Source organism: Panonychus citri, unplaced genomic scaffold, assembly GCF_014898815.1.
Source record: "Panonychus citri isolate SS breed McGregor unplaced genomic scaffold, ASM1489881v1 Contig00028, whole genome shotgun sequence".
Classification (NCBI taxonomy): Eukaryota; Metazoa; Arthropoda; class Arachnida; order Trombidiformes; family Tetranychidae; genus Panonychus; species Panonychus citri.
The window spans coordinates 1391953-1464041 of record NW_026515433.1 but is presented as its reverse complement, the minus strand read 5'-3'; the positions used below and the strand labels follow the sequence as shown (position 1 = coordinate 1464041).

At 33.3% G+C, this 72089-nt stretch overlaps 8 protein-coding genes and 1 long non-coding RNA gene across 10 annotated transcripts; 3 read left to right on the top strand and 6 right to left on the bottom strand.

Annotated features, from left to right (window-relative positions):
• Positions 1 to 27285: 27285 nt before the first annotated feature.
• LOC128397287 (uncharacterized) lies at positions 27286 to 36909 on the bottom strand. The gene is made up of 4 exons (XR_008326909.1): positions 36771 to 36909; positions 35127 to 36636; positions 34803 to 34916; positions 27286 to 28340 (listed from the first exon to the last, which is right to left on the bottom strand). It is a non-coding gene; the product is annotated as an uncharacterized LOC128397287 (long non-coding RNA).
• LOC128397235 (1-phosphatidylinositol 4,5-bisphosphate phosphodiesterase epsilon-1-like) lies at positions 36632 to 43488 on the top strand. The gene is given in 4 exon segments (XM_053357942.1): positions 36632 to 38778; positions 38781 to 40840; positions 40941 to 41099; positions 41176 to 43488. Coding segments are annotated over 4 exon segments (5754 nt in total). The 5' UTR covers positions 36632 to 36707; the 3' UTR covers positions 42640 to 43488.
• Positions 43489 to 43596: 108 nt separating this feature from the next.
• On the bottom strand, positions 43597 to 44659 carry LOC128397267 (apolipoprotein D-like). Its single transcript, XM_053357977.1, is given in 5 exon segments — positions 43597 to 43829; positions 43899 to 43994; positions 44076 to 44283; positions 44368 to 44492; positions 44495 to 44659. Coding segments are annotated over 5 exon segments (618 nt in total). The 5' UTR covers positions 44550 to 44659; the 3' UTR covers positions 43597 to 43695.
• A 1457-nt stretch (positions 44660 to 46116) lies between these two features.
• Positions 46117 to 47204, top strand: LOC128397262 (apolipoprotein D-like). Its single transcript, XM_053357972.1, has 5 exons — positions 46117 to 46426; positions 46490 to 46626; positions 46692 to 46768; positions 46843 to 46932; positions 47004 to 47204. Exons 1-5 carry the CDS (start codon positions 46199 to 46201, stop codon positions 47150 to 47152), a joined length of 681 nt encoding a protein of 226 aa, XP_053213947.1. The 5' UTR covers positions 46117 to 46198; the 3' UTR covers positions 47153 to 47204.
• A 143-nt stretch (positions 47205 to 47347) lies between these two features.
• LOC128397271 (uncharacterized) lies at positions 47348 to 48470 on the top strand. Its single transcript, XM_053357983.1, has 3 exons — positions 47348 to 47999; positions 48082 to 48142; positions 48233 to 48470. Exons 1-3 carry the CDS (start codon positions 47698 to 47700, stop codon positions 48260 to 48262), a joined length of 393 nt encoding a protein of 130 aa, XP_053213958.1. The 5' UTR covers positions 47348 to 47697; the 3' UTR covers positions 48263 to 48470.
• LOC128397269 (cilia- and flagella-associated protein 20-like) lies at positions 48183 to 49280 on the bottom strand. The gene is made up of 2 exons (XM_053357981.1): positions 49229 to 49280; positions 48183 to 49140 (listed from the first exon to the last, which is right to left on the bottom strand). The coding sequence occupies exon 2, from the start codon at positions 49058 to 49060 to the stop codon at positions 48485 to 48487; it is 576 nt and encodes a 191-aa protein (XP_053213956.1). The 5' UTR covers positions 49061 to 49140; positions 49229 to 49280; the 3' UTR covers positions 48183 to 48484.
• Positions 49281 to 49616: 336 nt separating this feature from the next.
• LOC128397276 (kininogen-1-like) lies at positions 49617 to 50332 on the bottom strand. Its single transcript, XM_053357989.1, has 3 exons — positions 50176 to 50332; positions 49937 to 50050; positions 49617 to 49859 (listed from the first exon to the last, which is right to left on the bottom strand). Exons 1-3 carry the CDS (start codon positions 50188 to 50190, stop codon positions 49698 to 49700), a joined length of 291 nt encoding a protein of 96 aa, XP_053213964.1. The 5' UTR covers positions 50191 to 50332; the 3' UTR covers positions 49617 to 49697.
• A 2762-nt stretch (positions 50333 to 53094) lies between these two features.
• Positions 53095 to 55877, bottom strand: LOC128397277 (zinc transporter SLC39A7-like). 2 transcript variants are annotated; one of them, XM_053357991.1, is made up of 3 exons: positions 55719 to 55877; positions 55511 to 55624; positions 53095 to 53382 (listed from the first exon to the last, which is right to left on the bottom strand). In XM_053357991.1, the coding sequence occupies exons 1-3, from the start codon at positions 55731 to 55733 to the stop codon at positions 53239 to 53241; spliced, it is 273 nt and encodes a 90-aa protein (XP_053213966.1). In that variant the 5' UTR covers positions 55734 to 55877; the 3' UTR covers positions 53095 to 53238. The 2 variants fall into 2 exon arrangements, with proteins under 2 accessions (XP_053213966.1, XP_053213965.1); XM_053357990.1 differs by lacking the exons at positions 55511 to 55624; positions 55719 to 55877 and adding exons at positions 53460 to 53588; positions 53683 to 53751.
• A 13189-nt stretch (positions 55878 to 69066) lies between these two features.
• LOC128397281 (zinc transporter SLC39A7-like) lies at positions 69067 to 70045 on the bottom strand. The gene is made up of 3 exons (XM_053357994.1): positions 69901 to 70045; positions 69672 to 69785; positions 69067 to 69602 (listed from the first exon to the last, which is right to left on the bottom strand). The coding sequence occupies exons 1-3, from the start codon at positions 69913 to 69915 to the stop codon at positions 69459 to 69461; spliced, it is 273 nt and encodes a 90-aa protein (XP_053213969.1). The 5' UTR covers positions 69916 to 70045; the 3' UTR covers positions 69067 to 69458.
• Between the last annotated feature and the right edge of the window lie 2044 nt (positions 70046 to 72089).

The window sequence follows — 72089 nt, the reverse complement described above, 5'->3', positions numbered from 1 at the left end:
GAGCCTTTTCATAGCAAGAGAGCGAATTGGAATTGGAACATTCCAAAATCGAAAGAGTTCGAGAATCTCGTTGAATGTGAGATCTCTGAGAGATTTGGGTTTAGAAATGATCGTGGAAACACGAGTGGGTGGTCGAGGATTGACCGGGGTTTGAATGTCATTAAAAGATGGAGGTGATGGGATGAGAGTTTCATCCTCAGAAAGTTCAGGTTCGGGTGTGGTAGTAACACGACGAGTAGCTTTCGCAGCTTTAGCAGCACGAGCAGCAGCAACACGAGTAATAGCAGCGATTCTTGAACGCTTAGGAGGCATTTTGATTGAAAGATGGATGGATTGATTGAACTAATTCAATAGAATTTTGGTTAAGAGTTAGATGGAAAGATGGATGGATGGATAGAGATAATTCAGTAGAATTTTATTTGAGTTTTAGATGGATGGATTTGTTGAAATTTAGATGGATGGATTGAATTTAATTCCGTAGAATTTTTGATTGAGAGTTAGATGGATGGATGGATGGAGATAATTCAAAAGAATTTTGGATGAGCAGAAAAACACAAACACAAAACACTGGAAACAACGTTTTCACGCTGAGTAAATCAAGAGAACAAGCAAAGGGAATAAATCGACAAGATCCTGCCTGGGTCGCCAATTTGTGGGGGAAAATATGAGATGATGAGGTTTAGATGATCACTTAGATCGATGGATTGAGATTGAGATGAAACTCAGATTGATTGAGATGAAACTCAGATTAAGTCTTTAGGCTTGGAGAGGGAAACAGAAGATTTTCGGTCCCACAAAACTTACCGAATACAAGATTCTTTTAGGACCTTGACGATTAACTCAACTTGATCTATTGATCTCAATGTTGCACTAGTGTTTAAACTCGATAATTCTTGAGAATTCAGATTAACAATTAAACATTAATTGTAAGAAGATTTGAATTGAAACTTAATTGAAATTTTAATAAGAGCAATTGTAACATAAAGAGATACTTGAATAAGCGTTTTCTAAACTTAAACAATCACTGAAGAAATTGAGGGAAAAATTGTTCTTTTTAGAATAAAGAAACAAGGGGTAACAATTAAAGGGGAAATCAATTAAAGATGAGAAGGGGATACAAATTAAAATAAAGAAAAAGGGGAAATTGAATTAAACAAAATCATATTAGTGATAAGGTTAATCTAATCGTTACAAAGAAACTTTTGCCTTTGAGTCTCGACAAAGATGAACAATAGTTAACCTGTTATCAAAAGATGATGAGTTAAACTTAAGATAAGCCTTTAGGCTTGACAATGGTAATTTCTAAAAAACAAAAGAAAGAAAAAAGAAAGAGGGATAGAAAGAGAAAATCGGGTCTCTTACTTTTGTAACCAAATTTTGGTCATCTTAAGATGAAGAGATTTGGGTTGATACAATTAAGAAAATTAGTCAATTATTTTCAACTAAATTAATCTATAATCATATCTTTAGGTATAGAGTGAAATTTTGATTAATTACAATTGGTTACTTAATTTCGGATTTTATAATTTCTTAATTACTTCAATTAATTGTTAGGATACTAAACAATTAGATTGGTTGATGAACAACAATTAAGCAAATTATAACTATAGTTATGGGAGTGGATTAACCAATTTAACAATGGGGAAATTTAAGAATTGAAATTAAGAAAATTACAACAATTAACTAATTGTTGAGAACAGAATAAAAATTTAGAAAAGTTTTAAATTTGTTTCCAAATCATAATAGTGATGAAAAGGAAAGACTGAGGATTTCATGTTTTTCTACCCTTCAATTATTACTATTCAATTTGAAATTTTATTCATTCTTAATCACCATCATTATCATGGATTGTTAACTTTTCATATGATTCTAATTGGTATCAAATTAATTAATCGGCTGACCAATAAATCGTTAACAGTTTATGAACTTTTATCGGAAACAAAAAATTCCAATCAACAGATCCACTCATGGAGTTTACATGGAAAAGGATGAAAAAATCTGTATTTATATTGAATTCACTTGAGGAACTTTGAATAAAATTTGATTTCCTCATGAACTGATATTAAACTTTAAACCAATCGTGTATCATGCAAGGGGAATATATGAAAAGTTCTGATCTGATTATGTAGCAGGTTATTAAATAAACAATAACATGGGCAAAGTTTCAGGTAATTCTGATGATCTCATGTTAATAATGATATGAAAGAGAAAAGGAGAGAGAGAAGAAGCAATAAAAAAAAGTTCTGATTCTCTGAAAATCTGATTACAACGAATTGATGTTTCCATCTCTTTTTCAGTATTCTTTAACATATCGAACCATCTTATCTGCCACCAACTTCATGATTGTGTAACATAATTTTTCCATCAGAATAAATAGAAATATTTTGAAATAATGATAATTCTATGGTTGAATATTATTATTATTATATTCTAAAGAATAGGAAAAAAGATAACAGGTTATTTTATCAGAACGATGCACTTGGATTCACACGGTTCATCTTCTTTGTTCAGAAAGTTTCCCATGTTATTTACTCAAGTTGGTGAGATTTACATGAAGTTGAGAAATCGAATGTATCTTTATTCATAATAACCACCCATCTCTCATGGTAGTTGGAAGAGATAACTTTTTCAGGTAACCGAATAATAATTCGATACTTTTTGATGAACTTTTCAATTCAATCTCTCATATACTGGGAACATGAAAAGTTCAAAATGTTCACACGGAAATTTGATGTTCTTATGAAGAGATTATTTTATTTATCAATCAACACGAATCGGAGAGATGATAATCAATCAGCTGAGTTGGAGAAATGGTGAAAATTATGAGAAATTTTTCTTTGTTTCAGATGGAAAGTTCATCTTATTGAATCAAGAGAGATGAAAAATAAGTAAGATGACCAAAAGGTAAAATGGTCGCTTTTGTAACATGAGACATATTATGGAATCATATTGATGATGATTGTAGATTTAACTTGCCAGTGAGTTCGAGGGTGGAAAACTCAAGGTAAGTATCAACAACATGAGTACAATTTATAATGTAGAAAAATGAGAATTTTTCAAGAAGAAGAAGCAAAAAATTCTGAGTAAATTGATCCACCTCAACACTGACTTCCACCTTCCTATGTCTTGATATTCACTCATAAGCTGAAGGGACTTACGGTTGACAGATTTGCTGGAAGTATTTTCAAGGAGAAAAAAGTTCTGAACTTTTCTTCCATCTCTCCATATCTACTTGCTCCTCTCTCGAATTCGCAACTCGAGAGTGAATAATATTCTTGAAATTTCACTCCCTTTACGAGCTAAAGCTTTCGTAACCTTTTCATATCATTCTAATCCAAAGTCATGGAAAATTGATTGTCATGAGATGAGGGAAAAAGAACCTTTTTAACAGAAGTAAAAATCTTTTTGCTAACTGAACTTCCTTTACATGAATTCAGTTAATCGTCATCATGTTCATTCTGGTCAGTAAGTGGTAAGATTGATACTAATGATGGAAACACTGCCTCAGGCAATCAAGTGATTCCAAGTAAAAGGAAGATTCAGAAAAATTATTCCATTGAAATGATGAGGGATATGACGTGATCGAAATTGAAGAGATATTATTTGTCATCTTCTTCGTCTTCACCAAGTGTATCACTTTCACCTCATGTATGAAGTTCTGATCCTATTTCAGAACTCACAAGTCACGGCCAGCTGATTGAATATTATTTACATTTTCTCTTTGATCAACTTATCATCATCTCCAAGTATTAATTCAAGGTGAATTCATCCGCTTGTTATGAAAACATCTACAGAATAATATTTAATCTTGATCAATTTTTCATTCTCTTTTCAAAACTTTTTCAGTGATGGGAAAAGTTTCGAATAACTTTTATCACTTTTTCCAGAGTATTATCATTAGAATTAATATTGAGCTAATTTCGAAACAAGGTTCTGGTTAGAAGGAAATTATTACATCAGGAAGAAATGAACAGGAAAAAAATTCGAAACTTTTTTTGTTCCCTTATAACAACGAGAACTTTTCTTCCACTTCCTACTCCACCCTTTTGGGAATATTTCACCTTTACTTCCGTTTTCATAGTTCCATAAATGAAGAGAGAAGAGAGAAAAATTTCCACGTTCTCATCATGAGCATATAAGCATTTTTCCATTCCCGAATTCCTTACATGAATCGGCAAAAAAAGTTCCGAATTTCTCACAAAATTCATGATGAGAACATTTTTCTCATCATTTCCATTCTGCTTCAGGTTGAAATATTTTCTCTCTCATTCCATTTATCACCATGATGATGATAATCATAATCATAATCGTGGATATAATTATAATGAATAACTTGAAATTAGTTTTCTTTTCTCTTTCTGCAAGAAGCAAAAATTACCTTATGCAAATTGAATCGAAAAGCTTTTCCATTACCAGCATGATAATAATCATGATAATCATGATAATCACTGAGTATGTTTTCTTACTGGTTAATTAGTTGATAATTTGATGGAAGTGACAAAAAAAGGTCACATAAAAATGATGGAGAAAAAAACTGATAATTTATTATTACTTTGTCACCTTTCCAGAATCATATTGAATTCACCCTGTTCATGTAATGTCAATGATCATTAAATAGTTACCCTGAACAGTTGATTAAAATGAAGACTCAGAACTCAGGAATCAAGTTTAGCCAATAACTTTTCTGTTAATACTCAGAATGTAATTGATGATAAATGGATACGAATTCAGATGAACAAGTAAAATGAAAAGTTCTGATCAGAACTTTTTCTCGAGCAAAAGTTGAAGTCTTTGATTACTCAGCAATGTAAATATATAATTAGTCTAATAGTGACAATCAATATTGATTGAGATTAAATTTAAGATGATGAATTAAATATTTGCCTTTCAGTGTGTAAGGTAACCCAATGAACCTCAATTTTCGCGCTTCTCTTTTTCATTTGATTACAATTTCTATTGTTTCCCCCATTAATCAACAAATCATATTTAACCCAAATAGCTTTAAATAGCTTTTACTTTCATTAGCACAAAGAGTTGATAAGACACATTTGGTCAATCAAAGTGTTCACTTAAGTGACTAATCCCTCTTCTTAATTGTGTTTACTTGACTCTTCTTCTTTGTCTTAATCTCTTATTCATTTGTCCTTCTTTTACCCTCTAAAGTGCTTATTTACTTGTCTTCATTGACCTTATCATTAACGCTAAGAAACGCGATCTTATTAATTACCATTGTCACCCTACGCTTATAAAAGTCACCCCTTTATTAATCAACCCTTTTGTCATTAAACGTTTTGTTAAGCTAATGAAAGTGCTTCCCCTTTATTGGTACACTAATTAAAGGTCAGGTCCTTTACGAATTTGAATTGAGTAAATTTAGTCGGTACTCAAACCTTTCCGTTAAAACCCGACATATGGCGACCTAGGCAGGATCTGCTCTTTAATTTCCCTGTGTTTCAAAATTCTGTGTTTTCATTAACAAAAGTGACATTTTAACCTTCATCGCTATAAACATTTACAATGCCTCCTAAGAGACAACAAGTTATCCGAACAACCGTGACTGATGAAAGTCTAGTTAAAGACATTTCCCTTCCTGATCAACAGAAATACCTTGAAAATTGGGGTATCGGGAAAGTGCCTCGGTGTTTAGTTCATCACAGCTTCATGGAAGCTCTCTCCACTCATTTCCTTCTCTATGTTCCTGAGGTGGAAATCGATGCTCTCGAGCTTATTGCTGAGTCAGAAGCTATGGAACCTTCAGTCCCTAATTGGGTGATCTCTTTCAGAAGAGCTGGTGTCCAAGAGCGAGAAATTCAACTAATCATCAACACATTCGGTCGAACCGAAAATGGCCTTTTATCAGGTACTTCAGCTACAGTTAATAATCTTGATTTGTCCGAAAATTCAAAGGCTGTTCTTTATAAATTTAGAAATGAGTACTTCCCTCCTCAACCTCCTACTATCCCTAAAAATGAATCTAAGACAAGTGAGTCTCTAATAAACCTTGAGGAAATGTTACCTTCACCTTGTGTAACTGATCTCGACGATAAAGTCAAACCTTCATCTTCCAAGGGTACTACTTATGAAAGTTACTTCCCTCGTCCACTTCCCGTTTTATCACGTCTTAAAATTGAAGATGATCCATTTGAATGGTTACGAGAAGCTGAAAAACAATTACGATGGGAGCCCATCGATGATTCCGTACGGTTCCGAGTTCTCAAGAAATACATTGCGTATGACCTTGAGCTCATTGATCAACAAGCTTGCCAAGGTATCGACACTTATCCAGAGTACCTCTCTGCTCTTTATAAAGGCTTACGAGAAAGTGAACTCATCAACGCCCAGCAGACTCTATCTGACCTCCGTTACACTTACGATGTAACCCCCCGTGTTTTCGTCTCCAAACTCCGAGCTCAACTCATGAAGAGATTCGAAGAGGTAACACCACAGGATCTTCTCCGCGAAATAAGTAATCGTGTTCCTGTCCCTTTACGTGAAGCTCTTGAAGATCATGGATGTATGGATGACCTTGATCAAACTATCAAGTTCATGGTTCTTCGCTATCACCGTCATTTAAGAAGCAAAGATCAAAGGCTCAACACCAATAAAGGTAAACCTTTCGATTCCAATAAAGGCCCCGAAAACAAATCTAGTCAATTCCATCTTAAACCCAAGCCTCAGTCATCTCATCATGTATCAACTCCTTCATCAAGTTCATCTAATGATCAGAGAACAAAGAAGTTCTGCAAATACTGCAAATCTAAAGATCATGATATTAGCGAATGTCCTAAACGTCCTCGCAAATCTGAGAAAAGGGAAGATGCTCCTAAAGAAGCTGATAAAAGCGAAACCAAGACTAGTTTAACTTTCTGCCTCCGAGGGTCAAATCGGTCAACTACAATGATCACTCAATTTGGTAATACTTTGCCCTCCGAATGCACTTCAATTCATTCACAAATCTTTACCAGTAACCGTGAATATGTCCGTGATGGATTCATTCTCTTCGACACTGGTTCCGAATCGTCAATAATCGACTACAGTTTAGCTAGAAGCCTGAAAGCTTTTATGGTTCCAACAAATCATTCAGTGTTAGATGCTGGTGATAACCATCTCGACATTCTTGGAGAATGTTATGCTCTTATTAATCTATCTCCTTCAAAGGAAGTTATTCTCACTCGTCTCGTCGTTGCTAAACGATTCCCTCCTCTAGTTCTGTTCGGATATAAAACTGGACATCACTTACAAATTGGATTTAAATCTGATGGCGAATCATATAACATGACCTTCATGGGCTCAGATGAATATGAAACAATAAAGTTTAGATTTGCTAATCTCGAGGAAACAAAGATTGGATTGTCCCAATATAATCGCTCTGATTCTGAAATCATCGACCTCACTAAGACTAGTACTGGTAATATGCCTCATCTCTATATTCAAGCCGCATCGAATCCAACATCATGTTCATATTTTGTCAAGGAACATCCAAAGGAACAACGAGTGTTCAAAATTAAAGCGATTCCTGATTATCTTAAGATAATTGGAGATCAAGAGATTAATTACTGTTTATTCAGCTCCTGTGACGATAAAATTGTTGATGATCAACTTCAAGATAAATTCCTCGCTAATATGAGCCCTAATTTATCTTCAATTCAAGTCGATGAATTACTTCGTCTCTTAAGAGAATATCAAGATGTATTTTCTCAACATCGACTAGATCTTGGATGTATAACTCATCAAGATTGTCCCGTAACTATTGATATCGGTGACCATAAGGTTCCCTACCAAAAGCCTTATCCCATCTCATTCGATAAACGAAAGATTCTCAAGGACCTCGTCAACGAACTTATTAAAAGTCAAATCGTAGAGCCTTCATCGGCCGAGGGAGGATCTCCTGCCCTGTTAGTCGAGAAACAAGATAAAACTTTTCGACTCGTCATCGATTATCGTGCTCTCAATCGGATCACCAAAGTTACACAATTTCCTATGCCTCGTGTAGATGATTGCTTGGAAGCGGTCAGAGGCGTCGAATACTTCAACATGTTCGACTTGTTCCAAGGATACCACCAGATCGAACTCGCACCTAATGAAAGGTCCAAAACTGCTTTTGTTACCCCTGATGGGAAATATCAGTTTATTCGTTTACCTATGGGCCTCGCTGGAGCCCCTTTCTACTTTCAGCAAATGGTAAATAAAGTTCTCGCTGGTCATAACTACATTCAGTGTTTAGGGTATTTCGATGATGTCCCTGTGTTTGGGCGATCTTGGAACGACTTAATGAAAAGTACACAAATCGTGCTACAGAAATTCAGAGATTTCAATCTGAAAATTAAAACTGAAAAATGTAAATTCGGTTTCCGTGAAGTGAAATTTTTGGGTCATATCGTCAGTGGCAAAGGAATTAAACCTGACCCCGATAAAGTTCAAGCGCTTAAGCGTCTCCCTCACCCTCGTAATCGAAAAGAGTTACAAAGCATTTTAGGGTGTTTCAACTTCTTCAGCCGATACATTCCGAATTTCTCTCTACTTGCTGAACCTTTATATCGGATGGTGTCTAAAGAACGTAAGTTTAATCTTATGAAAGAGGATAAAATTGCCCTTGATAAACTCAAAGACGCTCTCGTCACAAAGACAATGTTAGTTCATCACGATCCACTTTTACGAAAAATGGTCTCAGCCGATGCCTCTAATAAAGCCGTTGGAGGAATCCTTCTTCAGGAAGAATATTCTGAGGATACAGTTAATGAGCCAATTGATTCAATAAAGAATTGGGCTCCGATTAGTTTCTTTAGCCAGAAGCTTCAAAAGTATCAATACAATTATACGGTATCTGAGAAGGAACTTTATGCAATTCTCGTTGGTGTCTCTAAATTCCAACATTTCCTTGAAGGAAAAGAATTTCTCATAGAGACCGATCACCATGCTCTATGTCAACTGCCTAGAGTTCAGTTCAAAAATGGTCGACTTCAACGTTGGACGATTATGCTGGACAACTTTAAATACAAAGTCAGGTATCGAAAAGGTTCTGAACATCCCCCTGACTGTTTCAGCCGATTCCAGTCGGAATGGGACCATAGACCTGCAGTTGAACCCGAGAATAATTTCCTTGATAAAACACTTATTTTACGTAATGAAACGTTAAGTGAAACCCTTTATTTGGATACAACGGATACTCAAGAATATGGTTTAACTAATCTCATCATTGATTCTGGTAAACAATCACTTCGTCAATTTGGTATGATTTCTCGATTACTCTACATTCCTCCTAAAGATAAATGGGTTAAATTCATCATCAATGAACAAAACAAAGATGAAACTATTTCTGGAATGAAACAGAAATTACTCAACCCGAAAATCTGTGATAATAAGAAGTTTCGACATTTTAGCCTTAAACATGGAATCTTATATAAAAACAAAGATAAGTTTCATCCCATCGATAGAATTGTCATAACTGACTCAATACTCATGAAAGTATTCAAAGAGAAACATGAAACGACAATTGGTGGTCACTTCGCTACAGAGAAGACCTACATCGATATATCACGTCGCTTTTATATGCCTAATTTACGTGAGTTAGTGGATCAACTTTGCAAATCATGTTTAATTTGCCAAAAGGCTAAACCTGCAAATGTCATTTACTCTGAAGCTCATCTCAAGCCCATTCCTGATAATGTCATCGAACGACTGGAACTCGATGCTCAAGGCCCTATTAAGATGAATAAGAAAAGTGATCGAATCATTTTAGTTCTAGTTGACTGTTTATCCAGATACGTTTACGCAAAGATTTATAAAAATCAGAAATCTCCTACTGTCATCTCTTTCCTTAAGGAATTCATGCAAATTTTTGGTCTTCCTAAGACTATTCAAACCGACAGAGGAACTAATTTCTTAAGTCATGAAACTGAAGATTTTCTGACTTCATTGTCAATTAAGCATCAAGTGTCAACCGCTTATCATCCTCAGTCACAAGGTGTTGTCGAACGTACCAATCGAACCTTGGGTGAAAGACTGAGAATTTTCGTTCTTTCCAATGGATACAAAAACATTGAGAGTGAACTCAATACAATGGTGTATTCGATCAACTCAAGTTGTCATAAAACGACTCGTTTTCCTCCTCATTTTCTTATGTTTGGAACTTGGCCTACTAAACCTCTCGATAATCATCTTTCATTTGAATCATCGTCAACCTCAATTGATGAGGCCAGAAAATTAGCCAAAGAAAGGTTGGAAAAATATCAACTCGCTTATGTTGAAAAATGCCGTCAACAAGAGCATCCTCATCCTTACAAAATCGGTGATGCTGTACTAATAAAAGTGGAAGCTGCTAAGCCCGGTAAAAGTAAGAAACTGACAACTAAATATTCTGATCCATTTCTGATAAAAGACATCGTCAAAGGTTCACTATTAGTTCAGAAACCTTCATCGGATGAACTAATTACCGTTAATGTCCAGAGAACGAAACCTTCAGTGGAAAGAAAAATTAAAGAAAAACTTGAAGTCACTCCATCTCCACCTCAAACTGAATCATCTGAACATTCAACCTCTTGTTCCGAATCAGAATCCGATGGAAATAAATCCAGTTCAAGTTCTAAATCAACTTCGCCACAAAAATCGAAAGTTAAAAATACTTATAAAAGTAAATTAAGAGATCGAAGCAAAATCAAAAAACCCGCTCAATATGCGCCATGTTTCATTCTCGCGCCCAAACGACAACTAGTGACACCAGTCGAGTTAAGATTGTCCGCCATTAGTGGTGCTGTTGAAACGAATAAGCGTCTAATTTGTCTAATAAAAGACAATCACAATCAGTTAATTAATCACTTTTCATTTAGTTCTTTAATTGTTAACTATTGTTCATCTAAGTGCTCATCTCAATTGCTTTTATACGCTAAAGTGTTAAATTTTAGTTCGACTCCATTTACTTTCATCAGTATGAGTCATTCCTTTGTTCCTTCCAATTGCTCTTTCAAAGCTTTTCAACAAAGGTACCAACCTTCAGTTCCTATTACCTTTCATCAGGTTATCCAGGAAAAGATAAAACTAAATGTTGCTGATTCTGTTCATGTGAGAAACGCCGATTACAGTGATGCCCATAAAGGCTACAAATCTTCAAGCGTTTTCCACCCAAATCTCTTAGACTTTGCCGCTGAACTTTTGTGTTACCTGTGTGAGCAAATTGTTGCTAACCCATGTATTTGTTCAAATTGCAATCGTTGGTATTGTTTAGAATGTGCCAAGTGGTTAAATAAGTTTCCTGTGCGAATCAACATCAATCCACCAACATCAGAAAATCAATTTCTATGTATTGAAGCCGCTTGTTTAAGGAACGTCGCTTATAAAAGCTCATATTCATCCTTCATTGGACCTAAACAAAACTCTCGACTTTCCCTTTATTTGGAATGTGAGTTTCAATGCCGTCGAAGATATTGCTTCTATCGTTCATCTCCAGCCCAAATTATCCTTCATGAAAAGAAATGTTTCCGTGGTGAATGGGAAGATGGTTACGATGCAAATCTCCAGTTAAAGTTCAAGAAAGGACCTGTCAGAGAAAAATTAGAAAAGGCTCCAAATTCATTAGCCGATATTCTGGCACCTCAACATCGAACCCTCAGCATCATCGCTCAATCTCAAGAAGAGTATTGGAACAAGAGATTCGAAGTGTATTGTCTCTTGCTTAAAAAAGCTGATGAAAGCCCTGGATCTTTGAGTGCATCTCAACTCCGAATTCAAGCAAATTTCAAAGATAACGATGCCGAAGCCTTAAGAAAACAAGCTGATATCCACCGTCCAGTTCATCCTGGTGAAAAATGGGTCCAATCTCTTGGCTTCCCTCCCCTTCATGGTAGTACACATCTTTGGACAGTAACCCCAACCCGAGCTACGGTTAACCCACCGACATCAAGAGATAGAAAAAAGACTATCACACTCGCTTGGATTGATGAAAATCGTCGAGAAAAATGTCCTGAGTGGGATCGAGCCTTATCGATTCAAAGTGCTACTTCTACATTGTCTCTTTCATCAGAGGATGGAGAGAAACCTTTTATCTGGATAGACCCAATCACTCTTATTCCTGAAGAAGAAAAGGAAGACTATCTTAAGAGTCTATTCGAATATTCATCTATTCTTTCCCCAGATAATAAAAAGAAAAATTCTGAAAACTCTTCAGAGGATCGTATTCAGAAAAATGCTACTCGCCGAAAGATACTTCTATCTCGCTGGAACTGTCGACCTCAACCAAATTTCCCTAGACTTCCAGCCATCACCATTAACAAAATTTCTTCCTCTTCAGAGGCTCATCCTGATAAAAGTCGAGTCATCAGTACTCATGCTGCCTACTGTTCAGTTTATAATGGAAGAGTTCAACCAATTTGGATAATAATCATCAATGGTGACCATGAAGTCCTGTATGAAACATTTATCTGTTTACCAAAAAGAGTCATTCGAGATATGAATTCTCAATATCATGGACTCACTCACGCTGATATAAAATTGGCTAAAAGTTTAAACTCTGTTCGAGACCAAATTACTAAATTTTTTGTTGCCGCAAAACAAATTGTTGGTAGTGCTCTTCATTTTCTCTTCTACAACTTTGGTTATTCAAAGGAAGAGATAGACAAATTCCGTCCAAAATTCCGTGATGTCCTTTATTGGTATTCACCTTATATCGATCAACCCATGAGCTTACATATCATCGCCTTTCTCATGTTCCGAGGCTATGTAATGAAACCTGAGCCTCATTCACCAGCTATCGAAGCCTCCGCTGCTCTCAACTTGTATTTCCTTGAGTGGCCTGATATCGAACAATATTCTGAGAATGTTGGTGGTGTTCACAATAAAGTGGGAACGAGTAACGAAAAAGTCTCTGCCATTCTAATGTTATTCGAAGCCGATGTCCATAAAGGACTATTATCCTGGCCTAAAGAATGGAACGATACTCGTTATCGATATCAAAAAATTAAAGTTTCTACAACTACTGAAACTGCTGATCCAAATTGGGATCTAATTGAAAAGTGTGGAAATGATAAATCTTATGTTCCCTTGTCTCCAAGTTCATCAGTCTCATCAAAACTTTCATCGGTTTCTGAATCTAAAGAATTGGAATCTTCATTGATCGAATTGGAAGAGGAACCACAACCATCTACCTCCACTCAAGAGCAAAGCCATGAAGCTGAACTTTCTGGTTGGAACCCAGAATACACCCCAAGCCGAAAATCATCATCAGATGAAGAGGAATTAACCCAAGCCTTACGACTATTAAGTCCATCCCGTTCAAAGGAAACAAATTCTGAATCCCATACCCCTGAGAATTTAATGTCTCCTACTAGTTCAGGTTCCCCACCGTCTCCTTTCATTAAGAATCAGTCTAGGCGAATAAGCGCTGAAAAATTGCGATTTATTCTTGATCAAAAACCCGGGGATATGTAAGGTAACCCAATGAACCTCAATTTTCGCGCTTCTCTTTTTCATTTGATTACAATTTCTATTGTTTCCCCCATTAATCAACAAATCATATTTAACCCAAATAGCTTTAAATAGCTTTTACTTTCATTAGCACAAAGAGTTGATAAGACACATTTGGTCAATCAAAGTGTTCACTTAAGTGACTAATCCCTCTTCTTAATTGTGTTTACTTGACTCTTCTTCTTTGTCTTAATCTCTTATTCATTTGTCCTTCTTTTACCCTCTAAAGTGCTTATTTACTTGTCTTCATTGACCTTATCATTAACGCTAAGAAACGCGATCTTATTAATTACCATTGTCACCCTACGCTTATAAAAGTCACCCCTTTATTAATCAACCCTTTTGTCATTAAACGTTTTGTTAAGCTAATGAAAGTGCTTCCCCTTTATTGGTACACTAATTAAAGGTCAGGTCCTTTACGAATTTGAATTGAGTAAATTTAGTCGGTACTCAAACCTTTCCGTTAAAACCCGACAAGTGGAACTGATTAATTTAATTGAATCCACAGGGGGTTAGTTGTCATGTTAATTATTCATATTATATATAATAGTTTATTTATTCACTTGATTTTTTTCTCAAAAATTATTCATTATCATCATGTAAGAATCAGTTAATCACCATTAGGATCCATTACTGAACCATTATGATGATTAACAGTTACAATCAAAAGTTAAAAACTTTTAATTGTTGGTAAATGATAACATTTGAAATTAGATGAGATTCTTACTCTTGAAATATTCATGATGGATTCAGTTGAATGGAAATTAGCTCATTAGTTGATAATTATCATTATCCAATGTTTATCTTGTTCAGTAGATAACTTCTCTCTCTCTCTCAGAGTTTTTCAGGATAGAGGTGAAAATTAGTTCAAGACTCAGTTGAAGTTCATGATAAGATTCGGTGTGTTTATGTGGATATGAATTTAGTTCCCATTGACTTTGCAATTAAGTTGAACACATGAACATTGTTTATCTGAGTTGATGGTGAAAGTAACTGTAAACCTTGATCATGAAGATGGAGATGATGATGATGATGATGATGATGAAGGATGAGAGATTGGGAGATGATGTAAATAGATATTCCTGAAGAAAAAGGAGACAAGCTGAGAAGCAAATTGATGAGGATGAAGACAAGGAATAAGATTTTAACACCAATCTCCTTTAGCACCCTACTGATAAAACGGTTTATAATATATGAGAGATTCTGATTCAATAAATTAAGTACCAAAGGTTCAGAATTTACCATGATGAGAAATAAAAAATCACCATGAAAAATGATTATCTTAATTATTACCAGGAAAAAGCTTATCACTAGAACATTGTTTCTGGTGGAAAGAAAAAATCTATACCAAGACCAATAGTTTGGTTAATTATCTTCATCATCATGAACTCATACTGAGTTTTCTTGCTCCATCTTAATCGTATCATCATGTTGATTTTTCTCAGGAAAAATTCTTGAAATAATTGACCTCTTTTCATCCTTCCCAATGAACTTTTATCATCATATTAATTCATGGATAATATTTTTCAGGGGACAGAAAATCTCTTTATATTCAGGGTGAGTTCATGATTCCATGACTTCGATTAATTCATTGTTGTTACTTCTCAATATAATCATACCTTTTAATCCCTAATTCAGGGTGCAGATTAAATAGATCACATGTTCGAGAGATGATTCAGAATTGTTCTGAATGATTAATTCTTTCTTTTCATCTTTTCTCATCCTTTATCTCATCATCATGTTCATCTTTTTCTCTTCCTTTTTGTCATCGTTTCTTTGTCTTCTCTCTCTCCTCTCTCGCTCTCTCATCATTTACTGCTTATTCAATGGCTCATGAAATATTCAATTACTTTTTTCACCGTCATCATGATCTTCATCTTGACTTTGTATGAATAACTTGAAATCTCTGGTGATTAACTGGAACATTTTTTTTCTGCTCTGATTGTGAATAATTTAGCACATTTGTCGTTCATCAGGATAATTATTCTGATGATGATGATGATGAGAATCACGATATAATCATGATGATGATGAAGATAATGGTTAACACTTTGAATTAACATGAAGCAAGAAAAAAAACTAACATAGTAACTCTTCATGAATCATGATAACATTATCATTTCATTATTGTTATCATACAATTAGTTTTGATATTTTTCCTTTCACCCTGAAATCTGAAAATACATCTTGATGAGTTTATCCTTGTTTCAATTAACAATAGTAATTATATTCTAGCCTTTTCCTTTTTAACCTTCTTGATCAACCGATTTAATTTAATTCAAAGTGAAAATTATTCCTGATCAATTCTGAATATTTGAGTTTTATTCATGATGGTTCATGATAAATTCATAGTCAATGAGTAGTTTTCATTTTTGATCATTTCTAGTATAAACTGCCATTTAATTTACCCACTAATTGCCACTAATTAACAATAATTTTATCAATTCTCAGCTCATACATTCAGTGGTGGATTTTTATTTCATAAATATTCAGGGTACTGATTAAATTATCATTATCATGATGCTTTTGCTGTGGTGATAATCAGCAATTACTCAGTTAGTGACTAACTTTTCATATTCAAACTTCATTATCAGTTTAGTTAAAACTGGCAAAAGTTAAACTTGATAATCCATAACAATTAGAGGTGATGATTGATTAATTAAGATGATAATTGAGTTCTAGATTATAATTTAATCAATAAGCTAAGATAATAGAAAAGCTTTTATCGTAATTAAATAGACTGCTTGTAAAGTAATAATAATCACCTCGAGAGAAACTAATTAACGATATTATCTTGGAATCGAAACTTTTTTCAAATTTTTTTCCTCCCTCTGAGTTACTCATCTTGGAAATAAACTTTTATCAAATTATCATTAATATTATCATGATTATTATCGTATTCCATCATCAACAGAATCATTTATAGAACCTAAACTTTGAAAGTTCTGTTTTCAAGATCTGTTCCTTTTTTGTTATTCCATTTGAGGAAAGAAAAAACTTGCAACTTTTTTGCTTCCATGAGAAAAGTGTTCGAATTCATATTCTTTCCATTGTTGATTCGATAGTTTTGGAAAACCATGAAAAAAGATTTCATTCTCATCACAATATTGTAAGGGGAGGTAAGCTGCTCTTACCCCCAAACTCACCTCATCATCAACAACCAACAGAATCAAAGGTTGATTAAGTGTCACCTTAATCAAAGGGTATAAAAAACAAGATTGTTAAAGACAAACAGTCAGTTGATGTGAACCAGTTAATCCTAATCCTTGTTAAAATTAAATCTCTTTGTGTTAAACTCTTGTCCATATTGTTAATCCTAATTCAACATTAAAACTATTCATAATTAATTAACTGTTGTTACCCACTTGTGTTGTGGATTAAGTAATTACTTAATCCACTGTGATATGAGATTGGCCCCTAATTAAAGATTTCGGTAATCGAGTGTTCCGATAAAGTAATACTCTTACAGATGGTGGAGATGCCGAGTCTCTATTATCTCAAGTGAAAATAATCAACGTTAATTATTATTTACTTTTAAAATTTTTAAAGTTTTCCATTTCAAGTTGTTATCTTACAAGTTAATAATCTCTAAATTTACTTGCCTTTATAAATACTCACTCAAGTTTCTGATCTCATTGAGAAGTAATTACTTCTCAATTCAACATCATTTCCAATTCATCATTTTCTTTGTTTCATCTTTGTATTGGAGAAAGTAATTACTTTCTCTTCCTACCTGTTATAGTCATCGTTTTAGTCATCATTATTGGATCAATACAAACAGCAAAATTTTGTAGCGCGTTGTTGTTATCTCTCAACTCTTTGATCAAAATGCCTATCGACCCAAAGAATCCGATTGATATAACCATTGGTAATGTTGCTAAGGATGAGGAATCAAAATTGACCTTTGTCAAGGCTATGGGTTATCCTCCGTCGTACAACCTCACTGGATCTTATTTAACCAGAAGATTCAATGAAAATATAAAAACCTGTTTATTATATTTTGGTAAATTACCACAATCAGAAGAAGTTGATTATAATATTAAGTTCGATTACGATTGGTTTCAATGTCCGGAAGTTATAAAGAAGTTGAGAATAGCTGGTTTTACTGACCCTAACATTCGTAAGCTGGCTAAGTTTGGATTTTTTGATAACCTGGATAAAATCCCACCAATTGATTTGAAGTCTGAATTTACTGATAATCAAATATCTATTCTTCTGAAAGTTTTTAAACAAGAAAACCCACAACCATTGATCAACTATGATACTGAGCTGAATCAAACATTCAGCAACATCAACATCAACCAACAACATTTCCCGTTTACTCACCAATCTGATCATTTCGAGGATCCAATGTTAACTCAATATCAAGATCATTCTCCTGTTCATCAACAACAGAATAACAACTTACAGTTTCACCCGAGTTGGCTCAAGATTCAAGACAAATTCAATGAAAATGAAAGTCTAAATGAATGGCTAAAGGAGTTGGAGTCTAAGATCGACATCTTTGGGTTTGATGATGCAACTGCGATAAAGATTCTGTCAGCTAATCTACCATTTAAGATTTATGATGAAGTAAATAAAATTTTAACGCTTTTTCCAGGTATTTCCTTTAAAAACCTTTGTGGTAAAGTGAGAACAACCTACATTGGGGAGAGTGAGATAGTCGCTGCATCTCATAATCTTTATACAACGAAATTTTACAAGGGTAATGATCCGATTAATCACTGTCGCATCATCACTAGAGCTGCTCGATTACGAGTTCCTAATATTAGCGAACATTGTATCGTGTTAATCATTTTGTTCACATTACCTCCTGATTTAAGGTTGACCTTAGCAAATGACCTTACTATAACCCGGATTGATGATGTCTTGAAAAAGATAATTACCTTTAATAATTCTTATCCTCGTAATAGCAATAGAAACAATCAACAGCCAAGATTACCGGGTAATCAAATGCAGAGACCCTTTGGTAACCAACAACCTTTTACTCCAGGTCAATTTGGTGGTCAACAAAATCCCAGCCCCTATTATACAAAAAATTTTAATTACCAAGGCCCGAGATTAAATCAACCCAACCAGCCAATGTATCAACAACCTAATCCATCTAATTTCAACCAACACCCCAATCATCAAAACTATCAACAAAATGATCAACGGTTTAGTCAAAGGCGTAATAATCAACAAAATAATTACAGGCAACAGTTTCATCAGCCTCAATTTTATCAAAACCCTAACCAAATGATGAATAACCAGCAACAGTGTCAATTTTGTAAAGATAATGGACATGATACTGAAAATTGTCCGTTAAAACAGCAGATTGAAGGTAGTAATATACAACACTACAAATTGAGAGCGTCAACTACACTTGGTAAGCATATAAAATCAAGAGATCCGACAATGGTAGTAGAGGTTTTAGACAAATTTCCATTGGTTGAGACAATTGCAATGGTCGATACTGGAGCTTCAACTACGCTAATCTCTCTTGATCTTGCTAATAAAATGGGATTAGCTATTTATAGATCCCGCCATGAGTTTTGTGGGTTCAGTAAAGAGTCACCACCAATAAGAGCAGTTGGAGCGTCACAAATTTTCGTTAGATGTTATCCAAACTTTGAGGAAAAAGCAATAAGAGTCTATATTATGGATTCTCTCGCTTACCCGATCATATTTGGACACAATTTCATACATTCAACCTCTGCGACGATCGTTGGTAACCCACAGACAAATTCTTTCGGTGTTTATCGCTTTGGATACCCCTTACAAGTACAATTGAAATGCCCTTCAATTTCCTGCTGGTACTTTCTTTTCCGCGAAATTTTTCCGAAAATATTTGGTCCACAGCATATCGAAAAATTGCCTTCAGGAAGTCAAAATCAAGAGAGTGTCAAAAGGGAAGAAGAAGTAATTACTTCCTCTGATCACCCTTCAGATGACATTCAACCTGGTTCAAGTTCAACAGAGTCAAAAAAGTCAAAAAAGAGAAGAAGAAGGTCGAAGAAAAGTGTTAATTCAAATAATCAAAATACCGTCGGAGTATTTCATCTCAATGACTTGATGAGAATCAATTTGGTTACATTTGAAGAAAAAGAATATTTAAACTATTTGGAGAAAAGGAAATTGGATAAGAGAAATGACGAATTCCCGAAACAAATTGATAATATTGATAAGACATTAAGCAATTGCATCTCATCATTTCTTAACCTTGATCAACAAAATATCATGAAAAGTTTTATATATCAATATTTACCATGTTTTTCGACTCATAAATATGATCTAGGAAAAATCTCACCTGATATTGTTGATATTACTATTGATATTGGTTTGAATCCAGTCCCCCAATGTAATCCTTATCGTCTTGGTCCTAAAACTAGAGTGATCATGGAAGAGAAGATCAAAGAACTTTTAGCCAACGATATAATCGAACCATCGAAATCGAGAGGAGGTTCACCCGGCGTTTTTAGTTCCAAAGCCCGATGGAAGTTACCGATTCGTAACTAGTTTTGTTGAACTGAATGCGCTTTGTAGGACACGTAAATTTCCGATGCCGAATGTTGATGATTATATCCAATCGCTTGCAGGTTACAATTATTTTATTACTATTGATTTTTCTCAGGGATTCCACCAGATCGAGTTGAGACCTTCTGAAAGAGAAAAAGTTGCCTTTGTGACTTCGTGGGACGATACCAATATAAGCGTTTACCAATGGGACTCGCTGATAGTCCATCATATTTCCAAGAATTTGTCAATCGTATCTTTGGTGATTTATTATACAAGAGCTGTTTAGCATACATTGATGATGTTGTTATATTCGGACAAACTTATAACGAGTTGCTTGTCAATGCGAAACATGTTTTCGAGAGAATTAAACAATATGGTCTAAAGATTCAACCAGATAAATGTAAATTTGGTCATAACGAAATTAAGTTTCTCGGTCACATCATAACTGGACGAACAGTCAAGCCTGACCCGGATAAGGTTGAACGTTTAAAAAATTTCACGATTCCAAGGGACATCAAAGCTCTACAAAGTCAATTAGGTTTATTCAATTACCTATCAAAGTTTATTCCAAACTATTCGACTCTCGCATCTGATTTATTTGAATTATGTAGCAAAAAATCGAACAAGTGGAAATGGTTACCTAAACACACAGTCTGTTGGCAGAAAATTAGGAGGCATTGGTGAACGATTGTGTGATCTCCAATTCGATCCCGATAAAGAACACAAGCTCATGGTTGATGCTAGTTCGGTTGCAGTTGGAGGGATGTTACTTCAACTTGAAGATGATAACTGGCGCCCTGTTAGTTACTTTGGAACTAAATTGGCTAAACATCAGTTAGCTTACACAATCACAGAGAAAGAGTGTCTGGCTGTTATCGTTGGGATTCGTAAATATCAACACTATTTGATCGGTAAGCGTTTTGTTGTCGTTTCCGATCATCATGCTTTGTGTAGCCTGAAAAGGATAGAATTCAAATGTACACGTTTACACCGATGGGCAACTTTATTATCACAATTTGATTATATCATCGAATATGCGAAAGGATCAACTCACCCCGCTGATTGTTTTTCCCGCTCAAGTGAATGGAAAAATAAGAAACAAGGAACCATTGAAGAAGAAGATTTTTATAAGTATCTTCATTATGCATTTGAAGAAAAGAAACGCTATTGTCAGCATGGAGAAATCATCATTGAGAAAAGAGAAAATCGCGATTGGTGTGATAAGTTAATTACTTATCACAAATGCGATGATAATTGCGATACTATTGATTTTGACAATCAGAATTACGACAAAGAACAACAAACCTTACAGGTGAAAGAGCTCATCAACATGTTCAAGGAAAAAGTTTCCGTTGATACCTTGGATCATCATACAATTGAAAGATTCATCTTGATGTCAGTTCAACCGGAACTCATCGAAAATGAATCAACAATTATGACGGAACAACAAAAAGATGCTCACCTTAAAAGGATAATCAAGCAAGTTAATCAAGGCGAATTAACCTCAAAGTTTATCATTCGACAAAATATTTTATACCGAAGATTGTCTCCCAGTAAATTAGCTATCGTTTTACCTTATTCAATGATTCAAAAAGTGTTTAATTGGTACCATAACGATGCACTTGGTGGACACTTTGGACTAAAACCAACGTTGAAGAAAGTTAAAGCAGCTTTCTGGTTTCAAAACATGGAGGAGATTATAAGAAACAAAATCAAAAAATGTTCAAAGTGTATTAAGTTCAAATCAAAAACTGTTAATCACGAAGTGAAGAGAGAAATGCCGATTCCAACTCAACCATTTGAACGTATTCAAATCGATATTCAAGGTCCTTATAAAAGATCGAAAGACCGCAATTCGTATCTTTTCGTTGCTGTAGATGTTTTGACTAAGTTTGTTTTCGCTAAAGCTTATTCAAACCAGAGAGCCAAAGAAGCGATTGATTTCTTCGTCTACATCACAACGTTCGTTGGAATACCCAAATTGATCCAAACGGATAATGGTCCATGTTTTCGAGCAGATGAAACGAAGCAATGGCTAAGAGATCAGTGTATTTTTCATCAAACGTCTACTCCTTATCGACCTCAATCACAAGGTTTAGTTGAAAGGATAAATGGTGTCCTTGCTCAACGCATAAAGATGGTAACAGATAAAAGTAACGAATGGGATAAACATCTAAGAGAGATAATCATTGCTTATAATTCAACACCTTCAGAAAACCTTGGAACATCTCCTTATCAACTACTATTCAATATTCAACCGAACAACCCGATTCTTAACGAATATCAAATAGATATTAACCATGGTGATGACACTAATATCTCTGAATTACGTTTAAAAACTCACGAGAAAATGGTACAAAATCAACAAAAAAGGTTAGAAAACCAAACAGCCAAAGAGCCTCCATTCAAAGTTGGTGACATTGTCACAAAGCGAGTTCATATTTCACACAAAGATTTGGGTAAATTAACACCTTCGTTCAATGGTCATTACATCGTTATTAAGGTCCTAGAATCTTCGGTTAAAATGATAAATCAAAAAACACTGAAAATGGAAAAATCAAATTTCGTTCACTTAAAATTGGTAAATCGTAACAACATGGATTCAACCTCGGAAACCGATGAAAATCACGAGAGTAATCATGTTGAATAACTAACTTAATTGAATACAACTGATTAACAACTCTAACATTTCACTACTGGAAATTTATGTTTCTCACGTTAAATTAAGTTTCCAGCAAATTACTCGAAAACCACTAAAGATAATCATATTCATTCCATGTTAGCTTTTAATATTCATCTGAAATCCAATCGATTGATGTATTCGAAGAGCCGATCCGATCAACTTTTTGACCATGCTGGTTTGTATTGAGAGATGATAATTAACTTCATCTGTGAATAACTTGGAATTGGTTCATCTCCAAGCCACTTGTCTATAATATGATTTGATCAGTTTTCACGCGCTCGAATGCGCTATAAATCATCTCGATATCTTTTAAACGAATTTGCAGAAAAATATTTTTCACGACCAAAAGTCAAAATTTTCATTCGAAAATTGTAGCAAAACCTCAACACTTAGCATACCCGTTTCTATGTTATATTTTACTCAGTTTGTGATGAGCTTTCGATTGGTATTAATTACGTGGTGATAGAAGCAAAAAATTTCCCACGTGCTTTTCCATAGAGAGAAGTTCGAACTTTCGTTTCTCAGCAAATACTTGTTCTTATACCAATTTAAAGCTCTCATTATGCCTCTTTTGATCGATATTCAAACCTCATCATTTGTGATATCTAACATAGCTTTTATCAGAATTCAAAAAAAAAATCGTCGATTCAAGTTGAAGGTAATTACCTTCAACAAACGAATTGAATGTCAATCTAGTTCACATCAATTGCAGTCAATGAGTTTGGACAGTTCATATCTTATGCTACAAATCATTAAATTGATTGATCAAATTTTCTTACAAAACAAAATACAGAATAATATTAGTTGGAATCAAGTAAATACTTTCTAATTGTCTTGATCAAATTATCGATAAGAGTAATTGGCAAGTGACAATTTTTTGAATACAATTATCGTATGTAAACTTTGATCGTTCAAATTAGATATAATTAGTTGATTATCATAATTGAATGTGAACAAGTAATTACTTGTTCACTAATGATGTTTGCTGATCGACTGATTGATTTTATTTTTAAGCGTAACTAAAGAGATAAAAAAGATTGGAAAATTTTTAAAATGATCAATTTAATCAGTTGTTTGATTTTGCCTCAAAAATGATTGATAAAAAATCTTTAAATTGTCATCACCATTTGAGCAGCAATCAAATCAACATCAGATGACAATCAAATTGGTTTCCTTTTGTCTTCACTTCATCAATTAGTTTCTTTTCTCTGAATCTGTTAATTGAAAATTCAAATTTCAATTGATTCATTTTTCTGTTAATAAAATCGGCAGTGAAATTTTGGCTTCTAATTGGTTCTCATCTGTTTGTAAAGGTAATTACCTTTACATTTGGATCGTCATCAGCATAATCATCTTATCCTTTTCATCACATTGATCGCATCTTGTTTTGAATCAATTCTATTCAATTTTTCAATCGATTTGTTTTGATACCTGATCATTTTATTCATCATTTTGGTTCTTCGTTTTTCTTAATATGCTCTATTGTTGTGTTCTGTGTCAAAAGAGAAAGTAATTACTTTCTCTTTCTCTCTTATTCTTATTATTCTTTCATTTGTTTTTCTTCTCTTCTTATAATTCGAAAATTATCATCGAGATAATTCAATCAGGAATATAAACTCTCGTTCTTGAGAAAAAAGTGATTACTTTTTCACCTTCAGATTTACATCAACTAAAAGAAATCATAATGTCAACTCAACAAATTGAGAAAACTGATCAAATCCCGTTAAGCATTTATATGGACTTTTTAAAAGAAAGGATTTATACTCGTTATTTATATGAAGAAATTTCTATCGAACAATACAATTAGTTCGACCTCGACCAGGATTTTGTTTATCATTGGACAACGATGAACCTTCCAGTCGAGATAATTGTGTTCTCTGTCTTCATTTGGTTAGAGATCCTGTAGTTTGTTCGTCTTGTGAACTAAGGTATTGTTCCAAATGTGCTTATTTTCTGATTACTTTATATAAACTTAACAATCGTTGACTCATCAACAACAAACTCAATCAATCTTAATGGAGAAAAATTCAACTGTCTTACCATAACCTGTCCTGAGGATTGTTACCTTTTCAAAGACAACAAAAGTGATTTATTCAAGTTTAATGTGAAATGTATCAACATAAATTGTGATGTAATTGGTGACTATGATTTTCTATGTGATCATATTAGGAACTGCTATAAACGAACTGATCAAATAAGGTTCAAAGTTTCCACCGGAAGTTCCATTTTCCAATCAAATGATACAACTACATCTTCAAACTACGACATTATGAGAATCGAAGAAAGTTTAAAACATCAATACATTAATCTTGAGAACTTACATCAACAGTATATAGACAAGCTATCTTGTTACAATAAATATCTATCGGAAAATAACTTGGAAAAGAAAAGATCACCTTCACCACATCCAGATGAACCATCTAACAAGTCAACTAAATCATTATCATCTTCACCTTCAACACAAACAACTAACCTTAAAGATAAACCCTTATTAAGAACCAGGAATTGGAACGAGTACTCAAGTTATTTCACTTGTCCACCGAAGTTGAGACCGAATTTAGTTCAAGAAGATTCATTCACCTTAAGAATTCCTGAAAATTGGATTTCATCTCAATCTGCTAACAACGAGAAGAAGTTAATTACTTCCTCAGAATCACCAATTATTGAAGACGATCCTGGTGATAATATAAATCTAAATTTGGTAACATCGGAAGCTAATGAAATACAAGAATGGGAAGAAGATCTCCATTGGAATGATCCACCACCAAGATCACCAGAGCTCTCAACCTCTTCTACCTCTGGATCATCATCCTTTTCTTCTCTTTCATCAGAATTTTCATCTCCATCAATAAATTATCAACCACTAACTCAAGGACCAACGCCGAAAGCTTGTTACAGGTCTAACTTTAAAAACATTAACACATTTAGAGAGTTTATCAAAAGACAAAATAACCCAGCTAAATATAATCTTAAAGTTCAAGTTCAAAAAGAAAGAAAAAACAAAGAACGTCTTCAGAAAAGACATAATGATGTAACCCTTGAAATGGCTCCACCTCGTTCACATTTAAAGCAAATCTCAGAAGGTCTAGTAAAGGCAAAGAACAGTGGCCTTTCTATTTGCTCAATCGACATGGAAAATACTAAAATCAAAATGCGAGATGGTACCATCAAAGATGTTCCAATTTGGATTGCTATTATCGACGCGCAAAATGTTCGAGTCGTTTATCATGAGTTTATTCGTCATCCCGCTGCTTCTTTGCTCGATCAAGAATTCGGAACGCAAATTCATGGATTAACTAAGGAAGAGGTTAATCGGGGTAAACAGTTTACCAAAGTTAGATCAGAGGTTATCGATTTACTAAGAAAATATGATCGAATTGTTGTTTCTGGTCAAACAGGAGATTTCGTTAACCTATTCATATCAATTCACGATCATCTTCAGTTGTTACCTAGAATTGTCTGCGTCTCTTCTTATTACAATTGTCGAGGTCAGAATCAAGCCCTTGGTCTAAAATTCGCCGCTTTTCTCATGTTTAACGTTATATTGCAACAAAAACAACATTCACCGTTGATTGATTCAGCTTATTCATTATATCTGTACTTGATTGATTTCGAAAGAATCGAGAAGATAAAAGCTAATCTGTTCGAAACCAGGAACATGAACAAAGGATTTCGTGGTTATATTTACCCTCTTAATCACCACATGGCCTCCTTGTTACATAAAACGATGGACGTTATTGGTGATTGGCCTCATCATTTTAAATTCAGTGCTTATGATAACCCATTCAAGAGAAAACAAAAAATTAACAGACAATTGTACAACGAGTTAGCTTTCATCGCACCCACTCCAGATCATCTTGTTCCTAATCCATATAAGTTTGATGAGGTTCGTAAGCGATCATTGATCACTCTCAAGCCTCGTCGAACCCGTTAAAGAGTCCGCACTCAGCTTTGGCGGGGGGCTCTGTAAGGGGAGGTAAGCTGCTCTTACCCCCAAACTCACCTCATCATCAACAACCAACAGAATCAAAGGTTGATTAAGTGTCACCTTAATCAAAGGGTATAAAAAACAAGATTGTTAAAGACAAACAGTCAGTTGATGTGAACCAGTTAATCCTAATCCTTGTTAAAATTAAATCTCTTTGTGTTAAACTCTTGTCCATATTGTTAATCCTAATTCAACATTAAAACTATTCATAATTAATTAACTGTTGTTACCCACTTGTGTTGTGGATTAAGTAATTACTTAATCTACTGTGATATGAGATTGGCCCCTAATTAAAGATTTCGGTAATCGAGTGTTCCGATAAAGTAATACTCTTACAATATGATAGTAAGAATATTGTTCGAGCTTCTTTACCAGAACTTTTCGTCTCATTTCATTTAGATCAATTGAAAGGCTCTTTGATCCAACGATAACCATTCAGAATTCATATTACCATGAATGAATAATTTTCTCGTGTTTTTTTTATCCACCAAAAAAAAGGAATGAAATAGAAAATATTGTGTTATCACCATGATGAATTTTTTTGAAAATTCTGTTGGGAATTCTGATGAACAACAAGATTGTCTTTGTTTCTTTATTCTGAAAGTACAATATGAGTGATTCCAATTGATTGACATGAAGTATCATCCTCATCATTTTCATCATTATTTTATTAAAATGTTTTCTTTGTTACAAAATGATACCTTTTACCATGATGGATGTTGAGTTTCACCAGATTTTATTCAGAAATTTTGAGAAAACAATGAAAATTATAGACAGTATTGAAAATAAGCAGCATCTGAATCTTTGGAATTGAAATGAATCTCATGGAATTCACAGTTCTCATGAATATCCATTGAGCTAAGAATGAGGAAAAATGTTGCTCTCAAGTTGGAGATCAGGATCAGTATTGCTGAACTTTCACCAGTAATCAAGGAATCTGAGAAATCTTCTCCATGGTTATCGATTAACTTACCCTTTTTCCACCAAGATAAGAATATCGTCTCTGAATTATTCTGTGAACATTATCGTTATCCCATCTTTCATGATGATAAAGATCTCATCTTGTCACTTGAAGTAAAGAGCAAACAGCTTGAGGCTATTAAAATTGATTCAGCGAACAGATAAAAAAAAAGTTCTAACATGATAAGCTCATTGAATCAGCTTTCTTTTAACATGGTAGCTAATCACAACCATGAATGAATTCACACTCAAATGTTATCTTTTTCAACTGAGAATACAAATTTCCCCATGTAAGAAATGCAAAGTTTTCTGAGATAAACTTTCGTTGAAATTTAATTAAATGTGAATCAACTATTGGGGTATCAAGAAAATTCCGGGGCAGAGAAAAGGAAGTGAACTTTTTCTCCCTGAGCTCAAATTTCAGGGTGGAAATATATATTTGCATACACCAAAAGGGGTGAAAATATCGAGCAAATATTTACATTGAATTGATTACTTGTATTCATTTAAAAGGAGAAAATCAAATTGATGCTCTATTTAAATTGAATTGAAAATTATCATGATAATTTCATATGAATCAGAATTTCTTATTGACAAATATCATCATGTTAATATGATTGATAAAAAAACAAAAGTTGAAATAATCATTTGAAAGTTAAAGTATTAACATTTTCATTAGCTAGGAAAGGGTTAATGGATGAAGATGATTACGATAAGCATGATGATGAATTCCCATGGATGAATCTGAATGAAAATCTGAAAGGAAGAAGGGAAAATGATAACAATATGATATAGTGAGGGCGGTAAATAAAAGATTAGACATATTAATCAATTAGTCTTGCGAATATGAAGAAAAAAAGAAAGAAAATATCTTAAGAAGCGGAAACGGAAGAAGGAGGAAGAAATAGCGATGAAAGAAAAGAGAAAAAAAATTGGATAGAAAAAAACGGAAGGAAAAAGCAAGTATCAAGAATAGAGAGAATGAAATAGTAAGAATGAGAGAGAGAGAGAGAGAGAGAGAGAGAGATTAAGATGATGATAATCATCTTCATCTTCTCATCACATCTAAACTTCCTCAATAAACATTCAAAAAGTAACGATAAGAATGATAAATAGCCTGAGAATTTAGTTCCAATTCTGATAACGATTTTTTCACCATAATTAGTACTTTTTTTTATCTCCACCGAGTTAATCAGTTACCATGTTGTTCATTTACTGTTAAGTCACATTATTAGTTTCATGGTTTCCATTAATTTCCTTGGCTTCATGTTCACTTTTGACCTTAATTGTTAAATCACGATTAAGAAAAGATTAATATTTAATCACTTTCAGGATAAATTGTCTTGTTGATCTTTGTAAACAATTTATAACTTAATCATTAACATTATCTTTTGAATAAATCTAAATAATATCATGACAATGATAAAGGTTTTAATTTTGGTGATTCTCAAATTTCATGGTAATTTCAATGAACTTTTCATCTTCCTGAATCAATTTCAACTTCCGTCTCATCCTTTGATTACTAACTAATGTTGACAATATTTGTTTAACAATTTAAATTGTTCAATTAAATATTGTCCATTGAAATGAACCATTGATTACGAGAAAAGGATTCATTTGAAATTAAATTGTGATAATCATCATGATCATGATGATTCAGTGATCCAGTTATTTTGGTGACATTGATAAGTTTCACCAATTTGATGCTCATTTAAATAAATCATTTATAATCAGGATCATCAATATCATCATTATATTAAAGTTAAATCAGTTTACAGAATCAAGGAAATGATAAAATTGATTACAAATCATTGATCATCATTATCTTCATGATGAATCTTGAAATATCAGATAAATTCTGAATCTTTTTCATGAGATTTCAAGTTTTCAATCAATATTATCAAAACAATCAACTAACTCAATCACAATTAACTTTTACTTTCTGTATCATTTACTTGAAGATAATCAATCATCTAATTGCCTAAAGGAAATTGATTTTCATCTTAATTAAATCAGTTGATTTCATCTAAGATCAAGGAAACAATAAAGTTCATGATAATAACAATAGTTACCTGAATAAATCATGAACTCTGGATGAAATTTTTACTCCAGCAAGAAAAAAATATCTACTAAAGTTAATTCAATTTTCTCATAATTGAACAAGTTAAATTGTTTCACCCTTAATTCAGGATCTTTTTTGAATAAGTTTCATGAATCTTTTGTTTCAAGTTTATCATGAAAGGAAAACATGAACCCTGGAAACTAATAATTCATTGTAACAACATGATGTTTCCTATGAATATAATACTCAGGGAAGATACGAAAAAAAAAATATATTGGAGTGTTGATAAATCATGGTGACTATTATGCTGCTCAAAAAGTTATCATGATAACAGTTTGATTATTAATGAAAAGTTTCATGCAATCATCAGGGTGAAAAGTTAATTTGGTTAATGATTTTGAAAATTTGAGTTAATCATCTCGAGAAAATGAATTAATGATCATTCTGATTATTGTTGCTTTTTTCCATGGAAATCATTTCCCAGAAAGGTGATTCTTTTCACAGAACTGATTAGTTTTATTGGTTAACTATCACGAAAATCACCATGAATAAGAATAGTTGACTCAGTGAATAGACTGGAAGAGAAATGGGAAAAAATGATCCACTAATTAAATGAACAGTAACCATGAAATCGTTGAGCGATATTCTTATGGTTTGGATAAGTTCAATTCTGAATCTAAACTGAACAGAAGGAGATTTGATGATATAAGTTCTGGGTGAAGATGATGATGAGGATAATAGGGAAAGAAAGTTATATCAGTGGAAAAGCAAAAAGGAAACAAGAGAGATTATGATGATGGAGAAGATATAAAAAAGCAAATGGTTCGGACTGGAAATCTCTTTTTTCTTTCCCATGTTACCATGAAATAGATAATGATTATTGTTCACTGAAAAATAGACACTATTAAGGTCAATTCGTAGGTAGTATTTTCCTCTATTCGTGGACCTTGTCAGCTTCACACTGATTCATTGCTGAATTTTGAATGTCCTGATGAATATTACAAAGGGAAAAGTATCATGATCATCATGTAAATGTTATATTTATATGAAAAAAAAGTTCCAAATCTTTTTAATATCTTTTACCAGGAAGAAAAAAGTTTCAAACCTCAAATTGAATTGAATTGAATTGAATATCAGTTTGGTCTTGATCGTTAACTGGAAATTCAATTGAAATGGAAACTCATACATGTATTATCATGGTGATAATTTCCTCCCCCTGATCCACCCACACACATAAACTAATATATGTCAATCTGATTATCAATGAATTATATTAACTGTAATTTCAAGACTCATTAAATTTTTAGCATTTATTGTTTATCACATTTTGATGAGTTTATCGGGGGGAAAAAAGTTCCATCATGAATCTCATTGGAATGATGAAATTTCATTCTCTTTGTTTTATCTCATTATCATGACAACATTTCCACTCTCCCATTGGACTTAAAAACAATTGAAATTTAATCTCAATATTGGAAAACTATTGGTTCCATTATTGTGAATAATCATCATGATGTTACTGAATTTCTCATAATAAAAAAACAAAGGAAATTCAATGTTACTCATGATTCCAATTCTCTGAAGAAATTGAATCAAAGATTAACACAAATTCAATCTATTCACTTACAATCAAATGAAACAACAATTTAATCAACTAACTCATTCCAAGAGTAAAGTTATCAGTTTAATTATAATCATCAATTTAATCATGTGAATATAATCATCATCATGATTATATTTACTTAATGATAGAGTTGCTTTTATTTGAGTCTATGTAGTGGTCACTAATTAAGGTAAAAAAAAAACTTAAGGTAATTGGACTAATTAACTTAATTAGAAAACAAATCAACTTCCGTTTTTAAATTACAATTATATAATTTTATCTTATTAATCATTGATCATTCATATTATCGTTAATTATTCAACGTTATTATGATTTAATTGAGCTTCAAATCTCAATGGTAACATATTGAAGCTCAATAATGTTGATCAAAGTGAGTCCAGTGATGGGTCAAGAGTTACAATTAATTTAGGTTAATTATCATCGTAACTTGATTTATATATTAACCAGTAATTAGATTGTTCCAATATAATGAATAGTTAATTGTTTCGGTTAAAAATTGATGAGTCTTATTATTCATTGATAGTTGAGCAACAGAATCAATTTGATTGTCATTTTAAAATGGATTCCTGGAATGATTAAAATTATCTAATTATTCTGATTGAATTGAATTGGTGGAAAAAAAAGTTTCTTTCGAATATTATTTTTCTCGATTATTTTATTCTAATGAATTTTCCAGAATTCTCAGAATTCCCAGTATTCAAATTGTCAATTTTTCTTCTTATTTTCCTTTAAATTGTATTGTTGTTGTTCAGTTATCATGATCATGGTGATTCTTTTTGATTCTTCATTTTATTCACCATGATTATCGTTGAAATGGTTAACTTGATGAAAAATGGGTAAATAGAATTGATAAAAAAGTGTATCTGAAAATTGTTCTTTGTATATTTAACTGATTAGAATTGATTCCATGATTTAATAAGGAATTGATATTATTCAGTGGTGGGTGGTGGGTGTAAGAGTAACAGTAGAAATGGAAGAGAATTTTTTTTTCTTGAGTAAACTGAGTTTTCTCAGAGTTCCAACAATAAGATGAGATATTTATTCAATGAATTATTACATTAACATTGATGACATTAAGCTAACCCTGTTTTTCAAGCTATCGAATCAATAAATTGTTACAATTGAATATAATGATTACTACCATGTAGAGCGGTGGTTGTACAATATGCTCAGAGATTATCTGGTGAGTTTGCAAATAGAAGTAAAAAAAAGTAAATCTAAGAAATAATTAGCTGATTGTTAGTGAATTGCGATTAAATTTAATTGAAAGGATTCTGAGAAAAGGAAAAGGTTTTGCTTTAATATAACCATAACAAACTTTCACTTGGCAATTGTATTGTTTTCAGTTGTTGAAGTTTAATGTTAATTGTGAATGTTAATTAATTATCTTGATGTTTTCGTTGTTCCTCTTTTGCTTGAATTGGCAAGAAAATGATGAATATTATAAATTAGTTAATCTAATGTCCAGTCAAGTTCAACTGGACTTCAGATAAAGACAATAGTCGATTTGGTCAAAACAACAGACTGAATGACCTAAATTTCTCGTAATTTTTTTCTCTCCACTCGAATTATCCTTAGCCCTCTTCCTACTCTCTCTCTCTCTCTCTCTCTCTCTTTAATATTCTGTGTTTATATCTTTGAATAAACAGAAGAAACTGAAGGAATAGATCATGAGATCGATATTTAATGACATGGGATGAGTTCAGTTGAAGATGAAATATTTGAACAGCTTAGCGATTTGTATATATCATTAGATTGTATGAGCCAATTACGATTACCATTAGCTTTAAGTAAATTATCATCATCATCATCATCATCATTTTGTTCATCTTCTTGTGTATCATCTTCATCCTCATTCAAGTTACAGGAAAAGTAGTATAAGATTAAACAAGTAAAACCAAAGCAAATTGAAACGAAAGCCAATCATCATCATTTCAAACAATTAATCAATAATTTACATTACTCATTCCAATGATTATCTCTCATTGAAAATTCATTGGTATCATTTTCAAGTAACTAAAATAATCAACTTCATGATGATTCCAACAATTGATCAGCTTTAAGTAACTAAATCACGTTATTATTTAGCAATATTAAGTATTGTTAAGAGTTGTTGATTGTTTACCATTATTGTAATGATTATTTAATCACAACTCATTTATTTCAATTGATCGTTTAATTGGTTCAGATCAACTCAATATAATCATCATCCTGGTCCATTAATGATTTATCATTATCATAACAAAAGTAATCAAGTTTTGTAGTGAAAATTATGATTATAGCAAAACAATTAAGATCTTAAAACAATTTTCTGAATGCAAAGAAATTATCATGATACTGAATCTTAATCTCCATGGAAAAGGACTAATCAAACTAATCAAACTAATCAAATCTCAATGATTATCTGAACTTTTTTTTCTTAATCATCAAAATCTGAGAAAATTTTTAATCAAAATCAGCAACTTATTGACATTCATATTCAATCATTACAATGGTTGATATAATAGCTCAATAATATCATGATATTCATGGTAATCATGAGCATCAGAATATATAGATTTTCATAATAAATGTATTATCTTGTTTACTTAAGGTATTATTGTTACGATTACTTGATGATAATGATGATAATGATGATGATAACACTTTTTTTGTATGTAAACTAATGGCTGATGACTTTTACCGTTATATTATCAATGGGCGATAATGATTGGTGAAATTGTTACCATTTAATTTTATGTGATAAACTGTTCATGTTATTATTAAACAATTAACTTGATAAATTGTTTGATAATAACAGTAAACATTGGATAATAGTGACAACAGTTAACTAATCAACAATGAATCATGTTAATAATTTGATTACCATGATACTCTTGGCAATTGTTTATCAAGATAATCCTTTAGGAGTTTAATTATCTATATGATTAATTGATCTTCTCATTGATTAATAACCATGATAACAATAATGATGATGCTACAATTTGATTATTTAACGTTACAACTTTATCCATAATTATTGGATCAAAAATTGTCTTAATCTCTGAATCTTGAGGATTGAAAACTTTTCAGAACTCAGATGAAATTTTATCCATTTAAATAATAGTTAACCAATTTACTATTATTCAAATTGTTCTGAACTTTTAATTTCGTCTCTTTTTTTTGTTCATTACAAGTTGAATTATGAATTCGAAGGAAAAAATCTATTGTTATTTTAGTAATTTGTTTATACTTTGATCATATGGTTTAAGGTGAAAATATCACAATGAGATGATATTTGTTTCCCTGTTTATCTTGCATGGGGAAACAATTCCCAGTTCAATTGGAACTGTTGATAATAACAGAATTTTATAAATATCTATCTTCATATATTCTGAATTCTGGTTGTGTCTCTTTGTGATTACAGTTGAAACTTTTCTTCCTTCACGTCGACAATTTCAAGTAGACACATGAGTGTAAATGTAATAACAAGGAAAGAAAAAAGTTTTCTTTTCTGGGAAGAAAAAAAAAATCAAGGTGAAAATCAACTAACCTGATGAATTGTTTACTCCATCATCATCATCATGGTAAAATCAGGGAGGGAAAACATTGAATCTCATTTGAAATTACAGGAACCAAGAACAACATTAACAAGCATTATCAGCAACTGATGATGTTGAGGGAAAATAATAATAAAATGTTGTATTATATTTACAGTGTCACTAACATTCAATGAAACTAATAGCAAGGTAACAATGTGATAGAGAGACTATGACAAACCATTGACAGGGAAAAAAATATAACATAATCTTTGTGTTGTTTATAAACATTGAGGAGGAAAAGGGTTTGTCAAAGTAACGGTAAAAAAAAGACTTACTCTTAAAATGGGTTAGTTGATGTGAACGATAAAAGTTTCAGATAATGTTTTCTAATTGAAGTTCAGTTTAATAGGAAATTAGATTGTTAACAATTCGTATTATCATTATTATCTAAACTCATTTTCTTTCAGCTACTTTTTCATTTTCGTTCCTCCGATTATCATGTTCACATTTTCTCAGTCTCATTATCGTAATTATCATTAACCATTTACCGTTATGATTTTCGATTATCAGTTATCTGGAACTTGAATTTCCATGTTATCAATTTATACTCAGATTTGATTATCTTTTATGATATTATTTCAATTTTCTAATTTTTTTCCATCAATTTTTTTTTTCGTTTGTCTCATTAGATTTTCAACTTTTTCATCTCCGTTCTGGTTAATTGTTTTGCTGATGATTAATTGATCGACTAATTAACTTAAATCGAGAGATATTTATACATCATTATCAAGGATTATTATTTGTTAATGTTGTTGTTTATTTTGGATGGTTGGAAATGGATTTGATTTGGATTAGTATTGGAAATGAATTATTCAATTTAATTAATCACAGAATCAATTTTGTTATGGATACAAAGTTTTACCCTGATTATTTGATTGGATTAACGTTCTCATTGTTATCATAAAATCTTAATCGCAATTTTTCATCACCATCATCATTAAATATGAGATGCACAATTTGTTGATTTAAGGATTGGTGCAACATTATTAATGTAACATCAATCAAACAATTACTACAATTAAATTGTGATGATTTGATTGATGGCTGCTACACGAGATAAGCAACGAGAATCCGAATCAACAGAAAAACCATCAACTTCTTCAGGGGATATTCTAATTACTACAACCAAATCAACGATAGAATCACAATCAACAATCAAATCAATTAATTCTCAACGATCAGTTGACCAAAATGTAACTAGTAAAGATCATCATTCTCATCATGGATCGCCGGTTAAAAGTAATATAAAAAGTAATGGGAAAACAAAAGGAGGAAGAGGAAACTCCGGAAGTGGAAGTGGAGGTGGAGGTGGAGGTGGTGGAGGTGGAGGTCTAAGTGGTAGTGACAACGGTGGTATTGTTGGTGGTGGAGGTGGAAGTGGTTACAGTAGCGGTAGAGTTGATTTAGAAAATGTTGCTAGAGCAAATTCAGTAGATTCCAATGACATTTGTATTTCAAATGAACCTGGAAACGGAAATAATCGTAATCGAAGTGCCAGAAATAATAAACATAATAACTCTAATAATAATCAGCTAAATAATAATAGTAGTAATGCCAATATTGTCAATAAAAGTAATAATAATTATACTGATTGTAGTAATTTAAATAATATTAGTGGTGGAAATTATTGTCTTAATGATAATGTTACTTACGTTAATCAACATCCGATTGAAGATTTTAGGAAAAGACATCGGGAAGATGATTGTTTCTATGAGATTGATATTGATCCTTCCAGTTATTATTGTAATGTTGATATTGACCCTGGGTCATTACCAATCTATCAACCTGAACATGGGGTCAGTTATGTGCCAATTAATGAATCAAATAACAGTATTGATCCAAGTGTATTACAGTGTATGCATCGAGGATCAACTGTTATCCATTATGAGGAGGAAACGGGAAAATCGTGTTGTGTTTACCTTCAATTGGAAAAATCTAACGGCATTTTGGCCTGGTGTAAGCCGACATGGACCTCAAATTGTAATATTACACCGGCAAAGTTTTCTTCCTCTTCTTTAATTGGATCAACATCATTGACATCAAATTCTGGACCATCGTCATCTTTTTTATCATCAACATTGTCTTCATCCAATTCACATTCTCATCAGCATCAATCCAATAATCCAAGTGATACCGATTCGACCTGTGATATTATGGTTGTGCCCAGTATTTTTGTTAAATTTGAATCAAAAGAACCAGCAATTAATGGCCTTGAAGAGGGTTACCTTGACCTTTTGTTTGCTAAAAAATTATTCACCGGACAATCAGCGATTGACCAATCATCTGTTTGCCGTCGATTTGGCCTTAAACCTTCACTTTTAGATGGTAATTGTTTTTTCAGTCTACTTTATGGAGCCAATATATCGGACAATCGTTTTATACAATTTATTATGCCCAAAATGGTGGCCTCTCTTTGGTCGGAAGGCCTTCGCTCATTAATTGACCAACTTGAAATTCAACGTAATCTTGCCGATCAGCGATGTACCTGGTTAAAGGGTAAATATTTGAATCTATTTTACTCTGGTGGTTCTTGTTTGGGTCCAACACCAGCGGAAGCGATCAAAACATTCGGAGGTCGTAAATGGGCTCTAGAGACTGTCAGTGGCTCTTCAACCGGTGGGTCAACAAGTGAACCAGGTCAAAGTAAAAGATCAACGGCTTTTGGAATCGCCTCATCCAAATTGAGGAAAAAGAAAACTGGTTCATCTTCACCAAGCCTTTCGTCAATGGTTCGTAATGCAAGTTTAAGGTCACAATCGTCGGTCACTTCGGATGGTTCAGGTAGTTTTGTAAGTGGTACAAGTGGATCACCAGGTACATCGAGCGGTAAAACTAAAATTGAGGGTAAAAGTGTTTTTCCACGAACAAATAAACTGGTTAAGGTTCTTACTAGAAGTAAATCAAAATTAGAGGAGACAATTAAAACACCAATTAAGACAATTAAGACTCGTAGTTCCATCTGTGAGACTGGTTATATATCACCATTGTCAACAATAAAGGGAACAATTTATAAATCAAGTTTAGACTCAGCAAGGAAACAATCAACTGATTTATCATCTAAGTGTAGCAATTTAAGTAAATTTGGTGGATCTGAAGGTGGCCTTAGTCCAACGGGAAGTGTTAAATCATCATGTTCGTGTGAAAATTTGAAAGCATCACTCGAATCTCCTTTAATAGGTCATTCATCGCTCTCTTCATCACCATCACCCTCAATAACCACACCAACACCACCAACAACAACAACAACAACATCAACTGGGCCATCATCATATCAGAAAAGAATACGAAAACTATTAACTCGAGATAAATCAGTAAATTCTGATCATGGATCATCACGATTGGTCTGTTATGAGAATGGATCGTTACGATCGGAAGAAGACAGTGTTACCGGTGATTTCGGCCTCACAACCACGACGACGACGATGTCAACTCCTTTCAATTGTTCCACGACTTCAACCGTTAACAATTCATCAACCATTCCAATTCCTAATTGTTCACCACCTTCATCATCATCATCCACATCCACCATTAAATGTAAACCCTCCATTACTCATTCCTCGAAGATGAACTTCATTGAATTTATGCAACTTTATCGAGCCTTCTTGATACGATCGAGAAAGGATATAAAGGACATTTTTGAAGATTTAGCCTCGAAAACGGATATTCATTCAGCCGTCGAAGAATCTGAAGATCCGATAAACTATGAGAAACAAGGGGACGGACCTGGACAAAGGATAATCGGCTTATTGACTCGTAATTTTATGACTTTGGACATTGATACCGAGGAAACTGTTCAACGGAATAAGATTTACGATGCCATCGCTTCCGCTTCAATTGTCGCCAATTGTGCTGGTGTTGATACCATGCGAACTCTGCTGATGACCATTGAAGATTTTCAAAGTTTCCTGAGAACATATCAAAATGAAAATCGTCCTTTGATGAGGTGAAACGTTTAATTGCCCGTCACGAGCCTGATCCAAGTTTACGGGCTAAAAATTGTCTCTCCTTTGAAGGTTTTGCTTGTTATCTTATGGATAAAATTAATTATGCCTTTACACCAGAATTAGCTAATCATGATCCCGATGAGATGGATGAACCTTTGTCCCATTATTATATCGCTACCTCGCATAACACATACCTGACTGGTCATCAATTGAAAGGCGAATCGTCGGTTGACCTTTACTCTCAAGTTTTACTAACTGGTTGTCGGTGTGTTGAATTGGACTGTTATGATGGCGAAAACGGTTCACCGGTCATTTACCATGGACACACTTTAACATCTAAGATTCCATTTAGAAAAGTGGTCGAAGCCATCAACGAATCTGCCTTTGTAACTTCATCGTTTCCTGTGATACTTTCCCTTGAGAATCATTGTTCGCTACCTCAACAGGTAATAATGGCGGCCACTTTTGTCGAAGTGTTTGGTGATAAATTGATTACTCATTTTCTCTTTGATTCGGATTTTTCTGAAGAACCTCATCTACCTTCACCGAATCAACTTCGAGGTCGAATATTGATCAAAAATAAAAAGATCAAAAATTCAACAACTTCGATACCAGTCTCAGTTCTGCCGACCAGTGTAAAGAGTAAACCCTTTTCTAAGTCCAAGTTTATGTTTCGTACAAATAGCCTTATATCGACCGCATCAACGGGATCGCTTAATGAAGATGAAGATGATTACGATGATGAAGATGAAGATGATGATGCAAGTGGAGGTGGCGGAGGAGGAGGAGGAGGAAGCAGCTCAGGTCCACCAGCTTCTAGTGCTGGTACCGTTGTGAATCCTACGGAAAGTGCGGCTGGATTGGGATTTGCTGCGTCTCCTAAAGGGGTTGCCCTACGAACGGAAAGTTCATCTTCCCAAGAGGGAACTGGATCATCTAATGAAGCGAAAATTGCCGCTCGAAGTCACATTTCTAATCGTTATGTTGAACCAAGTGACCATCTTAGTGATAGTTTAAATAGTCCAATGACATCTTCCATTGTCCAAGGATCGACTGACCCTCCGATTGGGCCCAATAAAGTTTCATCTACTTCTACAACCTCAACAAGTCACAAAGTTGTCCGTAAATCTGATAGTCAGGTTGCCCCTGAATTGTCAGATCTTGTTATCTACTGTCAGGCCATTAAGTTCAGAGGATTTTCAACTGATACGGGTAATTCAAGTCCGACCTCAACAGTGAAAGAGGTCACAAGTAAGAAAGGAACCAGTAAAAAGACCAACATCCTGTCAACTGGAATATCTTCCGGTTTCTCAGGGTCACCTTCAGCTTCCCTAATCGCTTCACCCTCGATATTGACCAGTGGACCAACACCGACTGATCGTGAATCATCAACCTATTCAGTTAATCTTCCCTTATCGACAACTTCACCCTCCCTATCAGCCACATCTCCAGTCAATCAGGCAACAACAAGTACAAGTAGTAACGCTCTTACCGCATCAGCGACACCGCCAACAGCAACCACAGTATCTTCTGGGCCCTCGTCCGGCTTGGGGTCAACTCCAATGTCCACAACGATAGGTACAGGATCCATTTCAAGCAATACAATATGTTCAACTTCATTAGTATCAAGTGTACCCGTTTCAGGCTACAGTACGTACAGGCAGCCTTATCCGTCGAGGTCATGTTATCAGGTTGCTTCACTGAATGAACATACAGCTAAAAAGCTGTGCCGAAAACACCCGTTAACGCTAATTCATCACACTGAGTACCAATTAATGCGTAGCTATCCCGCTGGCATGAGAATCGATTCATCCAATTTTAATCCCGTCATTTTTTGGGCTTTTGGCATTCAAATGGTTGCCCTTAACTACCAGACCGAAGACACCGCTTTAGCAATTTACAAAGCGATGTTTGAACAAAATGGTCGAACTGGTTTCGTTCTTAAACCGTCCGTCATGAGAGATCGTAATCATATGGCCTTTGACCGATTCAACCCTTGGGAGAAGGAGTTTGACGGTCTTTATGCTATCGATTTAACTATTCAGGTAATTAAGTTCTAATCGAATCATAAGTCTGAACTTTTCGATTTTTTTCTTTTCGTTTTCTCATTCTTTTTTTCCTTTTTCTTTCGATTTGATTGTTCAGATAATCTCTGGTCAATATGTTTGCCCTGATGTGAATAACGGAAGTCCACAAGTGGAAGTTGAGATCATTGGACTACCGGTCGATTGTGCCAAACAACGAACCAAATTGGTTCAACGAAATTCATTAAATCCTATTTGGAACAATACTTTTGTATTTAGAGTGAGTTCGTTTGTAAGAATTTCCGTTTCTGTCTCTGATTACTGATTTTTCAATTTTCTTTTCGTTGATTTCGTAGATTGTATTTACTGATCTTGCATTTATACGTTTCGCTGTAATCGACATTGGCACTAATCACCTTGTATCTCATCGAGTTGTTCCCGTTAAATCTTTGAAACCTGGTTACCGACATTTACGACTTCAAGGTCCTCAAAATCAGCAGCTTCCACTTTCAACATTATTCATAAACTCATCATCTCAAGAAGAAGGTGTGGAAATTGGTGCAACCACAACAACGGCCTTTAATATCGGTGATCTTGATGCCCCTCGAACTCCATGTAAGACTGGAAAGTCATCTAATTCAGGAATGGCGGTGAAAACTTCAGGAATCGGTAATTCTGGAGTTGGTGGTGCTCAAGATGGATGTGATCGGATCGATGCAAATTTAGGGTGTGAAACACCAACTCTGGGATTGACCTCGATGCCTGTTCGTCGACGAATGTTTTTCCTCGTTGTTCATGGAGTTATGGCTGAAGAGCCTTCGACTATACTGAAAATAACCCAGGAATCAACGACGAGTGAGGTGATTGCTCAGGCTTTGACTAAAGCAAACAAATCAAACGAAGCCGTTTCCGATTATGTTCTGATCGAAGAAGTCGCTAAAGGCTGGGATAAGAAAGGTCCTTTTCTTGATCGTTCTTCGGCGACCAATCAACGTATTCTAGACCCTTCAGAGAGACCACTGGAAGCGCAGTCACATTGGAATGGACGAGGAAGATTTGTAATCAAAAAGATCGCTAATGATCCAAGTTCGAGAGCTTGGTTCAATACGATAAAGGCTCAAATGGAGCGACTTCGTCGTCAAGATTCAGAGGAACTCAGTGGATCCTGGGGAGAGGAGATGGACTATTTTCTCGTGTGCGTCTACAATGTATCAGAAGATCAGCCGTACGCGATTCTGAGAGCACCGATTTCGGGAACAGCTCAAGATGTCATCAGTCAAGCTTTGGTTAAAGCTCGAAGGAAAGAAAATACTCGAAATTTCATCTTAGTCGAAGAGATCGAAGTCGAAAGTGAAACAGCCCAAACAGGTGGACGCAATAAGTCAAAAGACACTTCGATTACCGTTTTCCGTCGGGTCTTACAAGACAACGAGAATGTCTATCGAGCCCAAGCAGCTTGGAAGGGTAAAGGTCTTTTCCGCTTAGCGAAAGCCGATGAAATAAATTCAATCTCTTCCTCGTCGGTAAAAAGTGATGCAAAGTCCAGTCCAGATTTAAGTATAAAATCATCGAGAGCATTTAACCGACTGAAAAGAGCGGCAACTGGGTCACTGCGAAAACTTAATAGACTTTCTCGAGTATCCAGAGAATCTTCAATTCCAGAACCTGAAAGCGGAACCATTGGACTAAATGTCGGAATCAGTGGCAGCATCGGTAGTGTTGTCGGTAGCGTTGGCAGTGATCTGATTAAAGAAAGTGACCTTGACTTGACCCCCTCCAGCCGTGAGGAATCCTTGAATCTCGTCATTCCGATTACATGAATCCCTCCGTTATTTTACCAACAATCAGCCAACCAGTTTCAACTGTAATCCATTCAAATGAACAACAATCAATTCTAATCAATAATTCTGGCAATAAATCCCCAATTCCAAATGAAACAACAACTCGAAATGATCAAAATATGAAACGACCTTCACTTCCCATGGAAAACAAATCAATCCGTTATCGTCATGGGTCTGAACCTGTGACTGAAGATTTCACCGATTTCACCACAATCGATGACAATGATCATCATCATTCCAGTGGCTTAACATTTAATCGTTTATCTCGTTTATCATGGAAATGGTTGAAAACATGGAGAGCATCAAGAGATAATTAAGTTAATTGCCATCACCAATTAATCAAATTCGAAACATTTTTTTTATTATTAATATAAAACGAAAACAAAATCTAAATCTTATGATACAAAATTCACAATAACATTTATATTCAATTGGATTGATTGATTATATTTCCAAAATTTTCCCGATAATCAGCTGATTGGAATCGTTTTTTTTCACTTATACATCAACACACATCAGAGCTTGTTAATCTAATTGCACGGAAGTTAATTGCAATTTATTTTGTCCAAAATTAATCAACCGACATGTATTAACATTTACTTGAATATGTCAACAATTAACCAATGGAAACAATTAATTTAACTTTCTGTCATTATTGAATCTCTCATCTATTATGTATTTAAATTGATCGCTAATTATAATCATTATCATTGTTATTATTATCAAGTTTTACATGTGTTAAATCACAATTAACAAGGATAAGAGAGTTAATTGTATCAATAATATGAGCAATTAAACTTTTCGCAAATTAAATTGCCAACCAATAAATGGATGAAAATAAAAGTAAATTCAAAGTGAATCAAATGATTATTGTTATTAAATCATTTCTCTCAATCCAATCAATCAATCAATCAATCAATCGACTCTCAATTGGTGTTTTCTTGCAATGAAGTTTCTTTATTAAAGGTTAAATATTAGATCAGAATTAAGTATAACAATTTAAGTGATCAATTAACAATAACAATTAGAGTTAATTTACTTTTGGACACAATTTTGTTTGGTTGACGAAAGGAGGAAACTTGGGATTCCAAGACTGTTGAGTTTGGATTCGAGTCGATCAAGAGTTTCCTTTTCCAATGTTGGTTTTCGGGATAAAATCCAAGCATCCTCTGTAATTAGTAGAGTGATTAGTTAATTGTTACAAGATTAATGGGCTAATTGAGAAGCTTGATACTTACTGATATTGAACAATCCTTGGATATCGTTACATGAGACAACCAATGAATAGTTTTTGTAGTCGGTGTCAACTACCCAGTATTGGGCTGATGGTGATACTGAAAGTAGATTTGATTAGTTAGTTGATGATGAAACAATTTACCTCGAAAATAATGTTATTAGTTAATTGTTACACTTACATGAGAAGAAAGTGACTCCGAAAACGTTTGATTGTGAAGCGGGTTTGGCAGTACCAAGACTGAAGATCTCGAAATCGACCAAATTAACTCCACTGTTGTTAACGGCGACATTACCATTTGAGTCTAATTTGTAATTAGCTTTGACACATCGTTGACCGAACTCGAAGAGTAGACCAGTTCTCTTGATTTCGAACCAGTCACCAAGGTACTAAAAGAGGACGAAAGTAAATTCGAATTGATTTAAACTGTTCAAATAGTTTTTCTCAAGTTTTTTTTCGTCTTAAATACTTACAGCATTGACATCGAATGGAGCTTCGAGTTCAGTGGTTTGTGGACATCTTCCGAGCCAGAAACTTGAGCCGACCTTTGGTACTTTATCGAGAAGGGCTTTAGGTAAGTCGAAAAGGTTTGGAAGGCTGAGGCACCCATGGAAGAGGCGACGACAATTAAGCAAACGAAAACTAATTGATTCATTGTTGTTGATTGGAGTTGATTAGTTTACGATGAAACTGAAACAATTGTTAGAATTGATTGTTTTCTTGTTGAATTGAAACTCAAACTGATGATTTATTTAAACTTAATCGTTTCCCTTTTATACTAGAAAATAAATTGTTTATTTTTCTCACTCACCAAAGTCCGATGCTCACCATCAGTTTAATCAACTGGATTTGATTGTTTGATTAACTGGAAATCGTTCACAATTATGTTAAAAGTTAATAGGATTGTCTTTAAAGAGTGAAATCTAATCGCAAGGGTTAATCAACGGAATCCAAGTCCAAGTTATGGTACAATCAATTGTTTTCCTAATTAGCCAATCAATAGATTCTTGCTAATCAAAGTTAAATCTAACAATTAACTCAATCACAATTGATTGGAGATGCGGTAATCAAAAATCTCGCAGATTTTAATCGAGTACAATAAGACTTGAATGATATTCAGATCGATGTCATCATCATGCGACAATTTGATGAGAGAAGAAATTTAATTGTGATCAAGGTTAATAATCGTGATTGTGTTGACAATTAGTATTTTGATTAGTTTTAATCTACAGGCCCTCATTAATTAATTGCTTCAAATCCAATGATCAAACCTAATTTAACAAGATGGACATTGAATGACCATGATCATAATTGAGCGAAATGTTGAAATTAGTTAATTCCAATTAGTGATTCAATTTGATATTTCGTTAATTGTAATTGCTGTAATTTAGAATAATAGTTTTTGTTAAACATTAAACTTTACTATTGAAATAAATTGTAATTAATCAAATTTTATTACAATTTTAATCGTTCATCATCATGAATTGTGGTTCTTAAGTACTAGAATCCTGATCATTATCAAGTAAAAATAAATTCCAGTGATTAACTGATCACAATTAAATCACACAAAATGGTTTGGTGCTCATAACCCAAGCTAATCAAATTATCCTTGGGTGTAATTTTGGTTTAAATTGGTTAGATAACTGATTAATTGTCTCTGTATTAATTAATAACCGATCAAAGATTTGATTGATCAACTAATCATAATTCATTTTCAGCTACAATCTAATACTAATTAACTTCATTTGATTTCTAATTGTTCATTTCTACTATTGTTAAATAATCACAAGATAATTATCACATTGATAAAAAGTTAATTGTTCAGCTACTTGAAGAAATCAAATATCACAATTAAGTAATGATTGAATTTATTGAATTATTAAATACCTTTGGTTAATTATTGATTTTCAAATAATCAAAAATTGAATTAAATTGAAATTTCCAAGAAAAATTTGATTAAAATTGATTCTGATATTATATCAATGAACGTAAACTATTAATAAATGGTAAATTTTAATCAAGTCAACTGATTTAGTTTAACAATTAAATGTCAAGGTATTTCCTTTTATGTAACAATCAAAGATTGTTAATTAATCTAAACATTGTAATTATTAATACATAGACTGATAATTGACACACACACAATTTAATTGTTACAAATCAAAGTGCATTAAATATTTAAATTGTAAAGATAATGAAAAGATATATAAATCGTAATGATTTCCCCTTACACTTATTTCAATTGTTTCAATTGGCAACAATTAATTGAATAATCACCAAGTGAATTAACAATTTCTTACAACCATGAAAACTTTATTCTTAATTCAATTTGTTTCATTAATTTATCTCGCTAATTGTTGGCCTTTCCCAATCGATCTAATCTTCGAGTTAGCTAAAATTACAAAACTCGAGTTCGATACCTTGAAAGATATCGTGACCGCCGCTGACCACGTCCCTCAAGCCTTGACCGGATTCAGTTTGGTTCCATGTCCAGCTCAATCAGAACCACCAAGTGATTTTACCTGGGAAGATGTAAGTAAACAATTAACCGAATCATCTGATCATCACCATAATCGCTAATTGTTAATCAATCAGTTTAAAGGTACTTGGCATGAGATTGAACGAACGGCCATGTTTGAAATCCTCGAAACTGGACAGAAATGTACTCAGTTCAGTTTCACCAAAGAATCCGATGAGTTTAAAATTAACACAACCGTTTTCTCAGAAATTTTGTAAGTAACAATTAACTTTTTTTTCTTAATTTAATTGTTCTAATCAATTTGAATCAATGTTACAGAAACAAGCAACTCTCTGCAAGCAAAACAATCAATGTTAAAGATCAAAAAAATGTCTTTGGAGTTAAAATTAATCCAAGTAAGTTTTGTCATCTCATCTGATTGTTTAGTCAAATTTCATCGCTAATTGTTACAATTAATTGTCTCTTACAGTTAAAGAATCACAATACTGGATTGTAGATACTGATTTAGATTCGTATGCTTTGATTTTCTCATGTGAGCAAATCCTTCAAGCTTCATTACGTAAGTTGATTAGTTTGTTGATTTGTTTACATTGTTCAGCTGATTAATTGTTCCCTTAATTGTTCACATAGGTAATGCTTGGATTCTTGGACGGAAACCAACTCTTCATGAATCAATTCGTGATCTTTTAGTCAAAAAATTAGGATCATTGGGAATTCCTGAAAGTAGTTTAATTAAATCTGATCAATCATGTTCAACCTTCATTCCCTTTAATGATTAACTAATCATACTGGGGAACTGATTAATAAACTGTTTTGTTATTTTGCATAAAATTAACTTTACACCATAATTAAAAATTAAACAATAAGGTGGAGGAACGAATCTACTTAATCAGAACAATTAAATTGGAAAAAATTTACTGATTCGGTGAAAGAAAAACATTAAAACTTAATCAACATCAAGATTACAAAGGTTACAATTTAATTCAGCCACTAGAAATTTTTTTAATTCTATCTAATCGAGAATATTTAACTAATCAAATTGTTTAATTATCGGCAAATTATTCCGAAATTTTAATCGTTACAAAATAAAAGTTTGAAAACCAATTAGGACGAATAGTCTTTTTCTCTTCCGATAGATGTCACTAGTTTTTGGAGAACAAAAAGTTCGAATTTAAATTTTGTTCTTTTCTTTTTTCATTTTGACTCATTAGTTGAATCTTTTCATTTGGTTTAAGATTTTGTTTCATTTGTTTTGGTGATTATTTTTTTTGATTCTTCAATTTAATTGCTTCAATTGATCTTCGTTCGTTAGTGCAAAGGAAATATGGAACTTTCAGTTGAAGAATATGCTATAGTGAAAAGAAAACACGATCAGATGAAAAAAAGACTTGAGATGTTTCGTTCGCAGGTTGAATTCCTTTGGAATAATTACACTGAAAAGGAGAAAATTCTTCGCACTATTTCGGAAAGTTTGGCTATACTTGATGAACAGAAGAAAAATCCAAGTGACCTGGTTAAACAGAATATCGCCAAAGTCATCAAGAAATATGACCAAGAAATTACGCCAAAATTAGATGATATAACTGCGTCTACAAAGAACCATATCCATCAATCTTTAGATGAATTGTAAGTCTCATTTCTAATCTTATTCTTTGATTAATCTATCCAACTGATTAACGCTATTGTCGTGATCTATTCTCTTATTTAGAAACAACATATTAAATACTTTCAATTTCATCGCTGCTTATGTGGTCACTTGTGATACCAAAGTAAGTAACTCTTGCTCTTATTCAATAGATACACAATCCATTTTGTTATTAATCATCGTTTACATTATTGTTTTATTTCATTTCTTTTAGCATGATAATAAGACAGAGGTTAGAGAGTAATTGGTTACAGAATTACCGAGATCAATGAGATGTGAGTTCTCCAGGAATACGGAGCTCAAAGAAAAGGAAATAATCAGTCGAAAATCATAATACTTTTTTTGTAAAACGTTATTTTGTTAAAAGAGATGTAATTCTGTTACCCTTCGGACCAATAATCTCTTTCAAGAATCAACATTAAATTTGTTTCATTGAGAAAATTGTATTCTTACGATTCTTATGGGCTCAACTTTTCGCTGATATCGGAAGGTAAAGCTTAAACTCGGGTGGAAGCTCATCTTCCGAATACAATCGATCAGAGAAATAGATTCTTCTTAATCTACAATTGGCATTGATTGTGATTCGAACCGTTTCAACATAATTGGTTCCATATGCTCGTTTAGTGAAATCAGTCAAATTAAATCCAATTTGGTTCCATCCTTCATCCAATCTTAAAGGCATCGTACAGATAAAATCGCGAACTCGCGTAACCGTCTGGAAGTTGGAGGCACGAAAACGACGTTTAACTTGTTTATCGTCCATTATCTCGACCTCGAAGGAGAAAAATTTCTTCATATTCTTGACAATAATCACAAGATATGGAAGTTTAATTCCAAGAGATAAACGAGGTGTCGATGGACAAGTGATTAGAGTGGTCGAAATATTACTACCAGTAACTTCGATTACACTTGATTGAATATCATTATCCATGATTCTCTTGATTGTTCCATTTTTAACTTTCTTATCCCAAATCTGAAGAGGATTTGATCCAACCGAATATAAAATTGACAGAAATCCACTTTGAAATGTATTTCTAAACATTTTTCTCCAATCAACCAGAGACAATCCGATCCATCAGCTTCAACCAAACCCAAGCGAAGATAAAAGAGTTTATATGCTTACTGTCCGTTAGAAACATAATTAAGAAAAAAAGAAAAACAATTAGAAGAACAACAATTAGAGACAATTAATTTTTGTTGAATGTTTTACCTTTTAAAATTTTCTTCTGGTTTGTTTTGTTTTCCCTTCAATCAAATCTCCATGGAAACGATTGTCTGAGTTTCAAAACTCGAGCGACATCTGGGGGAACTTTTGTTTCTCCATTTGATTGGATTGGCGGTAAAATTGATGACATTTCTTTTGGTAAAACTTCGGTAATTCAATTGATTACCAAGCTAATTGTTTCAGTGTCCTAGCATTTAAAAGTACAATCAAATATTACTTGGATATTGGATAAAATTGCAAGCCTCTGATTAAGTGAAACTAATTCTAATGGGATTGCGATGAAATTGTTGAAAAAACTAATTTAGAAAGGTAAATACTAAGTTAATCAATTTAATGCTAAAAACTAAATTGCGGACTTGAATTGAGATTCTAATTAAAATTTTACTTTTGAATGTTTATTTTATATAAATTAGATAAATGAACAAATAAGTTAGTCTGAGTTGATTAAAAGTTGTTAGTTTTTCCATCCGTTATTGTGACCATGACCATAACCATGACCATAGCCATGACCGTAACCGTTATCATGACCATGTGAATTCCATCCAGTGCTTTTGTCTCGTGAATCGTAAAGTTCAGTCCATCCCTTGTCGTGTTTTCCCCAACCACCATGGTGGACCTGAGATGTTTAATATTCATAGATACAAACAATTAGAATTAAACTATTGACATGATCAACTAATCACAAGAACTTACATCAACTTTATATCCAACTTTTCCGTGTTGATGATGACCACCCCAGTGATTGTCCTTCTTCCATGGGTCAGCCATAGCGGCAGAAACAGCGAGGACAACGAAAAGAGCGACAATCTAACAGAGTAAAAAGGAGAGAAAAAAATTAAATCAAATTAGAAAATTTTATAAATCTATCAACAAGGTATTCGTTTAGGCGAAATAGGAATAAATCCACAATTCGATTCGTTGATTTAACTCACAGCGAAAACTTTCATTATTAGTTGTTGATTGTTTGTTGATTCACAAATAAAGAATTGATTTGATTGTTGTTTGTTGGTTGACTGTTAACTCAAACTGATACTTTCAACTTTTCAAACACTTCGGTTATATACAAAAAACTACACTTGAGGCAGAGGCTGAAATTTCAACGAAATCATAACTTCAACTGTAAAACTACACCTTCATATTGTACCACCTTCGATGCTTAGAAAACTCCTACATTTCTATTCAAGATAATCACTGGAATCAGTAAAATATTAATTAAGTCCTTCCGATAATTTCGTCGAGTTATCAGTGTAACAATTTGAGAAAATCATGATTCAACTCTAAATAGTTCAAGAGAAAATTCAATTTAAACTTTGATCTATTTTTACTATCCATAAGTTATTATGTCAGTTCCACAATCAGTTCGACACATCGCAAAGTTCATGAAAATTAGTTATCATTGTGGTTCATTGATACTACCTAATGATAAGGTTACATTTCCGCGTAAATTGAGTGACAGACTAAAAATATATTCTAATATCGAGTGACTGGTAATGAGTGAGCATCACAATTATGATCTAAATATCGTTACATTGATAATCTTCTTGTTTTCTGAGATAACGTTTGGCAAGAATTTGTATTCAATGTTCAATTCTCCTCGTGTGTTCGAATTATGGAAGTTTCTCTCCATCAGTTGTTCTCTCTTTAGTTTTTTATTCATTGAAAATCTTCTTATTATATCGGGTGACCGAAAATGATTGAGTATCTCACGAACCCTAAGTTTTAGACTCACATTTCTTTACATTTTGAGAAAGTAAATTTCACGGTGAGTCAAAAAATGGCCCGTTTTTTTCTAGGACGTACGGTTCTCGAGAAATCGTGATTTTGACCTTTAAATACAAACCACAGTCGCATTTTTTTGCTCCGAAAATTCTGAAAAAGTTCATCATTTATATTTGATCAATGACGTTTGAAACTTTATTCTAGGACCTACCATTCTTGAGATGCTCACTTATTTTTGTTCACCAGTTAATTCGGATATTGAAGAGTTTCAATTGAATTCCAACAGTAGGAATAGTTATTTCTTGTAGTTAAAGCTCAAGCAAAGATGATCTCCAATTTAAATCTATCCAATCTAAAAGACATCGCATAGATAAAATCACGAATTCAAGTCCGAGGCACGAAAACAACGTTATGATAAGCGAGCTGTCGATGGACAAGAGATCAAATGGCTTATTCTGATTATTTTGTCTCACTTTAATTGATAATCTAAGTAAACATCTTAATAAGGTAGAAAATATTTATGAATTTAAACAGAAACAATTTGGTATTTAGAAAATGAATGCCGAAATTATTTTGACTGGAAAACATATCGAAATTTAGATTTTTGGGAAAGTTTTGAGAATTAATTTCATTGGGAAGCAATTTATTCACAAAAATCTAGTCGGTTTTTCGTAATTTACATTTTTAATTCATAATAAAATATAAATAGGGGGACTGGACAGAATAAGTTAACCAGAATGATTTAAAAGTTATTAGTTTTTCCATCCGTTATTGTGACCATGACCATAACCATGACCGTAACCGTTATCATGACCATGTGATTTCCATCCAGTGCTTTTGTCTCGTGAATCGTAAAGTTCAGTCCATCCCTTGTCGTGTTTTCCCCAACCCCCATGGTGGACCTAAGATGTTAAATATTCATACATACAAACAATTAGAATTGAACTATTGACATGATCAACTAATCCCAAGAACTTACATCAACTTTATATCCAACTTTTCCGTGTTGATGATGAAGATTGCTATGACCTCCACCCCAATGATTGTCCTTCTTCCATGGGTCAGCCATAGCGGCAGAAACAGCGAGGATAACGAAAAGAGCGACAATCTAACAGAATCACAGAGAGAGAGAGAGAGAGAAAGAGTGATATTAGATCATTTAAATAATAACAATATCCAAAAGTGTTTGTTATCCAAATCGATTGATTGATTAAATGAACTCACAGCGAAAACTTTCATTTTGATTATTAGTTGTTGATTGTTTGTTGATTCACAAATAAAGAATTGATTTGATTGTTGTTTGTTGGTTGACTGTTAACTCGAACTGATACTTTCAACTTTTCAAACACTTCGGTTATATACAAAAAAGGTAAGGCGCTTAAGGTGGAGACTGAGATTTAGTGTAAATATCTCCGTTTCGTTTATCTATTTATAAAGAGGCCAGAGTTCCAGTGAAGAGTGGGAGTTTAATTGTAAGAATTCGTATCACCTCTTCGGTCCAGAAAACTCCTCTAATCTTACATAAAGTAGGAGTAGTTATCCAAAAATACTAAAAGTCAAGACGATTACTTTTCCTATAAATTTATGCAAATTTTGTCTGACAAACTTTGGCTATCACATGCAAATCTTTTCGTATTAGGTAAACAACTAAGTTTTCGAGCTTTAGTTTCTTTTTATTATTCAAATACTGTTGATTCTCAGAATATTAGAGTTCAGATCAACAATTTGAACATGATAAATACTCATTTATGCTGATTAGTTTAATTTTAATTAAATTTCGTTAATTTTCTTGACAAGTAATAGAATTTCTGTTTATGGCCTTTATATTTAACAGCCCGTTTTTGCCTGAACTTATGAAAATAAGTGCGAAATGATTGATAATCCAAACTATCGGATGAATTTGAACAATTCAAGTTCAAATTTAATTATGATTCACGCTGAAACATTAAACTAATAGCACTTAATGAAAATTGATTCTTTATGAATGTGGAATGAGAATTTCAATGACAAACAGGAACTTCTGAACGACAATAACGATCAATGGATTAATTTGCCAGAGCAAAAATAATATTCATTTTTCTTGAAATTGATAAATTTTGCTGTGAAAAGTTTTTTGAAATAGTTTTTTATAATTCTTTTTGCGAGATGATCAGTTTATTAGCAGTAATCGAGCTGAAACTTGACATTTTTTTAAATTAAATATTGATTTTTTGATTATTTTATACATAAATTAGCTGAGTAATTTGAATAAGTTAATCCGATTGAGTTAAAAGTTATTAGTTTTTCCATCCGTTATTGTGACCATGACCATGACCGTAGCCGTTATCGTGACCATGTGAGTTCCATCCAGTGCTTTTGTCTCGAGAATCGTAAAGTTCAGTCCATCCCTTGTCGTGTTTTCCCCAACCACCATGGTGGACCTGAGATGTTAAATATTCATAGATACAAACAATTAGAATTGAACTATTGACATGGTCAACAAATGACAAGAACTTACATCAACTTTGTATCCAACTTTTCCGTGTTGATGATGAAGATTGCTATGACCTCCGCCCCAGTGATTGTCCTTCTTCCATGGGTCAGCCATGGCAGCGGAAACAGCAAGGATAGCGAAAAGAGCGACAATCTTAAAGAATCAAAGTGAAAGAAAAAAACAATATTAAATCACAGAAATTATATAAATCTATCAACAACATATTCGTTTAGGTGATTCAACTCACAGCGAAAACTTTCATTTTGATTATTAAATGTTGATTGTTCGTTGATTCACAAATAAAGAATTGATTTGATTGTTGCTGGTTGACTGTTAACTCGAACTGATACTTTCAACTTTTCAAACACCTCGATTATAAACACAAAATTCTTAAGGAGGAGGCCAAAATTTATTATTTATCCCTCCTCCTTCGCTTATCTATTATTAAGATAATCAGTTGATAATTTACTACAACCTCTTTAAGTAATTTTCTGAGCTAGCTCAGACTCTTAGCATAGAAAAAGTTGGTAGTGTTTATGCGGAAATTTTCATTGTTAATAAGTAGTACCAAAGTTAATAATGACTGATAGAAACAAAATCAGTTCCAAGCCGTGGGAATTTGATGAATGATAGAATTACACTGTATTGTAAACGAATGAGTTTGTGTTCGTTGTTTCCATCTAATGATTTTTGTGAATTGGAATTCATCGTTTCCTAAAATAACAACGAACCAAGAGATGAGACATGGGAGCTGAGGGAAAAAAGAAGAAGCGATAAAAGTAATCAAAAAATTTCTCTCCTCTGAGGTCAAATACATAAAAATAATACGAACTTAAAACCATTGGTCAAGAGTCTTTTCGAAATATTTTCACGCCGGTTTGTCTGAAATTCAACGCGTAAAAACTAATACAAAACAAGAGAAAAGAAATTCAGTTAATCATATTCGTGTTGAAGTTTATCATGAGAATGAGAAAATGATTGCTAGGTTAGGAATGGAAGCCGATTAATAATCACTGATTATATCGAACATCACTTGCAACTGATTGGGATGTAGTCTCTTGATCTTCTTTTTCTGCTTCTGAAGTCGATTCAGTGCCATGTAATTAATGAAATTAAGCTTTTCGTTGTAGTGGAATTTTAATATTTCTTTTCAACCAGTTTTTCTTTCTCAATTTTGACTCATTTTAGGTTAATTTTAAGACAAAACAGATAATCAATTCAACGAATTTATCAATTATGAATAGTTATTGAGACAGATCATATCTTATCGAGATGTTATTTTGGCTCGTGTCTATTTGCCATTTTGTTCATTTTTTCTTTTGAATTCTGCTTAACCTTTTTTGCTCTTTAAAGATAAAATCGTACGGAAGTTGGGTGAAAAAGACTTGTTTATCGTCCATTATCTCGACCTCGAAGGAGAAATATTTCTTCATATTCTTTACAATAACTACAAGATATGGAAGTTTAATTCCAAGAGATAAACGAGGTGTCGATGGACAAGAGATCAAATCGCTCATCCTGATAATTTGTTTCATTCTTCTTAAAAGTCAAGAGCAGCATCTTAATCAGGTAACAACTAAGAAAATAAACGAAATAGTCTCGATAGCTAAGAATAATCAATTTTAAGAAATTGAACAATAAATGTTAAGAAATCTTTTAAGTATCTAATGACTTTTTAGCATTACTTTGCCAGTATTTGGAAAACTTTGAGAGATTTGATTTAGTTGATGATAAATTTATTCACAAGAATCAGTTTATAAACTTGACATTTCTTTACAAGTTGGCTTTATGATGGAGTATAAATTAAGTATAAATATAATAAGTTAATCCGATTGAGTTAAAAGTTGTTAGTTTTTCCATCCGTTATTGTGACCATGACCATAACCATGACCGTAGCCGTTATCATGACCATGTGACTTCCATCCAGTGCTTTTGTCTCGAGAATCGTAAAGTTCAGTCCATCCCTTGTCGTGTTTTCCCCAACCCCATGGTGGACCTAAGATGTTTAATATTCATACATATACAAACAATTAGAATTGAACTATTGACATGATCAACAAATCACAAGAACTTACATCAACTTTGTATCCAACTTTTCCGTGTTGATGATGACCACCCCAGTGATTGTCCTTCTTCCATGGGTCAGCCATGGCAGCGGAAACAGCAAGGATAGCGAAAAGAGCGACAATCTTAAAGAATCAAAGTGAAAGAAAAAAACAATATTAAATCACAGAAATTATATAAATCTATCTCCAACATATTCGTTTAGGTGATTCAACTCACAGCGAAAACTTTCATTTTGATTATTAGTTTTTTTATTGAGATTCACAAAAGAAGAATTGATTTGATTGTTGTTTGTTGGTTGACTGTTAACTCGAAATGATACTTTCAACCATCTTGTGGGGTAGAGTTTTAGATTTGAGGGATTAGATGGATTTGATTATCTTAATAAAGATGAGGTTGAGTTTCAATACTCGGAAAAGTCACTAGACTTAGAATTAGAAGATTCTCAGTTCCACAAATAACTGAATTTCAGATTCTTTCAGGACCGATGATTAATCTAAATCTGCACTTGAGTCTACTAATCACTGAAATGATATTGAATTAGATGGAGTTAAACAATTAACATGAAAGTTTTTAATTAAGAGCAATTGAATTTTAACACAAAGTAAAGTTAATACTTCAAGGGTAAGACAATTACTAAAGATGAATATGGAAGATTGTTCCTAAGGAACTAATCTTGGGGGGTTACAATTAAAGAAAATTAAAATGGGGTAAACACAAATTAATTCTAAATCATCTTTTGATAAGGAGACAAAGATCTTGGTTACAATTTACTAAGAGGTAAAAGTAACAATTGTTAACCTTATGGTTAAGATGATGAAGATGAAAAAGAAAAAGATAAAGATAAAGTTAACCTTTTCATAAGCTTGTAGGCTTGGGCTAAAAGTAAAAACAAAAGAAAGATAAAAGAAAGAGGGATAGAAAGAAGAAAACGGGTCTCTTACTTTTGTGACACAAATTTGATCACTTTAAGCTTAAGAGATTTTGTGGTTTTTACAATTCTAAGAATTAGTTAATTGTTAATTGTAACAATTTAACAATATAGATTTTTCTCTATATATCTTTAGATATTGTAATTGATTAATTAGAAATTTGTAATTGGTTAATCAACCAAAGGATAATTAAGACAATAATAGTTGTAAATTAATTCAATCAATTAGATTAGGGATACTAATCAATCGTATTGGTAAGTTACAACAATTAAGGTTTACAATTATAGTTGAATGGGTTGGATTAACAATTTTTAACAATAGAAAATTAAATTGAATAAATAAGAAAATTAAGAAAATTAAATTGTTCATTTTCATCACCATATCATGATAGTGATTGGAAAACAAAGACTGAGGATTTCAGAATTTCTACCCTTCAGTCCCTAGCACTTTGACAAAGATACTTCTTCAGGATTTGATTTCCAATTCGATTATAAGTGATTGGTGATGATGAGGATGGAATTGGGGTTGAATTTTCGGGTTTTCCTTGGGATTCAAAGGATGATGGTGGGTCTGGCATATTCTCTAGAATAACTGAAGCAGCGCTTGGTAAGCTATTCTTTGGGAGATTTGGTGATGGAGTTGATGAGGAGATTGATGAAATTGGTGATGTTGCTACATTTTTATAATGAGCATGAAGTTGAGATGAAGATGAGAGGGGAATCCTTTGACCATCAATTTCATATTCTGTAGGAATATTGTTTCTTCTTAAAACTGAAGTCGGGATTTGGAATACAGGGAGAGGCTTAGGTGATGTGACTTGAGATTTCCTTGGAGATGGAATCTTCGGGGCTTCATTTGATTGTTGATTTTGTGATGATGAGATTATGGTGGAGATGGATGATGAAGTTGATGATGAGAGGGATGAGGTTGGAGAAACACAATTGTATGAATTGTATTCAGGGACGGATTCATGTCTTTGGTAATATGACCAATCGAGAGGCCATTTCGCTTTCTTGGCTTCTACCAATTCACTGAATTTCCGATGGAGATAAGAAACTTTGTTGTTTCTCAGGTAAACGTTCATCGTTTCATTGTGAATTCCATGACCAGTGGATTTGACTTTCTCTTCGATTTCCGTCCAAAAGAACATGTAGAGTCTCATAGAAGTGAGAGCTTCGACGGCAGGAGAATGAGAATGACCACGGATGGTATAGCCTGAGAGGAGAATGAAAGCGATAAGGGAGAGAGAGGCAGGTGAACTTCGATAGGGTGAAAAATAGATTGTTACATCTCGAAGTTTAGGTCTTAGAATGTCGATTTCTGGTGGGGTTAATTGTAGACTTTTTAATAAGGTAATTAGTCCAGCACCGACAATTTGTTTCGCACAGGCCAAATAACATAAAACTTGATCTCGGACTGAGGCCAAATGTTTTGCGAATTTAAGATTTTCTTTCTTCAGTCCATGAAAGTGGGAATCCATGTAATCAATGTCTTTATAATGAACAAGAGTCTCATAGACAATCTTGCAATTTCCATCAATAATAACGATCCAAACGGGGTGAGGGATAATTTTTCTAATTCCTTCTGAATTAAATCGTTCAATTCGAACGTAGGCCGCATTTATCGAATATACATTCGAGGGATCGGGATGTTCATCAATATTTGATTTTAAAAGTTCTTGTTGTCGAGTTGAAAGTTCTTCGACTTGTGATGAAACGAGATGATTAAAGATGATGGTGGCTTTATTTTTTCTGTTTGCTCTATATTCGAGTCTTTGTGGATTAGTGGCAGTGGGAAAGTTGTTGAGGGTTACCAATTCTCGGAGTGAGTGAGGAAACCATTGGGAAATTTTTTCTTTAATTTCATTTTGTTCTTCTTGACTGAGTCTAAGAAGTGGGTTGATGGCGGTGTAGGGATTAACTGGTTCACCAGAATCCGGGGAAACGGGAATAGGAGAACGAGGTAGGTTGTTGTTCATCCTTCCGTTACTTAAGTTCAGCCATTCTTCTGAATCATTTATCAGATAATGAGGGACAGGATTTTTTCCTAAGACAGGCCAGGAAGTAGTTCTGGGTCGAGAGGCAGAAGGAGCGGGAGGATGAATTGATGGGAAGCCTATTTGCTGAACAAATTCTTCTTCTTCAGAAAGAGGAAGAGTGGGGTCTCGGGACTTATGGAAAGTAGTCCAAAATCCTAATCTGAGGTTAGCATGAGATCGGATTTGAGTATCGGAGAGGAGAGGATCTTCAGGGTTGTCTTCTTTATTTACGAGAAGGCAAGCGTAGAGTTCGAACTTTTGTTCAAAATCAAACTCATGAGAAGAGTAAGTGATTTGAGGACGAGGAGCTAATTTTACGTGAGGTGGGATGAAACTAATTAATCTTTTTGGATTAAGTTCTTCAAGTTCTTTAACTGAGGAACCATGATGAAAGATAGGAATTGAATTAAGATCAACTTCTTCTCTGAAAAGTCCTAAACGACAAACATTTTCGTGAGTAGAGAGTAGATTCGGACTGAGATTTTTTGAGCAAAGGGTATACCGACATGTGAATTTGCATGATCGATAGCTAACGTAAGTACTTGAATAAGAGACTGAGCTGTAGGTGGGATAATCATCTATCGATGCAAAGGTTTGAAGACATGATGGGGTTAAGCATATGAATTTAGTTGGTTTTGATGGAGGTGATAATTTTAATAATGAGATTAAATTTTGGATGAAGATGATACATTTGGTACAATACCAATGCTTACAAAAATCGCATTCAACTGGGGTCAGAGCGATTTGCTCGCAGAAGAAACAGCGAATTTTATTAATGAAATTGTCTAACTGTTCATGGAAGACTGAGGGCTTGGAAATACCTTTAGGTATTTTAGGAAGAGGGATGGAATAGATCAGAGCATCTTGATAAAGATTGAGAAAAAGTTTTTCTCGGATCATCTTCTCAAATTTAATTCTGATATTTTTAAAGTTCTGATTTTTCATTAGAACGATTTTCCTAACTTCATGATATTTTTCAAGGGAAACATGAGCAGGGAGTTCAAGAGGTAAAGGAGCGGGTACTTCGGTAAAACGGGTTTGAGGCCATTCATTGGGTTTGGGATACCTTTCAGGATAACTAAGGGAAGGCATGAACCAAGTTTTGGATGGACGAGACACAACCTTACCTTTGTCTTCCTCCATGGGTGATCGAAGTGTAATTTTCTTCGGTGGTTGTTTCGATGAAGATGAATTGGAGGAATCTAAAGATTCGATTGAAATTGTCCGTTTCAATGGCCGGGGATGAATGAGAGGAGATGAAAACTTTACACTTTTCAAAACACTGAGTGAATTTTCTGGTTCAGGGTCAATGGTAAAACACGGGAATTTGTCAATTGGGGTTTTTCCTTTATTGTTGAGATCTGGGGTATAGTCTATTTCTGAGTAACAATCAGAATCATCATCGACAGTAGCACACAAGGAACGAAGGAGATGCACTTGAGCACGTTGATGAGTCGAGGTTGATGGAGATGAGACACTGAAAGGTGTGGGCGATGGTTCACTGTTTTTATCCATCTCGAAGAGTGGACAATTTAGCTTTTTTAAGCGAGGAGATGAGTGATTAGGTGGAAGATGATTAAGGCGAGGAAAGTTAATAAAAGCACTTTTTAATGTACCGGAGGTACTTAAGTACGAACTGATGATGAGGAGAGGAAAACACTTAAGATTGTAAAAGCTAACAATGACTAATTGATTATTGTAGCAATTAATTAAATTGTAACAATTAGAAAATTTTCAACAATAAGGAAAATTTGATGAAGTAAATCTTTAGATTTGATTGAGATGAAGAAATTGTCAAGGTTGAGAAAAGGACAAAAAATGAAAACTAATGTAATCAAGTTACTTCTGGTTGACCAAAGGGTTAACTGAAGTAAGACAAAGGAAGAAGTGGGAGTAAACCACAAGTGTTACTAACGCCGTCAACTGTGGGAAAGTGAAACTCAGATAAGAGAAGGTAATTAACATATTGTCCAAATATGGAAAAATTAAAATTCGATTTTAAATTAAATTCGAAATTAACATTTGTTAATTTAGCTTGTTCGAAATTAGAATTAACAATATCACTATAGTGATTTAAGTTAATTCTTAACAGAGATTTTGAATTATAATTATTATAATTATAACAATCAATGGGATTAAATTTAATTAGAGAAAAATTTTCATTATCAACATCTAACAATGTAAATGTTAACAATATGAAGACTTTTTTGGCTTTTAATTGTTGACGAGTTAAGATTTTTTCTTGATTGTTGACAATCAACTGTTTTTGATCAATTATTTGTTGATCTGAAGTTCGATATTTTCTTTTCGGTTTTAGATTGTTGAGTTGTTGGTTATCATCAGAATGATTTTGGGTTAATTGTTGACAATTTAAATTTGAATTGTCAAGTGATTGAGATTGAGGAAAATCTTGAAGAAAATCATTTAGATTTTGATCATTAGTTGGGTTAATTGGGTTGATATCTTCATCATTAGAATTTAAATTTTCATCAATATGAACATTCTCAATATCACTGAGTGATTCGAGTTGTTCATTAGCAAGGGATTCAATTTCAGGGGAATTGAAATCTTCGGGTTCTAAGTAAGAGTCCGGATTAAAGAAATTATCTCTGAGGGATATCATCGAGGGACCTAATTTTCCTGTATATTTTTTAGTATTGGAAACGTTACAAGTAAATAGATTAAAGTTAAGAGTATCTAGTAATAGTAATGCACCTTTTTTAAGGCCACAAACTAGATATGGACCATGATATCGATTTCTAAGTTTCTTGGAAACGGAAGAGTCAATTAACTCGTTTTTCACTAAGATGAAATCACCAATGTGGTATGGAGATGACGGATGAAGGGATTTAGTTCGGTTAATCTGGTAGAGTTGTTGGGACTTAAGCCTAGCGTAAGCAAGTTTTCTCGCTTCGACTACATTCACTGGGGAATTGTGGTTAATGGACAAATAATTATCCAAAGGCTTATTTGGCTCGCGACCAAATACTAAAAAGTATGGGCTGAATCTTGTTATTTTATGAACGGAGGAATTGATAGCATATAGAGATGCTTGAAGAGCGGGAATTAGATTCTTTGTACCTTTGGTACATACATACGTTCGTAGGCGTTCGGCTATTGTTCTATTACATCTTTCTACGATACCTTGAGACTGTGGGTGGTACGCAGTACTGACATCATGAATTATTCCATGTTTATTTAGGAATTTTGAAAATTCATCAGAGAGAAAATTTGTTCCTCTATCTGTTTGGATATGGGTTGGAAATCCAAATAGATGAAAGAAGGGAGAGAGGAAGTTAATTACTGTGGTAGCAGTTTGATTCAAAGTCATTTTCGCGTAAACGAATCTGGTTAGAACATCGACTAACACTAATATATATTTTTTCGAATTTCCAATCGTAATTGGACCTTGAACATCGAGTTCAAATCTCTGGAATATTTCTGTAGGAATGGGTTTAGCAGAGGGGTCAACATAGATAATGTTAGTGGGTTTAGCTAAATTGCAAGTTATGCATGAATCACATAATCTTTTTACTTCTTCGTAAAGATATTTGCACCAAAATCTTCGGGCAATGTTGAGATAAGTTTTTTCTGTGGCAAAATGTCCACCAAGAGTCGACATATGTTCGAGCTCAAAGATCTCTAATAAGATTTTTGGATCGATTACCAATCGGGTTCCAAAGGGGGTTCTTGAATCTTTTCTGTATAAAAGATTATCTTTTAAAACATATCGCTTTGAAGCAATAGAATCAGGATTAGTTAACTGAGAAATTATTTCTTGAATTTCGGGATTGTTTTCTTGTGCACTTCGAATTTTTTCTTTCCATTGAGAAAATTCTTGAGGATTAGATTTTGATTGAGGATGAAGATGTGCAATTTCCGATGAGATGGAATATAAGATGAGAGGAGGATTTTTTAGATGATCGTAACTGAAGAGAGGAGATTCAAATGATAAATTAACCAGATTAAGGCCAATATCATAAGAGTGATGAAAAGTCGGATCTTCGACATATTCATTGAGGAAAATTTTGTCTAGAAATTCCTCTTCGGGATCGATTGTCTTTCGATGATCCCATTCTGACTGATATCTTGAAAAACAATCAGGAGGATGAGTTGAACCTTTTTTATAAATAACCTTAAAGTTATAAGCTGACAACATTATTGACCAGCGTTGAAGACGGGAGTTTTTAAAGTTAATTTTTGTTAACTGACACAGGGCATGATGGTCAGTTTCGATGAGAAAATGTTCACCATCGAGGAAGTGATTGTATTTATACACTCCAACAAGAATTGCTAATAATTCTTTTTCTGATACACTATAGTGTAATTGATGTTTTAAGAGTTTTTGGGAAAAGAATGAAATGGGTAACCAATCTCTTACATTTTCGATGGGAGTTTCAGGGTCGAAATTTTCGGATTTATCGTCCTCTTGTAAGAGTATTCCACCAACTGCAACATCAGATGCATCAACAGAAATTTTTCGGCGGAGATTGGGATTGAAATGTACTAACATTGTAGTATTGATGAGAGATGATTTCAGAGAATCAAGAGCTTCTTTATCAGCTGGGAGGATTTTAAATTTTCTTTCCTTGGAAATCAATCGGTACAATGGGGCAGCGATTGTTGAGTAATTTTTGATGTATCTACTGAAGTAGTTGTAACATCCTAAGAGGGATTGAAGTTCACGTACCGTTCGAGGGTAGCGAAGATTGATGAGAGCTTGGACCTTTTTTGGGTCAGGACGAATTCCGTCGCCAGAGACGAGATGTCCTAAGAGTAGAATTTCAGTTTGTCCCAAATGACATTTTTCGGGTTTAATCTTTAGATTATATTGTCGGAGGCGATCCATCACAAGTTTTGTATTAGAGATGAGATCATGAAAAGTTTTTCCAACAATAGGGATATCGTCAAAATATCCAATACAATGGACGTATTGTAGACCTTCGAGCACTTTATTCATAAAGCGCTGAAAAATGAAAGGAGCACCAGCAAGTCCCATGGGAAGTCGCTTATATTGGTACTTACCGTCTGGAGTGACGAATGCAGTTTTTTCCCTTTCAGAAGGAGGTAATTCAATCTGGTGATATCCTTGGGCCAGATCGAAAAGATTGAAGAATTGACCTCCACGAACAACTTCGAGACAGTCGTCGATTCGAGGCATAGGATGTCTTGGGATTTTTGTAAGACGATTGAGGAGTCGGTAATCAGTGACCATTCGGTATGTACCGTCAGAGCGGGGAACCAATAATGAAGGAGCACCACCAAGAGCATCAGAAGGCTCTATTAAGTCATGTTGTATCATCTCATTGATGATATCTCGGAAAACACCACGACGATGGATATTACAATTGTAGGGTTTTTGATAAGGAATGATTTGATCTTCAAGATCTATTTTCACTTGACAGATTGATGAGGGAACGAATCCTAAATCATTTTTATGTTTAGAGAATACATCATTGTATTCATCGAAAAGTTCTAACAATTGTTCTTGTTGAGATGGAGTGAGGTTTGGATTTATTCTTGATTTTATCTTCTCAAGAAAGGGTTGAACTTTTAGTTCATTAATTTCATTCTCACTTGCTAACTCACAGCGAGCGATTAAAGAGTTTTGAGGAAAGTTTTTGAAAGTTGCACCTTTAGGTGGGGAGATGGATTGAAGATTTTGAGGAAGCTTGGAATGAGATGAGACTGGATTAGAATCCAAGATATAATCTGAATTAGCGTTTCCACTAACTTTAATCGAAATATCGAGAATATATTCAGTTTCTTCGGGAGTACAGAAGCGGAAATAAAAATCAGGCTCAGACAATTCAGGAGAGTCGGGATATTCTCTAACAGTTAGGTCATACTCGCTTCCATTAGAAATAATTTTCATGAAGAAAATATGAGCGAAAGCATTTCCTAAGAGAAAAACGGGATCGAATTTTTCACAAATTCGGAATTTGAGAATTCGAGATTCTTCCATGCCATAATGTTTTAAAAATGCATAAGCAAATCCTTGGGAATCAACAAACACATTCGACGCGATTCCTTTCAAACTTCGATTTACCTTAATGACATGAGCTTGAAGTTGTTTGGCAAGAGCAGCATCGATAACGCATGCAGACGCACCGGTATCTACTAATACCTTACCTTCCTTGACTCGGGCCTTGTCAGGTAAGCAAAGATTGAGGTTGACCTGGGGCATGTGAGCAATAGACTCGTTACCCAATTGAGAAATTTGCTTTATATCTTTAGATATAGCAAAACCAACAGCATTGTTTCTGATACCATTTTGCATTGGTTCAGGAGGGGAAGGAGGTCTAATCTCATTTTGAATTGGAGGGGATACAATCTGAGGAGCTTGAATAAAAGCTTGGGTTGGGTTGGTTGTGAGGTTAACTTGATGAGAAAAGTTTTCTGGGTTAACAACACTTACAACATTAGCGGAAGAAGCATTTTGTTGAGGATTTCTGAATCCTTGATTTTTGGGTTGGTAAGCGGGTTTAATTCCAGCGGCTTCTTGGGCTTTACGGTAAGCTAACTTGGAACATTGATCAATGGTGTGATCATCGGCTTTACAATAATTGCAAAATTTAGCATTCGTAGGTGCAGAGGGATTTTCATTCTTCCTTTTATAATAGGGATTGGAACTTGAATTGTTTTTCAGCATTTTCTGGACTGAGGATTTTTCGTAGGGTTTTTCATTCTGGGTATTCTTTGAATTTGAAGGAATTTTAGGTTTATTTTTACCTTGATTGTTTTTATGATCAAAGTGGATGCGGGTTAGATGGTTGTAGATTCGGGTTCTATCATCATTAATACCTAAGGTATAAATATCGTCACGGATGTATCGTGGGATATGTTGGAGAAGCAATGAGTTGAAAAGAGTTTCATTGGTTGGGCCATACGCTTTGTTGACCAATCTTTTCATATCTGAAAAGAATTTTTCAGGATGATATTCAGGATTAAAACGACAGTTTCTCAATTCAAAATCAGCTGAATATTGACTTTCGGGAGTCTTAAGATTTTCAAATAGAGCATCAACATAACTGTTGTAATCAGTTATATTTTCAAGACCATTAGCACTTGTCTTGATCTCATGAGCCATTGACTTTGTAGAAGTCGAAGTCGAGTATCATCGTCGACATTTTCCTTGGCGAGTCGATCTTTAGTCTTAACCAACCAGGAATATTGATCTTCTCCAGATCGGAATTCAGGGACATGAGGGTCCGTTTTGAGTTGTTTCATTAACTCAAGAAAAGTTGAGGTGGTTAAATTTTCACCTGAGTGGAGAGATGATGAGATGGATGGAGTTGAAGGTGTGATGATGTTAGCACCATTTTCATTTAAAATGATCTTAATTTTATTTAAGACACCAAGAGGAAGAGGAAGAGCGTAAAGCTCAGAATGAGTGATTGAGAAAATAGTTTCATTTTCTCTGCCAATGTTTTTAATAAAAATTTGAATTTCGGCTTCCGAAATTTTTTGGGAACGAAATTCATTGAGCCAATTTGGTAATTGTTGAGATTTAAGTTCGGTAACGGCGATGTTAAGAACTTCATCAGGAGAGAGAGATTCACCAAGAAGAAGAAGATTGGTGGTAGCTATTTCAATTAGCTTTTTGTTCGCTAAGGAACGAAGTGGAGCTTGAACATTCCACAGATCAAAGAGGGAAAGAGTCTCAGGAAAAGAAATATCCTTGAGGGATTTTTGTGCTTCAATTATGGTGGAAACACGAGTAGGGGGACGAGGATTAATTGGAGTGGTAAGAGATGGAGGTGAACGATGGACTATTGTTTCGTCCTCTGAGATGAGTTCATCATCATCAGGTTGAGATGGAGGTTGAAGAAGGCGTTTAGATGCCTTAGCAGCTTTAGCAGCACGAGCAGCAGCAACACGAAGAGTAGCAGCGACTCTTGATTTTTTAGGAGGCATTGTTAATTGTTAGGTGGATAATTCAATAGAGTTTCACTGAGGAAATAAAACACAAGCACAAACTAGGGGATTTCAATCAACGATCCTGCCTGGGTCGCCAATTTGTGGGGTAGAGTTTTAGATTTGAGGGATTAGATGGATTTGATTATCTTAATAAAGATGAGGTTGAGTTTCAATACTCGGAAAAGTCACTAGACTTAGAATTAGAAGATTCTCAGTTCCACAAATAACTGAATTTCAGATTCTTTCAGGACCGATGATTAATCTAAATCTGCACTTGAGTCTACTAATCACTGAAATGATATTGAATTAGATGGAGTTAAACAATTAACATGAAAGTTTTTAATTAAGAGCAATTGAATTTTAACACAAAGTAAAGTTAATACTTCAAGGGTAAGACAATTACTAAAGATGAATATGGAAGATTGTTCCTAAGGAACTAATCTTGGGGGGTTACAATTAAAGAAAATTAAAATGGGGGAAACACAAATTAATTCTAAATCATCTTTTGATAAGGAGACAAAGATCTTGGTTACAATTTACTAAGAGGTAAAAGTAACAATTGTTAACCTTATGGTTAAGATGATGAAGATGAAAAAGAAAAAGATAAAGATAAAGTTAACCTTTTCATAAGCTTGTAGGCTTGTTAAGGCTAAGAAGTAAAAAACAAAAGAAAGATAAAAAGAAAGAGGGATAGAAAGAAGAAAACGGGTCTCTTACTTTTGTGACACAAATTTGATCACTTTAAGCTTAAGAGATTTTGTGGTTTTTACAATTCTAAGAATTAGTTAATTGTTAATTGTAACAATTTAACAATATAGATTTTTCTCTATATATCTTTAGATATTGTAATTGATTAATTAGAAATTTGTAATTGGTTAATCAACCAAAGGATAATTAAGACAATAATAGTTGTAAATTAATTCAATCAATTAGATTAGGGATACTAATCAATCGTATTGGTAAGTTACAACAATTAAGGTTTACAATTATAGTTGAATGGGTTGGATTAACAATTTTTAACAATAGAAAATTAAATTGAATAAATAAGAAAATTAAGAAAATTAAATTGTTCATTTTCATCACCATATCATGATAGTGATTGGAAAACAAAGACTGAGGATTTCAGAATTTCTACCCTTCAATCTAAAAACTTCGATTATAAACAAAAAACGACACTTGAGGCGGAGGCCAAAACTTCAACGAATTCATAACTTTCTTAACTTATTGAACCTCCCACGAGTCTATCATAATATTTCACGCCTCTCGCTAGATCAGTCATATTTGTAAATATTATAATAATTAGAAGGATTTTAGTAATTAGCTTTGCAGTTAACAATATTTGTTGTCTAAAAGAAAATCTATTCTCCAATTCATGAATGGCCTGTGCTTAGAAATTAGGACATTGCTCATTCCAATTCTAGCTTCTAGTTAGATGAAAGAATTACTGAAAAAAGTTGTGTTTTTTGAATCATTTCGAATTTTTTTGCAATAAATAAAAAAGAAAAATTTCAATAATGCCTGATTAACTATTTTCAGCTTCGAGCTTTCAAATGATGTAAGTAGTAAGAAACCATACGCTTCTGGACCGGAAATGGGGGAGTTCTACTTCCGGAAGTAGAACTCCCCCATTTCCGGTCCAGAAGCGTATGGTTTCTTACTACTTACATAAAATCCAAAAAAAATCTAAGAAATAAAAAAGTTATCAAAGGTTTAAGTCCTAAGGGTCCGACTCAATCACCCAGTACATTAATGTATTAATATTTGCATGGAAATTTCAGATCATTAACCATAATATTATTCAGCAGATTGAGTCTGGTTGACATAAAATCGAACGAAAAATTCAGTATTTTTCTCATCAAGTACTTAGATTTTGTGCAGAGCATCTTAATCAGAAGTGACTCAATATCTGATCTAGAATGATATCAAACATAATTCTGTCGATAGTTTGAACAAAGATAATAAATGAATTTTAAACACTGATTTCATCTAATGCACAAATTTAACTCTTTTCTCAAGTCAACAAGAAATTTCTAAGAAAATTGTTTCCAATGAAGATAATCAGAATTTTCACAGATAAAGCATGAAAGGTAAAGTTCGGAAGTGATCAAGATTCGATAATTTGTCATTCGGGTCATTTGTAATGAAATTTTCGTTAGACTGAACCTGATTTGGTGCCACAGGTCAGATCTTCTTGTCGCAATTTTAATTTGAAAAATTTACGGCCAAACATGACCACTCATACCTTATTATTCATTTCGATTGTATGTTTGATAGTCAAAGGTAATATGAATAAAGAGATGATTTAATTGCTTGTGAATCGAACAACAATCGAATAAGTTTTTGCCGAAATCGAACCAGTTCCCTCTTTATCTTCATTTTGGAATCAGTTTTGCTCCTCTTCTCATCATTACCACATTCGATATTGTATCAGTTGATTGTTGTGCAATCGTCTTGTTAATTATTCTAATTTGTCAATTCGGGTATTTTATTATTCTTTTCTCATTAGTAATTTATTGATTACTGTAATTATTAATGTGGTCCAATTTTCCATTCCGAATTTAAATTCAGTTTCAAACTACTCATAATGTATTTTCATCTGCATCAGAACTTGGATCTTGGACAATATTGTTATTTTCATCGACAGTCTTGAGCAAAAATAATATCAAAATTTGTAAAGTTTTTTCTGTATTAATTATTAACAGTTTAATCGCAATTAACCAAAGATTAATATGTTTTCAAAGTGAATTTTTTACAATGCATGTTACTTTTTGATGGTCAATAAATATGATGTTTTGAATATGGAAAATGCACAATAATAAATATCAAAAGTTTAAATAGACACATGGAATGATGAATTAAGCAACTGATCAATCATGTTTGTTGTTGGTTGTGAAACACAAATATCATGAAAATATGAAGTATTCCTCAAGTTTGTTGTTTGATTGATTAGAGTTGAACTGAAAATCTATTAATCTTTCGGGTTGTTGTGAAATAGAGGCAATAGAAGTATCATAATTCCGATCAAATGTTAATTAAACTTTGTATTAATCCAATTGAGTTAAGAGGTTCTTAGTGTTTCCATCCATGATGACCATGATGACCATGACCATGACCGTGATCGTGACCATGTGATTTCCATCCAGTGGTCTTATCTCGTGAATCGTAAAGTTCAGTCCATCCCTTGTCGTGTTTTCCCCAACCACCATGCTTGACCTAAGATGTTTAATATAACATATAAAAAATTAGAACCATTGGCAAGATTAACTAATCACAAGAGCTTACATCAACTTTGTATCCGATTTTACCATGTTGATGATGACCACCCCAGTGATTGTCCTTCTTCCATGGGTCAGCCATAGCGGCAGAAACAGCGAGGATAACGAAAAGAGCGACAATCTAACAGAATCACAGAGAGAGAGAGAGAGAGAAAAGTGTCATTAGATCATTTAAATAATAACAATATCCAAAAGTGTTTGTTATCCAAATCGATTGATTGATTAAATCAACTCACAGCGAAAACTTTCATTTTGATTATTAGTTGTTGATTGTTTTTGATTCACAAATAAAGAATTGATTTGATTGTTGTTTGTTGGTTGACTGTTAACTCGAACTGATACTTTCAACCATCTAAACACTTCGATTATAAACAAAAAACGACACTTAAGGCGGAGGCCAAAATTTCAACGAAATCGTAACTTCGATCGCACTAACGTTTGAACCTCCTACGAATCTATCAAGACGCCTTCTTGTAAGTCCAAAGTATTTTCGTAATCATGTTAACAATTAAACTAACAGTGAATTTATCTATTGATTACATTATGATAAATCAAGAAACTCCAACAGCACAATTACAATCAGTTAAATTTGTCTTTCTAAAGTTAAATTGTTAATTGTAATAAGCTAATAAAAAAACAAATCAACTCAATTGCTTAACCAATGGTGCGGAAAAAAATTGTTTATAAGTTTGATTAGTTTTCATTATCTACATTTAGTTACCTGTTAATTAAAGTTAATTGTTATTATTAACATAACTAATATTATTATTAGTGATTATAATCACAATTAAATCGTTGAACAATTTTTTTATCGTTCTTGTTTATTGATTTAAATTAGCATAAATTGTAATTGTTGAGTAATACAAGTTTGTTGTTTGCTAATTGGTTGTTGATAAAGTTAATCACTCGTTTTTAAGTTTAATTGTTGGTGATTTAATCAGTTACTCTAATTAGTATCAGGTCTACCTCAAAATCATTACCTGACACCAAGAAATACATTGTGACCCCAACCAGTTAATTATATTATGGTAAATAATTAAAGGTGATGATTAACTTGCCACTAACACCAAGAGTAATTAACACAACAATCAAAATGTTTGATCAATCAGTTAATTTGGTTATATGCTTATTGTTGTTTATTTATCTTTGATTTTGGTTTGGTGACACAAAATTAAGTCAACAATTTAAATTTAACATGAATACAATTAAAATCAGATTTAATTATTCAGTTGATTAATGGTTAACTGTTTGGGTTTAATTATAATTGTTAGCTAAATCAACGTAACTAATTAACTTACCTTTTTAAGTTTTGTCGTTTTGTATTATTTACCTTGGACAATTAATTAATTGTGTTGGTGAAGTTTTAATTGTTTAATCAGCCATTGGTTTAGTATTGACAATTATCTGCTAATTAACGACCAATTTATTAATTATTAAAGTTAAGTTCAAGGGCTAACCTTGATTATTGATACTGATTAATTTTAATTGTTACTTTATTTTTAAATCTATTGATCAATTTGCTTAGAAAAGTTTTAATTTAAATCAATTGAATCAATAAACTTAATGGTTAATTCAATGAACTTAATTGTGATTATCATTAATTAACCTAATTCTCTTGAAGCCAATTGGATTTATTTTAAGTCTTTAATCATTACAATTAATGGCAATTTATAAATTGTTAGTTTTTCTTAAAAGTGAAATTGAAGCAAAAAAGTTGAGAAAAAAAACTTAATCACAATCAATTAATTGTTCAACACAAACAATTTATTTTCTCTGTGATTAAGTTAAATCATCTTTCAATTGATCAAACAAAAGTACAATTAACTACAAAAACAATTACAATTAACAGTTTTCATTTAATTTGATCAATTTTTTGTTTCTTTCTCAATCAAAGTTAATTGTTAAGGTCAAATTTAATTTAATTGCGCCCTACTAATTGTGATGATAATTTGTTTAATCGTTAATAACAAATCAAAATGAAGACTGATTGACAAAAAAAACTCAATACACTTTATGAAATTTAATTAACCTTCAAAAAATAAATAAATAGTGACAATAACATTAATTACAATTAAATATCTAACAATTAAATTGGCTACAAAACTTACAATCAATTTTCCCGAACTCTAATCATTTGTTACGCTTTCATGATTAGTGTAACAATCAATGAAGATTTGATTTGATTTATTTCTTCAATTTCTGATTAACATGAGAAATTAATTATTCACATTAATCTGAAATCAAAGTGCTAAACAGTAAACCAATTAGACGATTAAGTTAATTAATATTAACTATTAATTTTTTTTTTTGGCTAATTAACTTTTTCTCCACTTTTTTGACTTAGTTTAATCAAGCAATTAGGTTAGTGCACAATGTCAAGTTCATTTAAAAGTTGACCCAATTGGTTAAATTAATCAAATAACCT

Coding starts and splice junctions, on each gene's coding strand:
- LOC128397262 (XM_053357972.1), top strand. CDS start 46,199: ATGAAAACTTTATTCTTAATTCAATTTGTTTCATTAATTTATCTCGCT. Junction 46,427..46,489: donor GTGATTTTACCTGGGAAGAT/GTAAGTAAACAA, acceptor TTAATCAATCAG/TTTAAAGGTACTTGGCATGA. Junction 46,933..47,003: donor AATCCTTCAAGCTTCATTAC/GTAAGTTGATTA, acceptor TTGTTCACATAG/GTAATGCTTGGATTCTTGGA.
- LOC128397271 (XM_053357983.1), top strand. CDS start 47,698: ATGGAACTTTCAGTTGAAGAATATGCTATAGTGAAAAGAAAACACGAT. Junction 48,000..48,081: donor CATCAATCTTTAGATGAATT/GTAAGTCTCATT, acceptor TCTCTTATTTAG/AAACAACATATTAAATACTT. Junction 48,143..48,232: donor TGGTCACTTGTGATACCAAA/GTAAGTAACTCT, acceptor CATTTCTTTTAG/CATGATAATAAGACAGAGGT.
- LOC128397269 (XM_053357981.1), bottom strand. CDS start 49,060: ATGTTTAGAAATACATTTCAAAGTGGATTTCTGTCAATTTTATATTCG.
- LOC128397276 (XM_053357989.1), bottom strand. Junction 49,860..49,936: donor AAGTTGGATATAAAGTTGAT/GTAAGTTCTTGT, acceptor TAAACATCTCAG/GTCCACCATGGTGGTTGGGG.
- LOC128397277 (XM_053357990.1), bottom strand. Junction 53,383..53,459: donor AAGTTGGATACAAAGTTGAT/GTAAGTTCTTGT, acceptor TTAACATCTCAG/GTCCACCATGGTGGTTGGGG.
- LOC128397281 (XM_053357994.1), bottom strand. Junction 69,603..69,671: donor AAATCGGATACAAAGTTGAT/GTAAGCTCTTGT, acceptor TAAACATCTTAG/GTCAAGCATGGTGGTTGGGG.